General features: G+C 42.5%; 2 protein-coding genes across 6 annotated transcripts; one reads left to right on the forward strand and one right to left on the reverse strand.

Moving 5' to 3' along the window:
- Positions 1-6852: 6852 nt before the first annotated feature.
- Positions 6853-49889, reverse strand: LOC147631078 (COP9 signalosome complex subunit 2-like). Of its 5 annotated transcripts, none has more exons than XM_086809410.1 (14): positions 49730-49889; positions 49541-49627; positions 49195-49273; positions 48872-49112; positions 48532-48606; positions 48312-48446; positions 43638-43825; positions 42957-43025; positions 21851-21941; positions 21620-21754; positions 9565-9677; positions 9395-9476; positions 7422-7474; positions 6853-7119 (listed from the first exon to the last, which is right to left on the reverse strand). In XM_086809410.1, exons 1-14 carry the CDS (start codon positions 49737-49739, stop codon positions 7116-7118), a joined length of 1362 nt encoding a protein of 453 aa, XP_086665536.1. In that variant the 5' UTR covers positions 49740-49889; the 3' UTR covers positions 6853-7115. The 5 variants fall into 5 exon arrangements, with proteins under 5 accessions (XP_086665536.1, XP_086665535.1, XP_086665534.1 ...); XM_086809409.1 differs by having other exon boundaries at positions 6853-7122; XM_086809408.1 differs by lacking the exons at positions 6853-7119; positions 7422-7474 and adding an exon at positions 9097-9218.
- On the forward strand, positions 13250-14025 carry LOC147631079 (uncharacterized). Its single transcript, XM_086809912.1, has one exon. It carries the CDS (start codon positions 13250-13252, stop codon positions 13928-13930), a length of 681 nt encoding a protein of 226 aa, XP_086666038.1. The 3' UTR covers positions 13931-14025.
- Positions 49890-72089: the final 22200 nt, after the last annotated feature.

Genomic DNA, 72089 nt, shown 5'->3' on the forward strand with positions numbered 1-72089 from the left:
AAGAACCAGGAAAGTATCACTTTCCCTTTCAAGAGGAAGATGTACTCTCTATAGAAGAGTCATTAGAGGAACATTATAGGAATTATGCGATTAAAAAAGAACATGAGGAATTCGATAATTTCCTTACAAAATTAAAGCAGTCTCTCAAATCCTCATTTGGAGGAGTGCTCTTTTCTCATGATGAAGCCAGCAGAGCGTCAGCACGTGCACCTCGGCTAAAAATGAGTTATACTACAAAGACATCAAGAGCTACATAGAACGGGACTATATGGATTCGCAAGTTTCCAAATAAACCTTAGTTGGAATCGTCAGAGGACTGAGTGTACCATTGTACACATTGGGTAGTACTATTGAAAAAGCTGAGAGTCAAAAAGAGGAGAGTGAATGGGAATATGAAACCAAAACGGGATCTAAAGCTAAAATGAAAACTGTAACATCCATGGTTCCTCTTGAAGATTCTATCATGGTATGGTTAGATTTCCCTGCGAGAAATGATGTTGAGCACAAACGCACGTTGATTAGCCCTCGAGCTAGTCATAACATCGTGACAATAGACACTTGGCTGTCATTGGGGCAACCTAAACTCATCCCTCAAGACAAAGGTCTTGCAAGAGGAGCCAATACACAAAACATTGAAGTTCCAGGTTACTTTAGCTATGATACTCAAACAATTGGTGGAGACGCGGAATTTAGATTCCATGTTACCCCAGATCTCCTTGAGTATGATGTCATCCTTGGTGGAACTTGGATACGTGACTCGTTGTATTCACTTGATGAATCCATGCAAACAGTCACCTTAAACACTCCTGCGAGCATTGTGTAATTGCTTGCGGGAGGAAGAGACCTTGGAAGAGCTGGAATTTCCAACATATCTTACTGAGAATATCCCAAGAATTATGGTTGGATTGGAACTTTCCAATAAAATCACCACAATTCAAGCACAACTTTATCCAACAACGAGAGAAAAATCTCATGACTCTCAAGTTAGGGGATTTGTTAGGTCAACCAACACTCAGGGCTCATCGTGAAAGAATTCCATTTACACAAGACTTGAACATGCCATGTCTGGGGTACTTTGAACATACAATGTATATTGAAACTAATCCCCTTGCTTGCAAGTTTTTTGTGATTGAGTATGTGTTGGAAGCAGATTTGAGCTTGGGGCATAAATGGACTATTGCTGCCCAAGCACCACTCTGCTTTGCTAGTGATAGGGTTATCATGACAGTCAATGACATAGAGTTGACAATACCATACTGCATGGAAGAGGATCCAACCCTAATGGATTTCTATGATGCTGGACGCAAAAAGTTACAAGCCTCTTCCACAAAAGCCCCTCTACACAATGACCTACCATCTGCATTAATGACCAACTCGGACAATACATCTACCCCTTCCACTCCATCCTCACCACCAACAAAGTCTAATGCCAAAACCACGCAATCAATCGCTATTCCTAAAGAAGATCCCCAAACGAAACCATCTATCTCAAAGAAGGAACTCAAGGGAAAAGCCTCGGAGCAAACACTTCTTTCATCAACCAACCTCGCCAAAAGAGGGGGTTGCATGCTCAAAAGCCTCCACGTCAGCAACACCACCACTCTGCAAGAGACTCGAACCTCATCGTCTAACAATGCCCATGAGTCTCAAACCTGCAGCCTCAGTGCCACAACCAATGTGAAGGAGGGCCCAAAACCTTCCACTTCCACCAAAAAGAAAAATCCACCAAGACAACACAAATTAAGGTATCTTAATGGTATCAAAATATAGGTGGAGAAGCAGCTACTTGTATCTCAGGACTACTACGAGGTGCCAATCGAATTTGGGTGCCTCGACAATCAAAACCTCTTCCTCAATGTGGCACTCAAAGACCAAGGAAAACTAAAAGTACTCCACAACACCGTCCACAAAAGCCTATGCAAGTTCCTCAAGAACTCCAACAAGTCAACAAGTGTGGGTACCAAAAAGATTACTGCAAGCACAAGGGTGCCACCAAGGAAATACCAAAGCTTGGATTCCCAAGCGCATCAAAAAGTCCCCTAAGCCTGTAAAAAGATAGAAACCTCAGTACCAAAAGCAGAAACCACCACCAATTTATAATGTTCATCACAGATGGGTGCTTGTGCACGTACTTCAGAAATAAGAGTATTATGATGATAATACCTTCATATGGTTGCCAAAATCGAACAAAGTGAAGAAAACCTCACCACTGACCTCAACCCCAATAGTTTCACCTAAAGTTCAACAAGAATGGAAACCCAAGCAACACCAAGCAAGCCACTCAACAAATACACAAGAGCTTGCGTATTCATTCAAACCCAATGGCAACCAACCAGAAGCTGTACCTACCACCTTGACAACACTTGCGCCAAAAATTCAAGATTCCATTCCCACGTCTGCAACAAACGGAGACTTATGAGCGCCTCAAAGACAAACTCACAATGCTCTTTTCACCCCTCTAGATGTGAAGCATAAGTGTAGAAGCTACGCGGCAGACATAAGCATCTATTCTCTAAAATAGGGAATAGACACAAGAACCGTTAATCGCAAGGTGGTAGCCAAAAAAAAAAAAGACAAACACCAAGGAGTTACACATATGGCCTACCTAAAAAAGGTGGTAGCATCTATTCTCTAAAATAGGGAATAGACACAAGAACCGTTAATCGCAAGGTGGTAGCCAAAAAAAAAAAAAGACAAACACCAAGGAGTTACACATATGGCCTACCTAAAAAAGGTAGAATATCATAAGCAACTCCCAACGATCTTCAATAGCCAATACAATTTTGTTAAGCTTATAGCTTACTATTCTTTTGGCTAAGTTAATGTAGCAGCTGCTCCATGTGTATATATCCATACTCATACACTGACATTTGCACAAAGGCCTCATCATCGATAACTTTCCAGGTACATCTCTGGATGGGGGGCCATGGTGGACGAAAGCCTGGTGAATGGTACAACCCATCGCCTGGAAATTTTCTTCAAATTGCAAACCTCTCCAAATGAAGCTAGAGTCTTCACAACGCATAGGTCTCAAATCCTTAGTGAAGAAATCTTAGCCTCACAAGTCGGCATAATTCTTTCAAGTCTCACTAACAAGTGGCCACATCAACAAGTAGTAACTCTATAAGGAGTCTATCTGACTCAATTCTTGTACTTCATGTATATCTGATTTATTAGAGCACCTACATATACATAAAAGCAATCATAGCACATAGAAAGAAGCATGTAGGAATAGGTCCTACTCAACAACATTTGACAAGAATCGTGCCTCAAAAAGGGACTTCATCGAAGGCATATTCAAATGATGAATGTCGCTTCAATGAATCAAATGAGAAACTGAGAAACATAATCTCGTTCTGATGATTATGTCTACGTTCCTCCAGATCCTTCCTTCTCTTCTCCTACATTATTAACATATCTTAGCTTCCCCACTAACACAAATCACATGTAACCTTTCTTATGATTGCCGAAAAAAAAACAAATATGCTCACTAAAATATAAAAATACAATCATTCGCAAAAAAACCCACCCCCGTTAGGAATTCCCAATAAACTACTAACCTTTTCATTTACTAACTTTCCTTTCTTATTTCTTCTAGAGGAACAACGACCATTGAACGTCACTCAACATCAAAGCCATCTACAAGCTTGTCATATCTCCCCACACAAAGGTCTTCAACGCGATCACGAGGACGCGATCGGCATCAAGAAGGGGGGAATGTTAACCCATTCCTAGGGTTAAGAAGAGCTATTGCCATTATCTTACATCAAGGAGTCAAGGAAGATATACCAAAAGGTCATACATTCAAGATATGAAGCAATGGTGTCTAAATCTACAGCTTGGACGAGCGCTCTAAATGGTCCGATGGAATACTTAAGGTGATTCCCGTTCAAGAGCATGTGGTAGCAAGTTAGGATAAAGTCCCAAGTGATGTACTTCATGGATATATTATGAAAGTAGTTATTTTAATAGCACTAGGCCTCTTATGAGCCTAAAGTGCCCGACTAGCCACAGTTTAAGTGAGTGTGAACACTTATGGCCATGTATAGCTAGCAAAGAAGAGCTGCAATGCTCAAGCTCCCCTACGAAATAGTCACCATACCTTTGGTAAACGAGGTTATCCTGAACGTTTTAACATCCCAAGCCTCATCGTCTAACCATACACCATCGATTCAGGTAACCCCTGACACATAACACTCCCCTCGCCTCGATGTGTCGACTAGTCCCTCCAACCCTATGGGAGAACCAAAACCTCATGGATACAGATGAAGACCACGCCCCAAATGTCGACTTCAATAAACTCTAGGGGAGGTCACTAAGAAGGAATGGCACCATTTGGGCCAAAGCCCAACTAAGAGCGAAGTGCATCCAAGTAGGATGAGCCTCAAGTGTAGACATGACGCTCTCAATTTGCACCATGTTAGATCCTACTCAAGCTACTAGAAGCCTAAGGCTTCTATGAGGGGACAACCTGTTTATTTGGTTCCAAAACCTCACCATTTGCACAACCCTTGAAGCCAAAAAGTTCTAAGTGATGACCTCAGGCAATCGACACTTTGTTGGATCCCGGTTCAATCCTGACAAAATTAATAGAAGTACAAGGATTTTATGAAAGAGACATGAATGCCAAGGTCAAAGAAACACATGCCCCAACATTCTGAGTGCTAAGGTCAACGAAACTCATGCCCTGGACCCTCATAAAAGCACCCTTGAATGAAAAATCCAAGTAGGTTTCGAGACCCAAGTCTATGATGCCACCCCTATAGTCTAAGCATGAATGGAGAAAAGTGGCAGCACCCCTGACATGCCACCCCTAGAGTCTAAGCATAAATATAGAGTAGTTGCAACACCCCTGATCCTCCCCCAATGCCTCCCCCAGAGTCTAAGCATGAATGGAGAGCACTAGCAGCACCCTCCGCGATGCCATCCCCCAGAGTCTAAGCAGCATGAATGGAGAGAAGTGGTAGAAAATTCTAAACCCGATAAAGTAGTTGGAAGTAATCATAGACATGCCACAAGTCTGTGTGTAGTGGTCACAGCCTCGATAGTTTCAAACATCCCCACTCCCGATGACTTAGGCCCTCGACTTACTATCTTTAGATCCAAGACTTGCTTCAGCGATATAGAGATGAAACCCCATAGGTGGTGGATATTAGGGCTAGGTACACGATCCATAAGGAGAAGGACACATATAAGCCAGGGACACGATGTTATGTTGATGTCTTCTATTTATTATACACACAAGATCTATCACGTACATTGACCCTATCTCTCCTTTTGCCAAGTGGTCTTTTACTTTTTTCATGTTGGCTTGATATCCAACTTTTGGTCTCATAGACCCTTCAAGTCTTTTGTAAGCATTAATAAAATCTCTCTCTCTCTCTCTCTCTCTCTCTCTCTCTCTCTCTCTCTCTCAAAAGCTAAGATTATAATCAATAACTTCCAATAAAACTACATTGACTAAATGAATAATCAACCATCAAAACACTTGCCAAAAGGCATGACTAGTCACTATAATAAAATTGCATGTATGCATGATCTATGGACATAGCAAATAATAATTGATAAGCAATATAAATGTGCCATGTCATTGCAATCCCAAAATATAAGAAACAGTCATATGCAAAAGAATATTCCTCTAAGGGAAAGCACAAGTTATTATTTTCCCAAGCTTTTATTATATTGCTAATGAAACCCTCCTTGTATTGTATCTGGAGATGTGCCTTGCACTATGGGTTGCATGTACCAAGGTTGAAATGTGGAAAACATTAGTCTTTAGACATAGTATGTTTTTGGGAAAGTATGCAACCACTATTTTGTTGAAGATTGAGAGAGAGAGAGAGAGAGAGAGAGAGAGAGAGAGAGAGAGAGAGAGAATCCCTAGGGCACTATCAAGGCAAGAAGTATACACAATGTCGTATATTTTGTCAACCCAAGGTTAAGATAAAGGGGAGAGGGGGGGGGAGAGAGAGAGAGAGAGAGAGAGAGAGAGAGAGAGAGAGAGAGGATCAAGGCATAAAGGATACATAGTTTTGTATATTTTTTAACCCAAGGTTAAGCTAAAGGGGAGAGAGCGAGAGAGAGAGAGAGAGAGAGAGAACCCCTAGGGTGCTATCAAGGTAAGAAGCATACATAGTTTTGTATATTTTTTAACCCAAGGTTAAGCTAAAGGGGGGAGAGAGAGAGAGAGAGAGAGAGAGAGAGAGAGAGAGAACCGGTGCTATCAAGGTGATATCAAGATAAGAAGCATACATAGTTTTGGCTCACGTTAAATATCGGGGTGCCTGCATACGTGGCACCCCGCGGGCCCGATCACCCGGTCAATGGCCAGTGACGGGCCCATTTGTAGACATATGTCCATAAGGTGTTATGGACATGTGTGCATATCACAAGTGTGCGCGCAGTGTAGTGGATAGAAGCTTCGCCTCCCTTGGCAAGGACTTGGGTTTGAATCCTGACAAATGCACTGACATACGAACGTGTGTTCATAACTCTTTTGCACCACTGTCTAGGACCGAGGCCGTCACCAGCTGCTCATGCTGGGGCCCGCAAGGTGCCACGTATGAAGGCACCCCCAAATTTAACATAAGCCCATAGTTTTGTATATTTTTTAACCCAAAGTTTAGATGAGGTATTGTTTAAAGGTTTGAATTAATTTAAGGGTTCTATTCGAAGGTTCCAAAATGCTTGGGCGGTATTCCCGTCTTGGCTCTGTAAAAATCAACCTTACAATAATTAAATCGATTTGTATGAATATTATGAACACATACTGGCTAGCTTCTGCATGGCTGCATAATATATTCAAAAAATTCATGCTAATAATTTGAGAATAAGCTCTCCAGCTTTAAGCGCTTCTAATATTTTGTTCCCTCTAATTAGGGTTTGAGTTTTTCATTACTGAAATGCAACATTCCTAGATTAATTTCAACATTTTAGTGCATGCAAGATTGCGAAGCTCTGCACATGTAAAATTGAGGAGACCAATGTATTTACTTGGATAGTATATAAATCTCAAGAGAAAAATTATCCTCCCTTTGCCTATTAAAGGAAATTTTCTACCACTAACATCAACTCCAAATATGGCAAACTGTGTATAATGTACCATGTGGATGTCATCACCTGCTGACAAGTCAAACCACGATGTGATTATAAACCTTGTCTGCAATCATAAAATCCAAAGACAAAGTTGCAAAAAGTAAGCATAAAGCTTACATTTTAAACCTTGTGAAGAGAAGAAACATTTAACAAAGAATTGAGACTTTCTTTTTTTGAATACTTGGAATTGATCCATGGTGTGTGTGTGTGTGTGTGTGTGTGTGTGTGAGTGAGAGAAAGAGAGAGAATGAGATCTACAAAAGGCCCGAAGGGTCAACGAGACCAAAATTAGTACATGTAGGAGAGAATGAAAGAGAGACTGTTACAAAAGAGCTTGAACAATTGCAGTGGCCAGAAAGTCCTGAGGATGTTGAACAACCTGCAAGATTATAAAGCACTATCAATACACTCCAAGATATCCATCTTGATCACAAGCTTTCATCACATTTCAATGATAAATAGACCCTTCAAAACTCTATGATAGAGAAGAAAAGACCCGTACTTAGTTATCTTAAGACCAAAATATTTACTTAGTAGTATCTAATCAATGAACACATGTATATATTTTCAGTGAAGATTGCAAACCCCTATAACCCATGGTTCATCAAACGAAAGTCTTCTATCTACATAATGAGACGACATCAAAAGCATCTTTTTAGATCACCCGAATCCCACAAATGATTAGGAATTTGTCTACATGTATGACTTTCAGCATGCATGAAAACCAAGCTACAAACTCATGGGCAGGAGAAAATGAGACATGTAAAGCCTGATTAGCGAGGGAAGAATCATCTCCAATGTCAGGCAGTTTTTATTGATCTCGCACTCTGACGCATGTGCATGTCCACCCACTGAACCCAGGCCTCTGCCTGCTCACCCTAGTTGGACACTAAGGGCCCAGGGATAAAAATGGAGGTTGGAAAAAATGTTGTGAGCTATCAAAATGCAAGCATATCTCGGTGGCTTTAGTTGGTACACACTCTACCACAACACGCACATTTTTGCACTAAAGGCGACGATCGGGTTTGCTTTGTTTTCTGTACCAGCCATAAAGAGAGTGAAGCAATTAAGGGGAGTTTGAGGGGGCTGGTCAGCTGCAAGTAGAGGAACAGGGAGAGTGAGTGGGCGCAATTTGGTCAAGCATAACCTCCCCTTCTGAGTGATATTTGATGGTGGTTGGTTGAATACACTCACAAGCAGGCACACCCACACACACATACAAACAAGATCTATTGAAAGGTGAGCACACACTCTCCATAGAAGATAACATTCGTTCAAGTACACAACACAACTTACAAATCTTCTAAAGCATTTTACAAGATGGAATGGAATATAAATGTACCACTCAAAAAAAAATTTGGCATGTATGGGATTGAGAATAGTAGTTAACTTCATTTCTGAGAACAGTGCAATCATGAAATATCCTGTAGCCATTGTGAATATGCTTTTCCCTAAATCTTCTCTTCACATCAATGACAAACTTAGATTCACAAATAATCTCTCCACTCATCAATAAATTAAGTTTGAAAATTTTACGCCACAAATAACAGCCTCACTCCCGGCACACCATTCAGTTCCAAATACTCTTTAACAGTAGGAACTAAGCAAGCTAGGTTGACCCGCAATCTTCATTAGCTACTAAATGAATTTTTAAAATGCTCCATTTAAGAACATTTTGTCCCTATACATGATTTGACTAGTCACTACATGATTGGGTACAGTAACTTAGACTCAAATAATCTCTCCTAATAGCATGGCTTTCAGGAATCATTGTAGTTATCTTCTCATTCTTAAAAGCTAAATTTGTGGAGTTTGACCTGTGGATCCTCACCACGAGGCTACAGACTCATGGGCAGGAATCATAGCAGGTTTGGCAGACTCGATTATCAAGTTCACAATAAATTGATCTACTTTCTTAAGTTCTTGAAACCACTATCAACAGGCTTGCAATGCTGTCACTGCCATGGAAGCTGCTATCATTCTCACTAGAACTATGCATGAGCAAAATACAGCAATTTACAGTCCACAAGGAAGGGCCTATGCTAAAACAAAAATGTGTTATATTGTTCATGTGAAGAGACCAGGATCCCTTTGTGTTCACCTGCCCACCAGCAATGCCACACCTGTCCACAGTGGCGGACGGACAGCTATGATAAACAATTGGGGATTAAAAATACCCCCATTCCGCATTATGGAGCAAAATCGTACAATTACAAAACTCAAATGTACATTTCATGCTAGCCACAACTTCCAAGGACAAGATGCATCTTGCACAAAACGGTATGCATCAGCAGCCTACTCTGTTTGTGATAGTCTGATACAATGACTGCAGTTGGGAGTCCCATTTATCAATGGCAGCATACTTCTTCAGAATCTTCGATCTGCAAAATCAATAAACCCAGTCATTATGCATATAATTCAAGGAGTGATCTTCCTACGCATAATCTTGCGAGAGAAGCATGAACATACCTGTCTTCAAGTTCTAAAAGCTGATTGACCTGATCAATGTGCCCATGCACTCTATTATCTAAAACCAAGGAGACTAGAAGCTGTTCCACGTCCTTCTCAGGAATGTTTAACTCCTGTACATGTATGTAAAAGCACCCATAAACTCTCTCTCTCTCTCTCTCTCTCTCTCTCTCTCTCTCTCATAAAGACCCTTTATGGAGTAGCATTATCATGGAACTATTGTATCACTTTTTGGTCTCATAGACCCTTTGGGTCTGTTGAGGATGTTAATCTCTCTCTCTCTCTCTCTCTCTCTCTCTCTCTATGACAGCCTAGAGATCCTCTAGCCCAACATACACAAGGTGTCACTAGTGAGCGTGCTCAATCCCTTCTGAGATCTCAGAGGCCTCATCCCTCCACCCGGCAGCTGCAGATCCAGGATATCCTTCGACGACATGGTGAGCTCCTATTGCTGCTTTGCATTCTATTCTGGAGGAGGATGGTATCACTGTATGATCACACATTATCATGATGTAACATCACATGGATAAATTAGCTTCTAGGTTTGTACAATTTTTCTTTTTCCATGGTTCAGATTCATCATGATACATTGTAGTGCATCGGACAACAGGCAGTGCAAATTTATGATTTCCATGATGATGCCATCAGATAGTCAGATTGATTTGGCTGAAATGGGATTACAGAGGAGCGACAAAGATGAGGGGATTTCACAGGTTATGGTAGGCACTTCCTCGAGAATTGGGGGGGGGCGGGGGGTTGGAGAGAGAAAGATAGAGAGACACATGAGCTGGTTATATACAACAGGATGACAAGATGGCCACAGTCAGACATCCTGACATCCTTACCACATGAAGGGGGGACTAGCATTGTGGAGTGCTCATGGGGTCTCGTGCTCTCATACCACAGATCCTGAATTTCATCATCCCACCCCCACCCATTTTGTCCGACGACTGTCCATATCTCTCATTTACAGTCTCTTGCCCCGTTTTGACTCACACCCCTACACCTCCCGCCACTACCTACACCACATCCTCTTTCGCCATGAGCTTGACCATGTATATACGGACTAGTTATGCCATTGAATCCCCACCCTAGATCTATCGCTACCTCTTCGTACCAGTACAAGAAAAAACTATGATTCCAGGATAATCCCCCACTCCCAAAGCTTGTTCTTTCCGAATATTTGGACGTCCTGGAGTCCACCAGACCCCTTTCATACTACCAACTGGGAAATGTCTCCATTCGAGGTGTACGAGGCGTTTAAGTCCTTGATCGAGGCATCCAGTCATCCAAAAAAAATTGAGTCTCTAGCCGGGGCTTTAAGGGCCCAAGGCAGCCCCTCTCACACACACTCTCTCCCCCTCTCTCATACACACTCTCCCTCCCTCCCTCAAGCCTTTCCCAAGACCCAAACACCTCTATCTCTGCACTCCAACATGTGCCCGACGCCCTCAACCCCCCCGTCGGCCACAATCACCTCATCAGCTCCAGATCCAGGACATGCTTCACCACCATCGAGCTACCTTTCCACGTGACATAGCTGAGGGAGACCTCTCGGCCATACTCATCAGCCCCATGCTTGATATTTTGGAGAGTGGTATACCATCTACTCAGAGCTGATGTTGCTCTCATGTTTCTATGTTCTTAGTATTCCATGATGAGATTCCATGGACAGTTTTGTATCACCCCAATGAGATAGCTATGTTATGTTTTCTTTCTGTTTTATTTTCCATTCCATGATGAGATATGCCATGGACAACATTGTATCATTTTTGTCTCATAGGCCCATTGGGTCTTTAGTAGACGTTTAGTATATCTTTCTTTCTTTCTTAATATATCTTTCTTTCTCCCTCTCTCATGCACACCATCTCTCCCTCCCTCAAGGCTCATACACACTCTAATCTCTCTCTCTCTCGAAGGAAGAAAGGGAGATCAATGGCAACACTCTCACAGCCATCAAAGAAGAGATCTCCAAGGAGATCACAAAAGACATGGAGGGGAAACTCGAAGCCAAGCAATCAGGATGGGTTGAAGTGGTGAAGAAGAACATCCGTAAAGAGGTGAGGGAGGAGACTCAAAGGGAAGAACACCAAATCATTCACACCACCATTGAAGAGGAGACGACAAGGAGACGACGAGGCAAGCCCGCCGCCTCAACATTCGAGTCACAGGTATAACTGAGACACCCGACTCCACTCCCGAGAAAGATGGACAGCTTCTATGCACAAAGCTCGGCTACAGGGAAGAGGACCCTCCCCCCTTCACCAAAGCATGGAGAGCCGGGAAAGACTAAACACACAAGCGAGCCCTCATCCTACAGTTTGCAGGGGAGACGGAGAGGGCCACCTTCATGAGGAAGAGGGTGATTCTAGGAGGATTACAAGGAGATCCCATCTATTTAGATGACGACCTTACGAGGATGCAGATAGAACACAGGAAAACATGTATGCCGAGAGTCCTACAGGCCCGGAAAGAGGGCAAGAGAGCATTCTATCGCGATGGCCGTGTCATCATCGATGGCAAGGCCACCGATTAGCCCCAGGCGGCCTATGGGACATCCGCTATGGAGGATCCAGATTCACAGATACACAGCAGTTTGGAACTGCAATGGAGCACTTTGGACACATCCTAGGAGGATGGAGGAGGTCATGGAGGGACGGGACATCATACTACTTACAGAGACACACCAGAGCCCAGAGAGGGGGCTACCCAAAGTAGAGGGTTATCAGTGGGAGTCTACACACACGAAGACCACACGGCAGAGCACATCGAGAGGATCTGGAGGTATAGCAGTACTCTTCAGGCGAGAGCTCTACATGGGCTCCACTGCAGCTCTCGGCAGACAAGGTGTTATACATTGCTCTATGGACACAGAGCCATTAGGAAAGTCACCATATGCAGCCCTTTCAGATGAGAACATCACTACTCCAACCTAGGGGAAGTCCTCCTTATGGGGGACTTCAATGCACGGACACAAAGCCGACAGTGCGACATTTATGATTTCGAGCACCCCGAGGTGATGCACACACTAGAGAGGACACAGGAGCTTGCAAGGTGTCAGAGGACATGGGGCCGGATAACACCAGATATGGTCATCACCTACTTGAGTTGGGAGCCCGACACCATCTCGTTACTTATAACGGGATGAGACAGTGGCAGGATTCACGAGCACTGACATGCTTTCCACGATCAGGGGGAGGTAGCACAGTGGACTACATCATGGGGTCCATGGAGACCACACAGGCAGTGACATCTTTCACCATCCCCCCCGTCCTATCTCGGTGCGGATCACACGTACCTCTTGCTGTCACTGGCGAGCTCCACACCAGCACCCCCACAGCCCACACAGGCATCGCATACCACTTTCTACTTCACCCATGACCTGGCAGACATATATGAGCATCATGTGTATGACAGCATACTTCAGATGGATCCCATGTCACCCCTAGACACACTCACCACTCAGATGTCATCTCTACTACATACGGCCGCCACCCGCAGCTTCCCCCACCATACACATTGCACACACACATAGATCTGGGAGCATGCCCCAGAATCGGTGGTATGAAAAATGAGTGCAGAGAGCTATACAGACACCTCCGTGCCCAGAGAGCACTGGGGACCATTACACAGAGACAGGTGAGCCGACGGATACGGACCCTCACACGTCGTAAGAGGCGTGCATATGAGGAGGCACATTACTGCATGGCGCAGGATGAGAAACCCTCGCCCTCGTACCCCGATTGAGGATCCACACACATGGCACACATATGCAAAGAGCCTCTACCATATCCCTCAACAACCGCCCATACCACAACCACAGGCGCCCCGCCCTACCACCACCTCTACTTTCTTTACCGCCCCAATGGTAGAGAGAGCTATCCGCCGGTTACAGCATGGGAGATCGGCTGACCACACAGGTATACAGAGTGAGCATCTTATTTATGCAGCTGACACACTGGCACCCTTTGTTGCTCACCTCTTCAATAGGGCACTAGTGGAGGGCCTACCAGCTGAATGGACTATGCACACCATCGTGCCTCTTCACAAAGCGGGAGACATGCTAGACCCCAGCAACTACAGGACTATCATGATTGGTCGTACATTGGCCAAACTTTATGGAGCAGTGCTCGAGGCAGAGTTGAGCTCATATGCAGAGAAGGAGGGACTACGAGCACCAAGGCAGGCTGGATTCCGACGAGCTTTCTCCACTATTGACCATATATTCACTCTAAGATGTTTGATTGATCAGGCTAGGGCGCGGGAGAGGAGATTATATGCTGCTTTGTGGATTTCCGCAAAGCATTTGACACGGTGCCACGGGAGAGACTCTTCCAGCGCCTCCAGTCATTGGGGATCCCATTAGAGATGGTCTGGGGCATCTATGCTTTATATGAGCAGGTCATCGGGCGCATACGATGCCCCAGGGGGCTATCTGATGTTATTGCTAGCACCATAGGTGTGAAGCAAGGATGCCCACTCTCTGCTACACTATTTTTGTTCTTTCTAGAACAATTCACACATCTTACAACCAATAGTGGATGGATGGATCTCCTTGGAAGTTATGTACCTAAGATGGAGTCCACATGATGTCCACATAGACAGCATCTATGTGATCTATAGCGTCTATGCACTACTAGAAATCAAGAGTAATGTGCAAGCAAGGAGAATTGTACAAACCCGCAAGCCCACGAGTAGATACATACCTATCTACATGTTTACTCTGGCAACCACTCTAGGCAATACAACCTTGTGACTCAATAGCCAGCTATGTCTCTACGGACATGTCTTTGGGTTACCATGCTAACATCTAAACGTTAGTAGCATCGTCCAGACACACCTCTACAAGTGTGGACTCACTGGAGACCTCTACTAAGTAAAACATTAGACAAACCAGTGGGGTAAATCATTCTCAACTATAGACAACAATCCGTAAACCATTTTCAACCACGAACAATCGTTTACTACAAAGCAAGAATTGAGAATTCCTTTCTTGTTTAACTCGTTTGTATACACATATGCTAACTTCTAAGATATGTGGTTTACGTATGCCTCCAACATACCTTACACAGATAGATAAACAAACTCAATCTCTAAACTTCAAGATTATTATTACATAAGCATCACTCATCCAATTTGTGTTTAGCACCAATATGAAGTCTGACGTATAACATTTCCTTGTTGCCCCCTCATTACAGTGGCAATGCACTATCTACTCGTAGATGGCAGTATACTACTAACTATAACCGATGACAAGCAAGGAATACTAGGTTCTCGTATAAACTTCATAAATATTTCCAAAACACAAATTAGTACAAGTGGCTTTTTTTTTTGTTTTGTGATGTTTGTTTGGTAAAGTTGAATTGTGTTCACTTTAGCCTGTCTATCTAAAACGCCAAATCCTTCCTTCAGTTTGGTTGAGTAACTCCATACTCATGGATATACTCTTTCCGAGTTGGAATATCCGAAAGAGCCATCTCTTACAAGATGCTCGAGCAACTTATCACAAAATGCTCATTAGATTGACCTTAAACCTTCGGCACAACGGCACAAAGTTTGGGGCATTCCAACACAAATTATTGTTGATCAAATGATATCCAATCAACAACTATGTCAATCTCTGAACTCTGGTTCAAAATCAAAATATGAGTTTTGCTAGGCCGTGATAGTAGCCTTAGACTCAAGCTTCAGTGTGGATATAAATAGTAAAGCCCTTCAAGTACTTGCTCAAATACTTTGTGGATCCACCTCATGACTATTTGCATGAACACTTCCACACCTACCCAAGTACACACTGAACACTCTTGGTAATTTGGCCACACCAAATTAACAAGTTCAGGGCTCTATCTAGAATATCAAGCACCTAAGGTTTGAGACTTCCATAAAATTTGAGCTCGTTGGATATCAACAACCAATATCGGTCATAAGAAACTACCACTTTTTGCTTTGATAAATTTATCACCCCCATTTAACACAAGGTCAACTTGACACAAAGGGTCCACCCCTGAGCGCTCCGTCTAGTACATAACCCAAGAGACTCTCATTTTATTCTCACAGAAACCTCGGCTAATCGCTTCGTATCAACACACCTTTGCAACGAGGGAGGCAACAATTGCTAGAAAGTGCACGCACGTGCAGCAAGCCATGCCTGACAATAGAACGATCAAGTTAACTGTTGGGCACTCCATACCAGCATCAAGATCGATATTTGAGTGTAATCATTCTAGACTAACACCAAATTTCATGTGATTTTCCTTTGATCTCTCCGGTTCAACACTCACTCTTCTTATTCTCGCAAAAACCTTGGCTAATCGCTCCCTATCAACACCCCTTTCTAGCGAGGGAGGCGACAATTGCTAGAAAGTACACGTGCGTTCAGCAAGCCATGCCTGACAATAGAACGATCAAGTTAACTGATGGGCACTCCATACCAGCATCAAGATCGAGATTTGAGTGTAATCATTCTAGACTAACACCAAATTTCATGTGGTTTTCCTTTGATCTCTCTGGATCAACTCCAAATCTTGAGTTTACTTCTGAACCATCGTGTCAGCCCTAAACTCGCCAGATACGTTAGGATACTCCGCTAAGCTCTCCTGTTTAGTAATCCTTTCCAACAAACGCAGTCATAGTTTATAAAACTACGTTGGATCCAATGACAGTAAATGACCATGCTCGTCTAGAGTGAAGTACTTCTCACTTTAGCCATGTAGTAATCCCATCTCATATTGGTAATGCTCCAGTCATTTCCTAGTGCCTTACAACGGGTAGCTTCTACAAGGACATGAGCTTTGCAAAACTAAATAGTCCAAGAAAAATAAGAATTTACTTTCTTATTCATGAAAGTCATTCCATAATTTGTACGGTAGCAAGTAAACACGAGCTCAAAAATGAACACGAGTGTTGGATATAGGGGAGTCTACACTCCCAAATGTTGTAGGGCGACCCCCACATATAACAAGCATCCAACAATACTAGTCTCACTACTCACAAATGGTTCTATAACACTCTCAAACTAGAAACCACTCTGTCAGCATTCGTATATGATCATGGCTATGCTACCCACAACTTCTTCAAACTCTGTCGTTGGAATTCTTCCCAACAAAAGTGAGTCTCAATCTTGTCTCGAACACTTGATCACTATGGAAAAAGCGTATAACCAACCAAAAGGTTAAGCTTTGTGTATGAGCCTTGGTATCCCATACCACCAAGACTCCAATGACCTTCATGAACACTTGATGTCCCATACCATCAAGTGAGCATAAAGCTCACTCTGACACAGAAGTACGCTCCTTTCCTCTCCTTGAGAAATAGCTACAAAGTCTCAAGCATATGGATAACTATGCACCCAAGCCTATGGATGTTTCCAACTCGACGAACTATGCAACATCGCATATGATGCACAATTTGTTTCAAAGTTCAACATGGCTATAATTTTAAGAACCACATTAAGTTCCACAACGTCAAATATTCAATCTAGAGTATTTGTGAGAACAATCCGATAAAATCTCAATGGCCCACTACATAAACTGGTAATCAAGCCAATCTCTGAAGATCTTAACGACTAGCCACACAAGGTGGCTTTAGAACAAGACCTCTTTAAGGCATCTCCATCCTATTAGACAAAAGGAGCAATAACATACTCCAAAGGTAGGTAGAGTAGCTCCATACTCTATTACAAGTCATGTTGAACATAACATCATCAACACCCAGGTTCCTCTATGTTCGGTAAATTCCGAATTCAAAGATCACTATGGACCTCACTCTAATTGATCTCTACGGACCTTATTCTAAGATTATCCAGGCTTGAGAAAGAACACGAAAGAGGATCTTCAAGAAATGAAACTAATTGCTTTCCTCTCTCGTAAACCTCGAGCAGTCCAATGAAACAAAATCAGACTAATACATCCTGTCACTACGGACAAGACTAACCCCAGTCAATCAAACAACATTGTGTTGGTCAATCACAATCTTTAATTGTGATACCATAGGTCTCTGTCTTCTCATTCATTCATTCATAGTGAACGATAAACACTCGCAATCCCATGCGAGTTAGACTAGAGTTTGGGTCAAAGTCCTTGCCGAGAGAACCCATCTCACTGGTGGCCTTAATTAGGGCACCACATACCCAACCAGACAGGCACTTCCAATGGCCAACTTGAAAAAGAGCATAAAAGTTTAAAATTTAAAAAACAAGAATTAGAAACCTTCGCGCTATGAATCGAACATGACGAGTCCACTCTCAAGGAACCATTATGTGCGCAACCAGGGAGATTTCACCCCCTGTTGGAATCCTACATCTCCAATAAAAAAATAAGATAAAAACCTGCAAAAACAAGGAACAACCCAAACTGGTAGCTCCTGGTTCGCTTTCGGAGTATACTTGCCCACTGCCGAGCCACAATAACTCCGCATTGCGCTACTCCGCCCACGTATCCACGTTACAATGTCATCTATCTCCATGCTCACAGCATTAGACACCCTTCCAAAGCACAGCACAAGCACTTTGTTGCATATTGCCTTGTCCACCTCTTCCTTCCGTGTCAAGTGGGGTAGTAGATAGCTTATCATATAACCACTATGAGCAAGATGCTGACTGGACTGTCCAATCTCCTCTTTGTAGTATGGCACGATTGCTGACTGGACTGTCCAAGAATGCCATACGTGGAAGTAACTAAGCGGATGCTCACCTCCTTCCACGCCCATGTGAACACGTGTCTGCAATCTGGCACTGGGGGGGCATGTGGCTTGCAGGCTTAAGCGTGTGTGCACCCATGGGTTTCTGTGAGACTGGCATTTGTCTACCATGGGTGCTCTGGCTATGCTGAGTGCTGCCTTTGCTGTTGACTGCTCATGACCCTCTTTGTAGTATGGCTGCAGACACCCCCAAAGTGCGCGCACGAGAGGCGGCAACCAAAATATGCCAGAAAACAGAGGTGACATGAACGTTGCGTAGGTGGGTCGAGCTTGAAGTGTGCACCCATGGGGTTCTGTGAGACTGGCATTTGTTTGCCATGGGTACTCTGGCTATGCTGAGTGCTGCCTTTGCTGTGAACTGCTCATGACCCTCTTCGTAGTATGGTTGCAGGATACCCCCAAAGCACAGCCAAAGTGCACACAAGAGAGGCAGCAACCAAAAAATACCAGAAAACAGAGGTGACATGAACGTTGCGTAGGTGGGTCGAGCTTGAGGTGGTGGGTGAGCTCCATGCGCTCACGGGCGGGGGACTCACGATCAGGTGCAGCACATACTGGTTGCGCAGCCCATTGCCATTGGATCCGGACACCACACAGGCCAGCTTGGGCGGTGCAGGGAAAAAGGAGGGTAGCGTTGTAGGCAGCCTCGACTCCACGAACAGATCGTCCATAGCAGGCCCTCGGAAAGGCATGAGAGTCAAAGGGAGAGGAGCTTACTGTGACGGTGACCACCAGCAGGACCAGAAAGCAACCATGGCAATTAGTATGAGGCTGTCGTCGAGGAAGCCGTTGTAGGCTTCTACTGTCACATAGCAGCTTCTTTTTCTACATCTTATCCTCCTCCACACACAGGCAGGCAGACAGGCAGAGCAAAAAGAGAGATCAAAAAAAAAACAATTGAAAAACAAAGATACGATAAGACTTGTCTCTTTTGACATGCCGCTCTCTGTTCTCGGCGGCACTCGATCATTCTCTCTTCGCTTGTGTGCGCCCACCACATTCGCCATGCTGTTGCCTGCATATGGCACGGATGCACTGACAGCGGGCTGTATGCCCCATGTGCTAGTCCGACGGAACTAGCTATTCGCACGACTGGTCTGGCTGTCATAACTCCGTAAGGCCAAGCCCTTCTTGGCTGGCCTTTAGCCAACGTCAACGCTGTGGTATCTTGCACACATTCTGTTAGCCATATACAACACGCCAGTCAGCTCCGCCAGCATAAACATAACTGTAGTCTTGGCACACTTCCTCTCCATGTAGGCGCATCCACACACCGTTCTTTTCTACCAACTTAAGGCAAAAGAAAGAGGCATGGAAAGCTGTACTTGTTGGGACTCCCTTGCACATACACATGAGGAAGACTTTTTGTTCTTCCTCCATGGCTGTCTGGAAACTCCCCAACACCGCCGCGTCTAGAGTTCCAAGCATGTCAGATCAAGGCTCTGATACCAATGTTGAGTGACCAAGGATCACCTGACGTAGAACACACCTAGAAGTAAGACTTTAGGCCTAGCCGTAGAGTCCATCCGGACTCACCCCCGAGCTCGAGGCCATAGTTACACACTAGGCAATGCTCCCCCGCGGTAAGACGTGGCATCCCATAGCACCAAGCCACACCCCACAGGTGTCCTTGTGGTGAGCAATCTTGTTGGGCCTAAGGCTATGAATCGGACTAGACGATCGTGTCCTGGAACTATGGCTTGGTTCAGTTATATAGGAGCCTGAGCCCTAAACTTAGCCCTGCTTTTATTATAAGCGCTTTCCCATAGTTCTTTTAATAACTATGCCTCCTATTTAAAGCTTCCTTCCCTTAGTGTAAAGCCGTCTCCTAGCTAGGCACCCCTCTAACCCGGGATTAACCCACCCTAGGTTAGGTGCCTAGTTTGGACGTAACACCGAGGATCTCCACCACATAGGCACATCCATGAGATTCTCTAACATGACAAGCCCTCACCATAGCAACATCTGCCATCAGGAGGCTTATAGAGTCACGTTTATGCTTTTTTTTGAAGTTTTTCCGTGGCACATTTGTATACCCATGGTATCATTGTATATTCATGGTCTCATAGGCCCTTCACGTCTTTTGTAGACGTTAATATATCTTTCTTTCTTTCTTTCTCTCTCTCTCTCATTTTCCCAGCACACGTGGCTGCACCTAGGCATTGCTGCACACAGGCCCAGGCTTGCCCACCATCGCGCTGTGCCAACTGTTGCGCATGCACCCTACGCACTACGAGCCTTGTGTCCACCCGTGCTGCTCCACACCATCCTTGCTGCACCTTCCCTTCCTTGCTGTGCGCAGCTGGGTGCATCACAAGTTCGGCCCATTTCAGTCCCACTTACTCACCACTTGAGTAACCTGCTCACCGCACCTGCGCACCCGCCCTCACCCGCAAAGCTCTCTCTCTCTCTCTCTCTCTCTCTCTCTCTCTCTCTCTAACCGACCAAGGTTCAACCCCAGGCTACTGACATTGTTGCGGCTCTATGGCGGATTCTAGAGAAGGATGGTATCACTCTGTGACCACATGTCAGCATCATGTAGCACCACATGGCTATCCTAGCTTATGTAGCTATTTTTTCGCAGTTTCTTTTTCTTTTCCATGGTTCATTATTCATCATGGACTCCTACATTTGGTCTCATAAACCCTTCAGTTCTTTTGTAGACATTTAATATAACTCTCTCTCTCTCTCTCATAGCGTACCCCCCCCCCCCCCTCACTATATTCACACCCTATAAGGGTTTCTATTTACTTTCCAGTTCCAGTTTCATTTTCTAGGTGCCAGTAGTATCATCTTTATTTTTCATTTCTTGGTTTTTTATCCAAACATTGTATCAGATCCACCATGATGTAACTTTTTGGTCTCATAGGTCATTATGGCCTTTTGAAGACGTTAATATAACATTTCATTTCATTTCTCAGAGCAAACCCAGGCATGTTCTTCAGGGAGCTGTGGACACCCCCTTCATTGATGTTTACCATTTTATACCCCCAGTATGGTACAAGATGGAGCTAGCTAGGTTGCATATCATGATTGTATACTCCATGCATATAGCTTTGCATTCTCCTAGTAGTAGAGCTCCATCCCCTCCCCCACTCATTGTACTTATTGCACACCCAGATTCAGCTTTTTAGTTCAGTACTTTTTCATTTTGTTGGGATGACAGAGGATACCCCACAGACGTACACTGGTTTGTCTCATAGGCCGAGTTCGGTCTTTTGGAAGACGTTAATAAAATCTTTCTTTCTTTCTCTTTCTCTCTCTCTCTCGCTCTCTCTCTCTCTCTCTCTCCACACACACACACACACACACATACACAAGCAGAAACACCATCATATGCCAATTGCATTTTGCTGACCTTAGAGATGAACGGGATGCGGATGCGTGTATAGGGCTTAATAAGTTTTAAAAGAACTTGTGTTCTTATATTCTTCAACAAATCCTCAATGTAGTTCCGTATGAAGGGGTCATCCATAATCGTTTTCCGATTGCTCTGTAAATCAAAATTATAATCAAACAACCCGGCACTAGCAAAAACAAAAACCAAATTGAAACCACTCAACATGATCATCTGATTATACTATGGTACCTTCAATATTTTCTCAAACTCCAGAATATCATTGCGCTGATATGCTGCAACAAGATCGGTCATTGCAAGGATTTCTGGGTCATTTTTGTACCTGATTGTAATTTATCAAGTGACAAGTTCCAAAAATGTTATCCCGGTGATTTTGTGGAGTGGAAATCTCTCACATTTGCGCTTCATAATCACATCTTTTTTCATTAGTATCAAAAGTTCTAGAGGATGGATTTGCAGCTCTGAACACATTAGAAATTTTACAAACATTCGCAACTAATAATCACATTGCATATTTCATTAGGCATCAATAATTCAAGGGGATGTGGCTTCTATAACAGATTGTTTACACAATGTATTATTTTCATCTCATAGGCCACTTTGGCCTTCACCAGACATTGATAAATCAATCTCTCTCTCTCTCTCTCTCTCTCTCTCTCTCTCTCTCTCTCTCCACCACAGGACTTTCTCCCACCGACCCAGCTTTACTACATTCATGTTGCAACGTCCTATGCGGAATATTTCAGGGTGATATGAGAGCTGAACACTTTTTGTTTTGGGATCAGATCTGACATTTCAGCTCTTGTTACTTTCTTTAATTTTTATTTTTAGTACCCATGATGATGTATTTCATGGACATGATGTAACCTTTAGATCTCATAGGTCATTTTGGCCTTTTGTAGACGTTAATACAATTTTCTGTCGGAATGCACAACGAAAAATAAGACAACTGCTGTGAGAAAGAAACGCAGAAGTAGAGAGAGAGAGAAACTGTTTAAACTCTGCTATATACAACAAGATCCGGTACAAAAACAAGTGGGGGGGCAAGGGTGGTACCCTGAGCTGCTAGTCGGCCAGACACAAAACAGCCGAGAGCAACTGAGAGATCCGCGACTGGGAAAACCTCCAGTCGTCCAAGACCATATCAAGTCGGCCAGCAATACAATAGGTCGGCCAAGAGAAAAGACAGTCGACCAGCTCTCAAGATCCCCCACGACTAGCAAAACTGGGGGAAAATGAGGGAAAATGGAGACTACTCCTACCTAGGTGGGAACACCCACAACATAGGCCCTCAGTCCCTACTGAGTAATATGGTACAGACATGAAATGATTGCTAACACCCCCTCTCAACTCCTGGATGTGGAACCAACCCCAGTGAGCTAGAGTGCTGACGGAGCATCGCCTAAGGTAGAGACTTCGTAAAGAGGTCCGCCGCATTGTCCTCCGTTGAACAATAAACAAGCAAGATGTCACCAGCCAAAATCTTCTCATGAACAAAGTAATATTGTATCTCTATGTGCTTGGTCCAGGCATGGAAGACCGGGTTCCAAGCAATAGCTATACAACTCTGGTTATCGCACTGGATGACCATGGGTTCCTTCTATGGAAACCCAATCTCCCCAAATAACCTCCGCAGCCACACAACCTCGCAAGCCGGTACTCTGCCTCTATAGAAGACAAGGCAATAGTTGGCTGCCTCTTGCTGCTCCAAGAAATAGCTCCTGAGCCAAGGGTAAATCCGTAGCCTAATGTAGATCTCCTCGTGTCTAGATCACTTTCCCAATCTGAGTCACTCCAACCACGAAGCCTAACTCGGTCCTTCGTTCCCCCTCCAATAACATAGAAGAGTCCAAGATCCTTTGTACCCTGCAGATACTGCAAGATCCGCAATCATGCATCCCAATGAGTCTTCAAAGGTATCTCCATGAATGAGCTCAATAACCCCACTGGAAAGCTCAAGTCCAATTTGGTGTTCATCAACCAAATCAATGAACCAACAAGCTTCCGATACGAGGAGACATCAACCTGCTCACACAGATCATTAACTGTAAGTTTGGTATTCGGGTCTATCAGTGAAGAAATAGGCTTGCAGTTCTCCATCCCAAAGGTCTCCAGCAACTCATGAACATACCGCTGCTGTGAAACAAAGAACCCCCTCTGGGTCTGCCAAATCTCCAATCCCAAAAAGAAATGGAGTAAACCTAAGTCAGTCATCTCAAACTCCTTTGACAAGGCAACCTTCGTCACAGCTATGTGCTCCACCAGTGAGAATAAGATCATCCACATAAAGAATAATCAAAGTGACCATACCGCTTTCCCGAAAGGGATACAAGTTAGGATCTGCAACAACTAATCTCTGAAAACCTTTCCGTAGAAAGAAGAAATCAATCTTCTGATTCCAAGCCCTAGGAACCTGCTTAAGACCATACAAGGCCTTCTGTAACCTGTAAACCATCCCCTTTGATCCCAGATCCTCAAAGCCTGGAGGTTGCTCAACATACCTCTCCTCCTGCAAGTCACCATTAAGGAATGCAGATTTTACATCCATCTGATACACCTGCCACCGCCGCTGAGAAGAGGCAAGGACAAGAACTGTACGAATCGTAGTCATACTCGCTGTCAATGCAAAGGTATCCTCATAGTCAATGCCAAGTCGCTGAGCATAGCCCTTAGCCACAAGCCTGGCCTTGTGCTTATCCACCTGACCCATCAGACATATACTTGGTCTTATAGACCCACTTGACACCAATGACACACCGTTTTGACAGCCTCAGAACCAACTCCCAAGTGTTATTCTTCTCAATGGCTTCAAGTTCCCCTTGCATGGCTTTCCTCCAAGTCTCCTGGGAAAGAGCTTCCTTAACAAAAGTGGGCTCTTTGTCCCGAATGATATGAGGCATCAAAGCATAGTTCACCTGTAAAGGCTCCTTTGACTGACGAACACAAGAACTGGAATGTCCCTGCTTGTTGTCAACATATAGCAAGCCATCCACCATCTGGTCCCGAAAAGCCCACCGCAACGTATCCACATTCAAGTGGCCATGACGAAACTGCCACAAATCACCTAACTGAGAACCTGTAAGAGAGAGTGCTGAGAGTCTGTAAATCCCATTCTCCGCTCCGCCTCCTCAAACAACCTGGTTGTTGCTTTGTCCCAGAGAGCAACAAAATTCTCATCAAACTCCACCCATATGCCAGTCTTGCAAACCTCACGCACTGACAAAAGATGAAAACCAAGAGATGGGACATAAAGAACCTGGGAGGAATGCTTCCCCCCTCTACCATCGGAAATCATCTCCAACCTGACCTCACTATGAATGGGGGTAGTGGACTTGTCACCAATAAGGATGTGACCTGTTTGCCTGCGAAGATCCTATAATAACTCTCGAGAAGGAGTCATGTGCCTAAAAGCACCACTATCGAGAATCCACTCCCGAGTATCCTTAGTGGTGAGACCAACCGCCTCCCTGCTCGAAGAAGATGAAGCTCCGGTGTTCGTAATCTCCAAGTGCACAAAAGCTGGAATCTGCACGGTTGCAACTCAGGAATCAACACCTTTCTCCGTACTCCGCTAAGGACATTTCCTCCACTAGTGACCTTTCTCGCCACAATGGTTACAAGTCCGCTCTGCCTTCAAGGCATCACGATCCGAGTCGGGCTCCTGCTCAGAAGACTTTGCCTATGAAGACTTCCCTTTGCCCTTGTTGTTGTTGCGGCCTTTCAACCCCAGTCAAGGCCTCAGAACTTCCGACCTGTGGAGGGTTCGTAAACCGCTCTTCCTGGTCCAAAACCATAGGCACAAGCTCCTCCCATGTGATGGTGCTGAGCCTTCCACTAGTGATCAAAGAAGAATAAAAAGCTAATTACTGAGAGGTCAAATGAGACAACAAAGTGATGGGCATATCCTCTGAAGATATCTCCTTCCCAGCCTGAAGAACCTCCTACTAAAGAGCCTGGAGTTTGTTGAAGTACTCCGGCATCGTCGAAGACTTTGCAGGATTCATCGCTCGCATCTGCACTTCCAAGGAAATTCTCTTCATGGGTGGTACCCTGTTATACAAAGAAACCAAGGGCCGCTAAATCCCTCGGGCCAGCGTCGTGTGTGTGATGTGATTGATCACCTAGATTGTGCAATTAAGGAGGATGAAAGAACGCACACAGGTATTGACTCGATCCCATAACTGTGCCTGAGCCTCCCGTTCTTTCCTAGTAGAAGGTAAAAGCTCCCCGTCTTCCAACTCTGGCCTTGGAACACCAATCACAATGAAATCAGCCAAGTCAAAAAACTCCAAGACGGACTCCATCATTACCTTCTAGATGCCATAGTTGGTCCCATCCAACTATCGATCCACCACGAATGTGGGGAGGGTGGGGATCTTCAAATGCTTCTCAGCCATCTCAAGCGAATCTGCCACCTCGAGGGTTCACAAGGTCTTGTGAAGGAAGGGTGGGTGGGAAAAAAATGAAGAGGAGGCCGCAAACACTATGCAAGGTGGCTGTCCAACAGTGATGGCCGCCTTCTATCTATTTCTCCAAGTCCCGAACAACCCAGAAATTCTCCAATCAGCACCAAAAAACAGAAGAGGCTGCAAACACTATGCAAGTTTGCTGTCCAACAGTGATGGCCGCCTTTTACCTATTTCTCCAAGTCCCGAACAACCCAGAAATTCTCCGATCAGCACCAAAAAACAGCAAACCCTCAAGCTCTCACTGTCTCCAAGCTTCAAGCCACCTGGGTCTCTGATACCATGTCAGAATGCACAGCAGAAAATGAGAATTGCTATGAGAAAGAAAACATAGAAGTATAGAAAGAGAGAAGCTGTATAAACTCTGCTATATACAACATGATCCGGTACAAAAACCAGTGGGGGGGCAAGGGTGGTATTTATACCACCCTGGGCTGCTGGTCGGCCAGCCACAAAACAACCGACAGCATTTGAGAGGTCCATGACTGGGAAAACCTCCAGTCATCTAGGACCATATCAGATCGGCCAACAATACAACAAGTCGGCCAGGAGAAAAGATAGTCGGCCATGAGAGAAGACAGTCGGCCCGCTCTATGGATCCCCCACGACTAGCAAAACTCGAGAAAAAATTGAGGAAAAATGGAGACTACTCCTAACTGGGCCGGCACAGAGGCCCTAAGTCCCTACTAAGTAATATGGTACAGACAGGAGATGACTGCTAGCACTCTCTCTCTCTCTCTCTCTCTCTCTCTCTCTCTCTCTCTCTCTCTTAATGACCTTATGCTAGAATCGTAGTGTAATGAGAATGCCTATGGGAATTAACTGGTCAATATGAGGAAGGTGTCACCATTTGGTCCGTCTCCATTTCTTGAGCCACTTCTATGGGACTGTCACTCCATAGAGCGGCCAGATTTGTGCCATGTTCACATGGGGCCAAGCCAGTGTCGCATGTGAAAGGGCCAGTCTTTTGGTGTCACATGGACGGGAGCTAGATTAGTGCCATTCGTGTAACCAGTGCTGCGTCACATGGACAGGAACAAGTTTCGTACCACCCGTGTGTGACTTGCTTCGTGCTGTATGGACGGGAGCTTGTTGGTGCCACCCGTGTATGGCCAGGATGGCGTCTTACCTATGGGACTGTCACTCCATAGGAAGACCAGGACATATTTTTATATTTCTGTCGTGCCAGTTTTGTGCCCGACAGGAACTTCTTGTACAAGTTTCATGAAAGGGAGATTCCGTCCATTATATGTGCACATGCATTTATGCGTGCATGCATAAATTTGTTTTTACATGACTTGTTTGCATGTGTCTGCCTGTTATGCCATGCCAGTACACTGGACGGGGACGCCTCCCAAGTGTACCGTGGAGTGCTGTTTGCTGACTCGATGGTGTGGTGTGTGAGCAGGTGGTAAGTATTATCATTTTTCCCTTTTCAAAATGTAAAAATTTATAAGTTATAGCCAACCTTAATATTTATAAGGCAATGTGTCCACACACATTTAAAAGAAGGGCTGGACATTTTCTAGTGTAGGTGCCCATAGTATTAAATGGGTATTAAGGTTTTATAACCTTTGATAAAGGCTTTGCATGAAACATTTTTTAGTACTTTTTCCCACGTGTGTGCTGGTGGTTTATTCTCTCCATCCCCTGCTGGCTGCTCTCTCTCTCCATCGCCCCTCTCCCCAAAAGGCTGAATTCAGTGTTGTACCTGCCTTACAGCCGTGTTGTACCCGCCTGAAGTTGCTGTTGTACCTGCAACTGTACCTACCTGCAAAGCTATACCCGCTTGCTGTACCTGCTGAACTGTACCTGTAGTACTTGCTGTACCTGCATCTGTACCAACAGTACTAACTGTACCTGCTGTACCTGCATGTGTACCAACAATACCTGCAATACTTATTGTACCTGCACCTGTACCAGCAATACCGACTGTACCTGTTGCTTGCACCCATTAGGAGTACAACAAAAAGGGAATGATCTTCTCTGCTGAGATTTGAATTAAAACCTTTGCCAGGTATTTGTTTCTATATTTTATTTCAAATTCAGATAAAAATTAAAGTTAAATGTTATTATTACAAGCGTTGTGTAGGCAAGCTTCACCTCCAGCTGCCTACACCTTAGAAGGCCATTGGGATAGTGATTTTTCCCATGATTGCCCTAACCGCGCCCTCACCTTTGGAGGAGCCAGTGGTCATGTGGGTATGAGGAAAAACAGGGAGCAAAGCTGACTTAGGAGCACCTGGTATTTCTCCCACCACGGTGCTTCACCTTGCCAGGCGTTAGTACGGGCGTGCCTGTTGGTGCACGGTCCCGGAAGACCAGTGAGGACAAGTGTTCACCCAGTGAAGATGGGAGACTGCCTGTGATTTGGTCTACTACGACAGTTGATTCTTCATCAACATAATCTTGTTGTATTTCATTGTTCTCACTCCATGTCATGGAGGAATCTGGCCTATCAAGACCGTGACACTTGTAAATATTTAAATACTCCAAGAAATACAAAATGTATTGAGGGGGGGGCCGGCCCTTTCCGGTGTTGGATAGGTGTCATCTCCAGATGGTGTCACGCTAGTGGCACAGCCTCTAGGCATTTTTGGGATTTATAGCATTCATTTCCATTTTTTCCTATTTACACATTTTTGGGTGGAGGAAAGGGTGGAGGAACTTTTCTAGAGATCCGTTCATCTTGTGCCTATATATATGAGGCATTGTAGTTTATTTCTAATCAAGTTGGCTAGTGGTTCATTGATGAGTTCTTGAGTACATTGTCTCTTCTCTCATCTCTTCTTTCTCACATGGTATCAGAGCAAGGTGGTGGCGCACATAGAGCCTCCTTATCCTTCTTCCTCTCTACCTATAGTCCTCTTCAACAACCCCGCTTTCAATGGCATTTTTTCATTTTTTGATTTTCTGCTAAACGAATGCGTTTCTGAGGATTGTGCCCGCTAGACCTACTGGAATCATCATGGTCTACAACTTAGCAGAAGAAAGTTTTCGCAAATTCCTCACCGTTTTTGAGTTATTCTTCGCAGACTGCCTGCATGCAGAATTTCTGCTTGCGTTTTTTGCAGAAGCCCTTACTCATCATCCTTGCACTCATTTAATGATGCAAAAGGCTTCAAACCAGCCCCTTACCTTCCTCTACAAGTGTGTTTTTAAAGCACTTCAATCCGAGTCCTACAACTCTACTTGCGGTGAAAACATTGCCAACTAGTTTTCCCTACATGCGGTAGCGTTTTTTGGAGGCTTCTTGTGGAGAGATTTGTAGCCATTTCTTGGCTGCGTTTTCATCATCAACTTCAGCCCTCTTCATGGTGTTTTGAGGTACATATTCATTCTCTTTTCTACACCTTTCTACCGGCTGAAAATTTCACTTTGCTACACACTTTGTGTTTGCGTTTTTGTGGACAATCAACTCCTCCATAGTCCTACCTAAGGCTACATTCTCAGCCCTCTTTTGGTGGTTTCTACAGAGTCTATTGGTTTATATATCGGCTGCGTTTTGTGGCTACGTTTTCGCACTATCTTTGTGCATATTTTGGAGATACTTCCTTGGTGGACAGCCCATCTATTGGCTGCATTTTTGGAGGTACGACACTTCTTCCCTTGTGTTTTCCCACCCTCCTCTCCCTATGGGATCTCGGAAGTCCTCTACTCCAAAAGACAAAGGCAAACTTGAAGATACTATGGATCCTACATCTCCTACGACGGTTGGACCGGCAACTACTACAACGGAAGTTGGTGCAATTCCTTCTTCAGTAGGTGCTTCTACTTTCTCTTTTCCATCATATCCATTACCTTCTACGGATCCTTTCTCTCTTTCTTCTTTGTCCTTTATGCCTTCCTATCCACATACTTCTATGCCCTCTATGGTATATCCCCCTACATCATCTATGCCTTTTATGGCAACTTCATCTACTATGCTACCTCCTTCTACTACTTCCACTACTACTTCTCTCCCCACTCAATCATATCAACCCTTTAACCCATTCACTCAATCTTTGAGCCTTCCAAGTCTTTCCGATTCACAAAAGCTTACCCCAAACAACTACCACACTTGGTCCTTGTTTATGCAACTTCTTTTGGAAAGCGCCGGGGTGTGGTCTATAATCACTTCTCCTCATATGGTGCCTTCTCAATATCAAACCTATATGGATGCACGGGCCAAAGCTTTACCTGTGCATGGCATGTCTACATCGGTTGTGTCTCAATTTCTTTCTACAAGGAGTATGGCTCAACAATTATGGCACGCTATACAAATGCAATATGGAAGACTTTCAACGGTTAAGATGGCCAAGTTGGAAGAAGATTTGGATAAGCTTTCTATCTCCGAATCCGACAACATAGTGAAGAAGCTTGGAGAATTCAATCGAATCAAGCGGCAACTTGAAGAGTTTGGTACATTGGTAAGCAATCCGGTCCACAAGCTACTTGGTAAATTGCCTTCTTCTTTTGAATCGTTCAAAGATAACATCTTTCTTCAAGTTCCTTTCCCTTCCTTTGAAGAGACTATGAGTCTTCTTCATGATAAGTGCCTTACTCGCAAGCAAAACAAAAAGGACTCGGCTTTTGTAAGCCAAGGCAAGGGCAAAGGCAAAGGCAAGGGGAATGATCAACGCAAAGGCTCTAATTCCAATGCTGAAGACTCTTCAACCAAAGGCGACAAGGACAAATCAAAGGATTTTTCCAAGGAGTGCACTTTCTGTGATCGTAGTGGCCATACCGAGGATCGTTGTTTTGCTAAGAAGGCGGCATCCAAGAAGGTAAAAGCTGAACTTGAATCCAAATCTAAGAGTTCTTCTACATCAACATCTTCTCACGACAAAGACAAAGACAAGAAGAAAGACGGTAACGCCAAGGTTGCATATGTTGCTATGTCTTCTACTTCTTCATGTGACACATCACTTGTGGTAATCAAAGATCTTGATACGCATGCTGCGGATGAGTGGATTGCCAACAGTGGTGCTACCTCTAACATGACGAATAGTTCTTCCTTATTGAAAAACCATAAGTCTATCATCAGTACACATTGGTGATGCTTCGTCTCTCCCTGTGATTGATATTGGTGATGTTTCTTTTGGAGATGCTATCTTACATGATGTTTTGCATGTACCTAAGATGTCTGCCAACTTAATTTCTATCTCTAAGGCTACTTCTAAAGGTCTTGGGGTTTACTTTGATGATGAAGTGATTGAAATCATTGATAGACAGTCACTTTCTTGTGTGGCACATGGTTATCAAAATGCTAAGCTTTATCATATAAGCTCTTTTATAGCACAGTTGCCACCACATGAGTCTCATCTTCATCAATTATTTGCTTCTCCTAAAGCACTTGTTTCTAATGAACATAGTGATCTATGGCATTTCCGCTTTGGCCATGTTCCTCTTGCTACTTTGCAACATCTTGTCTCACATGACATGGTTACAGGTCTGCCAAAGCTTCAGAAACCTCGCCATCACATTTGTTCTTCTTGTGCTTAAGGAAAGCAACATCGGGCTTCTTTTCCAGAGGAGGCTACTCATAGGGCGACACACATACTTGAGCTTATTCATGCTGATCTTGCAGGACCTATGGAAGTACAATCGCTTGGTGGATCTAAGTCTTACATGCTTCTTGTGGATGACTTCTCTCGCAAATCATGGGTTTATTTCTTACCTAAGAAGTCTGATGCTCTTTCTCATTTCAAGGTTTGGCTTGCCCAAATGGAGAATCAAGCAAGTCAAAAGGTATCTTTTCTCAGGACTAACAATGGAGGTGAGTTTACAGCATTTGAGGATTTTCTAGCTTCAAAAGGCATACAACGACAAACCACCATACCCTACACTCCTCAGCAGAATGGTGTGGTTGAAAGAAAGAATAGAACGGTGAAGGAAATGGCCCGCTCCCTCTTACATCATGCGAAGCTACCTTCCTCCTTTTGGGGTGAGGCTATAGCTACTTCAGTTTATCTTCTCAATCGCTCCTTACGAAAGCAGTGGACGGCATGACTCCAGAGGAGGCTTTCACAGGCCACAAGCCTACTGTTTCTCATTTTCATATGACTTTGGTTGTGTTGCTCATGTGCATGTGCCTTCTTCTAAGAAGGCACATGTGCATGTGCCTTCTTCTAAGAAGACTCTTGATGCTAAGTCAAAACCTATGATATTCACAGGATATGCTTCTCGCTCCAAAGGGTTCCGTTTTTGGGATCCTTCTCATGAGGATATTGTTCTTTCACGTGATGCCATCTTTGATGAGCATATTTTTGGTCTTGATGAGTTACCACCTTCTACATCTCTCTCAGATCCATTTCCATCTCTTGAGCTTGAGCCTCTCTCATTCCCTACAGTCTCATCCTCATCTACACCATCAGTTCCTACTTCATCCCCTCCATCCATTTCGATTCCGACACCTAGTACTTCATTGGATTCTACACGGACTTCTGGTCCTCCAAAATGGGTTTGCTCTCTACTTCAGGATTCAGGTATATCACTTTCAGATACTCAACAATCTACTACACGTGTCTTACGTACACGCCCTTCAGTAAATATTGCCTTGATGTCTCATATTGGTGATGTGTTTGAGCCTGAAACAGTTAAGGAAGCTCTTTCCTTACCACATTGGTGTGAAGCAATGCAAGCAGAGATTTCTTCTATTGAATCTAATAACACATGGCAGTTAGTTCCACGACCTTCACATAAAAAGGTCATTGGTGTTAAGTGGGTTTTCAAAGTCAAGTTTCATTCTGATAGTACTCTTGATAAGTACAAGGCATGACTTGTTGCTAAAGGTTATGCTCAAAAAGAAGGTGAAGACTTTAATGAAACTTTTGCTCCTACTGCCAGATATTCTACTATTCGTGTTGTTTTTGCTCTTGCTTCTTACTATGCCTGGCCTATATATCAAATGGATGTTAAATCTGCCTTCTTGAATGGAGATTTAGAGGAGGAAGTTTATGTGGCACAACCTGAAGGTTTTATTGCACAGGGTCATGAACATGATGTGTATTTATTACAGAAAGCTCTTTATGGTCTTAAGCAAGCTCCTCGAGCTTGGTATCAGAAGATTGACAGTTTTCTCCTTTCTCTACATTTTGAGAGGACTCATGCAGATCCTAATCTTTATGTGCTTATTGTGGATGATGATATATGCATTCTTGTGCTTTATGTGGATGATTTGACACTCACTGGCTCTAATTTGGACCTACTCAAATGGGTTCAAACTCAACTCACAACATCATTTGCCATGACTGATCTTGGTCTACTCCACTATTTTCTTGGTTTAGAAGTGTGGCAATTTGCTTCTGGCATCTTTCTTTGTCAAAAGAAGTATACTTTAAGGTTGCTTGAGAAATATGGCATGCATGATTGTGCATCACTCACTTGTCCCATGGATCCTAATTCAAAATTATCCAAAGATGATGATTCCCCTGAGGTTGATTCTACAGAGTATCACCAACTTATTGGTTCTCTACTTTATTTGGTTAACACTCGGCCAGATCTCTCCTATGCTATGAGTATTCTCAGCCAATTCTCTTCACAGCCTTGTCGATCTCATTGGCAGGCAGCTTTGAGGTTTCTTCGATATCTTCATGGAACTCTTGAGTATGGCATTTCTTATGCAGGTGGAGATACACTTATTGGTTACTCAGATTCTGATTGGGCAGGGTGTATTGATACTAGGCGTTCCATGTCAGGCTATTGTTTTATGCTTGGTAAAGGACTTGTTTCTTGGAAATGTCAAAAGCAGCGAATTGCTTCTTCTTCATCCACAGAAGCAGAGTACAAGTCATATCTTGATGCCACTTCTGAAACACTTTGGCTTCAGCAAATTCTGAACACCTTGGATGTTCATCTACTCCGACACTCATCTACTCAGATTCACAGAGTGCTATTGCTTTAGCCAAAAATCTAGTTATTCGAGGACGATCCAAACACATTGATGTTCATTTTCATTTTGTTCATGATTGGATTTCTGAAGGTCACATTCAGCTTGAGTATTGTCCTACCCAAGATAATGTTGCTAATTTGTTTACTAAGCCTCTTCCTCGACCTACCTTGGATTATCTTCTTCAGCGCGTTGGCGTTGGTCCTCCCATCTGGACCTGAAGAGAAGGTGTTGGATAGATGTCATCTCCAGATGGTGTCACGCTAGTGGCACACTCTTTAGCCTCTAGGCATTTTTGGGATTTATAGCATTCATTTCCATTTTTTCCTATTTACACATTTTTAGGTGAAGGAAAGGGTGGAGGAACTTTTCTAGAGATCCCTTCACCTTGTGCCTATATATATGAGGCATTGTAGTTCATTTCTAATCAAGTTGGCTAGTGGTTCATTGATGAGTTCTTGAGTACATTGTCTCTTCTCTCATCTCTTCTTTCTCACATCCGGTCCCAGTGCTGGTGTCATGTGTATATTGTCTTCCGATCTGTAGGCCTCCTGTAGGGAGCGGTCACATTGGTATCAGAGCCCGGTCGTCTCTCTTCCTCAAGAGGAGACACGGAGTTTTGAGATCGGAAGCAAGTACGAACACTTGACTCAATAGACAGCCAAGGCAACCCATTGGAAGTGCCGAATTCAAGGGGCCAATCAAGTGCTTCACGGAATTCCAATGCATTGCATGGAAGGCATAAGCCTCTAGAGAGAGTCTATGATAGTGCATTGATGGGACAGCCATCACGTGGTAAAGAACCCATGCATAAGGAAGAGCACAATGCATTGAGGGCTAAGTTGGAGCACATGAAGAGGCTCTTGCAGGCAAAAGAGCAAGAGCTGAAATTCTTGCATGAAGACCTCCATGTACAAAGTGTCATAGAAGCCAAGAAAGCTGATGCTATGGTGGACATGACTTTTGAGTCTATGGCTCGAGAAGTGGGCAAGAAGCCAAGGGAGTTGGCACTCTCTTATCTTATCCAAAAGGGTGACCTAAAAGAGGGAGAGGATGGACAACTTATGTTCAAGAATCCACCCCGTTTGAAGCATGGAGACCCAGCCTCTCAAAGGTTGAGATCATATTTGCATAAAGAAGAAGTATCGGTCACTTCTCGCCATGCATCCACTCCTCATGGCACAGGAGGAAACAGATTCATGCATGCTGAAGGCCATATGGATTCCAAGCATGTACATCATGGGGACAGTGGTCGGCATGCAAGCCAAAAGACCTTGCCTATTGAGTTGTCTCGTGGCGAGACAAGGCATCTTTCAACGAGGTCACATGCAGTGGGGCCACAAGAACCAAAGACCCATGTCACTTTGCTTAGTGAAACGCCTAAGATTGCCCATGAGCTCATGCAGAGAGAGCTGCCCCGTTGGACAAGGGCAAGAGAAAGAGGCAAGAACTTGAGCCTCATGCCAAAAAGCTCAAGGAGTTCAAGGCAGGGGACAAGTCAGTGAAGTTTGATGCCTATCATGGGAAATTTGATGCCTCTAAGGTGCTTGCTTTTGTGGCTCAGTTTGATATTACATTTAGTGAAGAGGACTTCACTAAGAAGTCCAAAATCCGTCATGCAAGCATGTTTTTGAAGGAGACAGCTGCCCATTGGTGGATCGTTGAAAAGACCACCAAAGACTCCATATGCACTTGGAAAGAGTTCAAGGACAGATTTTATGCCCAATTCTTGCCTCCAAATGCAAAGCATACACTCACCCTAAAGTGGGATAGACTTGACCAAAAGGATAATGAGAGTGTGCAGCAGTATGTGAGCAAATTTTGGAAAGTTTTGCTCGAGGTTACTCCTTTCATGCAACTCTCTGAGGATGAAAAGAAAAGAAAGTTTCGTTCCGGGTTGCAACCAGCCTATCGTTCGGACATCGAATTGCACCCGAAACACACTTTACAGCAGCTTATAACATCTGCTCTTGCTCTACGGTGCAATTGGTGCTCAAAATCAAGCAAGATCAAGGTGGTTCCAAGGGCAAAGAGAAGGCTATTCCAAACTTGCAAAAAGGTGGACAGCCACCTAAAAAGAGCTTTCGGGAAGTCCAGAAGGGAGGTAAAGCTGAAAATACCTCATCCAAGGATAATGGGCCAAAGAAGAACAAATTTGGCTTGACTCCCGAGCAAAGGGAGCAATATGCAAAGGAGGAGAAATGCTTTTCTTGTGGCAGTAAAGAGCATATGTTTAGGCAATGCCCCAATCGCAAACAAAAGCATGAGGCAAATGTGCATACACTTCCCGATGTGCAGGGAGACACGAAGCATGATGGTAAAGAGAGGATGGTATGTCAAATCAAGGATCAGCCCGCTCTATTTATGTTTGATGATTGTGCAACAGATAATTTCATCTCTACCCAAATGGCAACCGCCTTGGGCATTGAGGTTGAGGACATGGGGCCTCAAATTGAAGCAAAATTTGCCTTTGTTGGTAAAGAGGTACAGGTTACCCCACTTACTGGAAAGTTGCGCATACATATTCAGGGTTATCTTGATCATGAGCATTTCTTGGTTGCCCCTCTTAATGGATGTGATGTATTGCTTGGCAAGCCATGGAATCATAGGCTTGAGCCCCGCAAAGAGTACAAGACAAACAGAATTTCCTTTATGCATAAAGGCCGCATGCATGTTATTGATGCTGGCAAGGAAGGGGATTCTATTTCAGTTGTATCTCACATCCAGATTAATAAAGCAATGAAAAAGAGTCTTTCAGCGTACTTGGTTTTTGTTCGTGATAACATTGAACCAAGTCATGAAAATGTGGATGTTTTGACTCAGGATAGGCTGAATTTTCTTCATGCATACAAAGATTGTTTTGTTGATGCATTGCCAAGTGAACTACCTCCTCAAAGGCCCGAGGATCATCGCATAGATCATGTGCCAGGTAGTTCTCCACCTAACAAACCCGCATATCGTGTGAGTGCCGCACAACAAGAAGAGATTATGAAGCAGGTTAATGAGCTTTTGGAGAAAGGTTTGGTTCAGCCAAGCTCCTCACCTTTTTCCTCTTCCGTGCTTCTTGTACAAAAGAAGGATGGGTCATTCCGCATGTGTGTGGATTATAGAGCTCTAAATAAGCTCACTATCAAGAACAGATTTCCAATCCCGCGCATTGATGACATCTTGGATAAGCTTGATGGCTCGGCTTGTTTCAACCGTATTGATTTGAAGAGTGGTTATCACCAGATATGAGTGGTGCCAGAGGATGTAGGACAGCTTTTGGATTGTAAGAGTTTTTGGTGATGCCTTTTGGTCTCACCAATGCCCCAGCCACATTCAATCGTATGATAGATAGGATATTCCGACCCCATCGAAAATTCACAGGTGTATTCTTTGATGACATCTTGGTTTTCTCCAAGAATGAGCAAGAGCATAGGACTCGTTTAGCTACAGTGTTTGAAGAGTTACGGAAGCATAAACTCTTCATTAATGCCAAGAAAAGTGAGTTCTTTCTTTCAGAGATACACTATTTGGGCCATATTGTATCCAAGGATGGTGTAAGAATGGATCCTACCAAGATTGAAACCATTCGGAATTGACCAAAGTTGCAAAATGTACATGAGGTACATAGCTTTCTGGGGTTATGTTCATATTACAGGCGCTTTATAAGGCATTTTGCTATGATTGCCAGGCGCTTTATAAGGCATTTTGCTATGATTGCCATGCCTTTACATGATCTCACGAAGAAGAAAGCCACTTTTAAATGGACCTCAAAGGAGCAAGATGCCTTTTTGCAACTCAAGAATGCTATCATATGTGGCCCCGTCTTGATTGTTCCCGACTTGCAAAAAGCCATTCACAGTGGAATGTGATGCATGTGGGAATTGTATAGGGACTGTCCTAAATCAAGAAGGTCATGCAGTTGCGTAAGAGAGCCATCGATTGCATGATGCCGAGCTTCATATGGATATCTATGAGAAAGAGCTCTTGGTTGTAATTCATGCCTTAAAGATATGGAAACATTATCTTCTTGGGACTGAATTTGTAGTCCAGACAGATCATCAAAGCTTGAGATATTTTCTATTTCAAACAAAGCTTTCGGAGAAGGAGATGAGAATGGCAAACTTTCTTTCATGTTTCATTTTCAGATTGTACATACTCTGGGAAAGAAGAATGTAGTGGCAGATGCATTGTCTAGGAGGCCTTATGTGGCTACAGTTTCAGTGGCCTCTTATGGGGACTTATCTACCATGCGAGATTTGTATCTTTTGGATGTGATTTTTGCCATATATGGACTGATTTGATGGCTGGTCACTCACATGCCTCTTATGTGATCAAAGAGGGTTATCTTATGAAGGATAACTGCTTATGTGTGGTGAAGGATACGGGTCCAAAGGTTATGGAGGAATGTCACGCTCCACCTTATGCTGATCATAGAGGTATCATGCCTACTACACGCATGATTGAGAGATATTTCTTTTGGCCAAGCATGCGTAAAGACATTGAGGCATATATACGTGCATGTCTTACTTGCCCAAAGGTGAAATTTGATAGGCAAAAGCCTCCAGGTTTGCTTCAGCCATTGCCTATTCCCTCGCAGCCATGGGAAAGCATTACTATGGACTTCATTATGGATTTGCCTAGATCCCAGCATTGTGGACAAGTTTAGCAAGCAAGCTCACTTCTTGCCTGTCAAGAAAACCATTAAAGTTGATCATATGGTGAAGCTTTTTCTTGCTCACATATGGTATGCCACAATCCATCATCGGGGATAGAGATCCCAGGACTACGAGCCTCTTTTGGAGGGCTTTATTTGATAACATGGGCACTAAGCTTGAGTTTTCATCAGCTTATTACCCCCAAAACGATTGGCCAAAGTGAAGCTGCAAATTCAGCCGTGTTGGATTTGTTGAAGTGTTATGTGGTAGATCAAAAGACTGCGTGGGAGAAATATCTTCCACTTGTAGAGTTGGTTTACAAAAACACAGTTCATGCCTCCACGGGAAAGGCCCCGTTTGAGATTATTTATGGCACAGTGGTCTTGCCACCCATCCTTCGTACAAAGGATGAGATTTTTGCAGCTAATGAGTATGTGCGTGACTTTGATATAGCCTTTGCTCAGGTGCGGAAAGCCCATGCAAGGTCACAAGACAAGCATAAGAGGGCTGCTGACAAGCATAGAAGGGACATGCAAGTCAAGGAGGGTGATTGGGTATTGCTGAAATTTGAGAAAGCTAGGCTTCGGAAAAGGTTAGGACAAGAGGGATCATATCCAAAGCTTTCTACTCGATATTATGGACCCTTCAAAGTGATCGACAAGATCAATGAAGTGTCTTTCAGGCTTGCTTTACCCAGCCATTGGAAGATTCACAATGCTTTTCATGTGAGTCTTTTGTGGAAGTATGTGGGGCCAGATCCAGAGGAGTCTGTCACAGAAGATCCACCGGAAGTTGATGAGCTTAAGAAGATCCTTCAGCCAGAGCAGATTGTATTTCACAAGGAGATAAAGTTACCACATGGGAAGCTTTCTAGGAAATACCTTGTGAAATTTAAAAATTATTTACCAATTGATGCAAAGTGGATAGACGAGGATTATTTTGTTGACTATCCTCAGCTTAAAAATTATTTGCCAATTGATGCAAAGTGGGTAGACGAGGATTATTTTGTTGACTACTACCCTCAGCGTTTGCAAACATATCTTGAGGCTTTTCAGTTGCGGACAACTCTTTAGAAGCCCGGAGGGATGTCACCATTTGGTCCATCTCCATTTCTGGAGCCACTTCTATGGGACTGTCACTCCATAGAGCGGCCAGATTTGTGCCATGTTCACATGGGGCCAAGCCAATGTCCCATGTGAAAGGGCGAGTCTTTTGGTGTCACATGGACGGGAGCCAGATTAGTGCCACCCGTGAGTGACCAGTGCTGCGTCACATGGATGGAAACCAGTTTCGTACCACCCGTGTGTGACTTGCTTCGTACTGTATGGACGGGAGCCTGTTGGTGCCACCCGTGTATGGCCAAGATAGCGTCTTACCTATGGGACTATCACTCTATAGGAAGACCAAGACATATTTTTATATTTCTGTCATGCCAATTTTGTACCCGACAAGAACTTCTTGTACAAGTTTCATGAAAGGGAGATTTCGTCCATTATATGTGCACATGCATTTATGCCTGCATGCATAAATTTGTTTTTACATGACTTGTTTGCGTGTCTGCCTGATATGCCGTGCCAATACACTGGACGGGGACGCCCCCAGTGTACCATGGAGTGCTGTTTGCTGACTCGGTGGTGTGGCGTGTGAACAGGTGGTAAGTATTATCATTTTTCCCTTTTCAAAATGTAAAAATCTATAAGTTATAGCCAACCTTAATATTTATAAGGCAATGTGTTCACACACATTTAAAATAAGGGTTGGACATTTTCTAGTGTGGGTGCCCATAGTATTAAATGGGTATTAAGGTTTTATAACCTTTGAAAAAGGCTTTGCATGAAACATTGTTTAGTACTTTTTTCCACGTGTGTGGCTAGTGGTTTTTTCTCTCCATCGCCTGTTGGCTGCTCTCTCTCTCCATCGCCTCTCTCCCCAAAAGGCTGAATTCAGTGCTATACCTGCCTTACAACTATGTTGTACCCGCCTGAAGCTACTGCTGTACCTGCCTGCAGGGCTGCACACACCTATTGTACCTGCAATTGTACTTGCCTGTAGGGCTACACACGCCTACTGTACCTGTAGTTGTACCTGCCTGCAGGGCTGCCCACGCCTACTATACCTACAGCTGTACCTACCTGCAAGGCTGCACCCGCTTGCTGTATTTGCATCTATACTTGCCTGCAGAGCTATACCCGCCTGTTGTACCTACATTTGTACCTGTTGAACTTTACCTGCATCTGTACTTGTTGAACTGTACCTGCAGTACTTGTTGTACCTGCATCTGTACCAACAATACTAACTGTACCAACAATACCTACAGTACTTACTGTACCTGTACTTGCAATACCTGCTGTTTGCACCCATTAGGAATACAACAAAAAGGGAATGATCTTCTTTGCTGCTGAGATTTGAATTAAAACCTTTGACAAGTATTTGTTTCTATATTTTATTTCAAATTCAGATAAAAATTAAAGTTAAATGTTGTTATTACAAACTTTGTATAGGCAAGATTCACCTCCAGCTTCCTACACCTTAGAAGGCCATTGGGATGGTGATTTTTCCCATGATTGCCCTAACCGCGCCCTCACCTTTAGAGGAGCCAATGAAGGTCATGTGGGTATGAGGAAAAACAGGGAGCAAAGCTGACTTGGGAGCACTTGGTATTTCTCCCACCGCAGTGCTTCACCTTGCCAGGCGTTAGTACGGGCGTGCCTGTTGGTGCACGGTCCCGGAAGACCATGAGGGCAGGTGTTCACCCAGTGAAGGTGGGAGATTGCCTGTGATTTGGTCTACTACGACAGTTGATTCTTCATTGACAAAATCTTGTTGTATTTCATTGTTCTCGCTCCATGTCATGGAGGAATCTGGCCTATCAGGCCCGTGACACTTGTACATATATAAATACTCCAAGAAATACAAAATGTATTGAGGGGGGGGCGGCCCTTACCGGCCCCAGTGCTGGTGCCATGTGTATATTGTCTTCCGATCTCTAGGCCTCCTGTAGGGAGCGGTCACAGAAGGCTTGTGGGCTGTGACTCTCTATAGTGGGCTGTGTAGGTAGCCTAATTCAGGTGGTCTAGAATGTTTTAACCATAGGGGAGCTCGAGCACAATTAATTAAAACTTGGGAACCTAAGCTTTTTTCCCAACATTCTCAACCTTGCAAAACCAAACCACCAACCATTTTTGAGGCAACCGTGCAGTTACCACATCCAAGCAACCTGAAGCAGTCAAAAAACTCAAAGGGAATTGTGACATGCAAGCAGAAGCTGATCCTGATTAACACTAATTAATCAATATAAATACAAACTGGAAAAGACCATAGAGACCTAAACCAATGTATATTGCCGAAACATGAATATATAGGAGTCCACATATCTACAGTAAGATCTGAAAATGCATGATGTGCAGCCCTAGTGGATACTGCAAACTCTTGCTCCCCTAGTAGCAGTAGTGATGGCAGTGGTGGTGGTGGTGGTGGTAGCAGTAGTAGGCAGCAGCAGCAGCAGTGGTAGCAGTGGTAGCAGCAGGAGCAAGAGCAGGGGCAGGAGCAGAAGCAGTCGTAGCAGCAGGAGCAAGAGCAGGGGCAGGAGTCGTAGTAGTAGCAGCAGCAGTAGCAGTAATAGCAACAGTAGCAGGAGTAGCAGCACCAGCAGCAGCAGTAGTAGTAGTAGCAGGAGCAGTAGTAGCACGAGTAGTAGTAGTAGAACGAGCAGTAGCAACAGTAGCAATAGTAGTAGGAGCTCTAGTAGCAGTAGTAGGAGCAGAAGCAGTAGCAGTAGGAGCAGGAGCAGTAGTAGCAGGAGCTGTAGTAGCAGGAGTAGTAGGAGCAGTGGCAGCAGCCACAGAGTAGGAGGAGGAGGAGCAGTAGCAGTAGCAGTAGTGCTGCTGCTGCTGCTCATCCTCCTGCCGCTCCTCCTCCTCCTCCTGCTACTACTACTCATATCCTTTAGCCAAAAAAACTTAATGATGAGGCTCATGACTAGAGGATAAATGGTTATGTCTAGCAAGTACCCTTCACTCATGCTCACACTCTGAATCTCTTTGAACACTATGTGCATCTGAAACCAAAATTCCACCCCTATCTTATACATATTTGATTCACAACGTTGGCCTTGCATTTTTTTTATGGTTACTCTGTATTTATATAGTTGTTTCTTTTTAACTTGCCATTGGGCATGACAGATGTTTAATGATACGCCACACAAACACACCCGTACACAAAAAACAACGAGAGAAAAACCAAACCGCCTGCACACAAACAGCAGCAAAAAGAGATTCCTCTCTGTGGGATCCTCATAAATGACCTCAAGCACTTATGGCAGTTGCTTGGCAGGTTTCACAGGCAGCAGTTTGACTTACGGCTTGGCTTCTTGACCATCAAAGGGATTAACTTCCGACTCCATCAACATGTTTCCCAATACCAAGTACCTATGATCAATCCAAAGTTAGAACAAGTCAAGGCCTAAAACCCACCAGAACAAATCTCTTCAGAGTTAAACAAAGAAGAATGGATAAAAACATCAAAAAAAAGTTACAAACATGCTATTGAATACAATCCATCTGAGTCAACCGCATCTCTAACCTGTTACCAATGAACCAACGTAACCTCATCTCAAATCTGTTGCCTACGATCCTCTTTCCCAAAGACCATTGAATTTCTAGCGAATCAATCAACTACTAGAGTGGAAGCAATGTCCATGAGCCTCCAAGAGCCCATCAAATGCAGAATTCCTGGAGTACCTTTTACGGCTATTAATTGTCAAACAAGGCAGAATGTACCCTCCATGGTACAGGTGAAAACAGAGGAAGCCTTGTAGGTTGCAATGATGATGACTAATGAAGAGCACCAAAAAATTTCTAATGATAAATCTCTTCTATCCATCAAAATTTCTAATGATAAATCTCTTCTATTCATAATGAGATTATGCACATTGAAAAGTCCGTACATACTTGAAAGTCTCTTCTATCCATAAAAAATTCTAACGATAAATCTCTCCTATCCATAATGAGATTATGCACATTGAAAAAGTCCATACATACTTGAGACATTGAATGCGCCGATGTGTTCCCGCTTCATCATAATTCTTAAAAGCTTCAAAAAAGTCTGTAGCTGCCTCGGCCCATTGCCTTTCTGCCATGTGCATTTTCCCTCCACACTCACGTATGATCCCCATGATACGTGGATGAGGAATTGCTGATTTGATGGCCAATGCCTGTGAATACAATTGCTGCAAGAGCAAAGCAAAGGAAATGGATATTAGTTGCAACAGGATTGTAATATCACGTCATGCTCTCTGATACAAATGCTGTCCAAGAATCATGCATTATACTGACCCAAATAATTCCAACATAAAAGAAAGTGCAATCTAGACTACTGTCAAAGCGATTGTGAACTTCATCATGCTACTCACCTCAACATTGCCCGAACCCATCGTTACAAGATGTCCAATATAGTTTATGTCCATATACCACGTCAAGAAACCTAATGCTATGAACTTATATCATGGCCAACTTCCAAGTCATCCATTTTCCTATGATATATACCCTTGACAATGACTAGCACCGTCAAATATAAACCAATAAGCAATCATGACAGTTCTATCGTATAACAAATTCAGTTGTTGGAACTTGGTACAATAAGTTAAAACTCAAGCCTATAGTTCAGATACGTCAGTTTGTTTTGCTCATTTTGAAAAACACCCAAGCAAGCTCCTAGAATCCGTTCACTGCAACAATCCCTAGATATTCTCAAAATTTGTTGGGATTTGAGTTCTAGATATCCATGTCACACAATGTCCACCCTACACACTCAAAAAATCCAAGATTATATCTTGGCTTAGTTGTGTATTATGATGCAGCGGTGTCCTAAAACTTCAAGACATTCCTCTTAGAAAGACCCACATCATGGGTTCCATTTAAAGCATTTGCATCATATCTAGCATTGCTGCCGCTCTAGTGAGGGTGTTTCTGTTCCCAAGCAAGTTTGCCATTAGATGTGAAATTCTGTGTCTTGTGGTGTATGGATCACCCAATTCCAGTATTCGTGGATCTTGACATGGGCATGGGAGGTTGCTTCCGGAAACTCGTAGTTTTCTCCTCATTTCCTTATGCATGCTATCATTGCAAGAAAATTGAACACTATGCGAGGGAATGTATGGCAAAAGTGGATGACAAGAGAAGAGAGACAGCAGCACCGCAAAGGGAAGAGGCTTCAGGCTTGGCAGCCTTGGGGTCACCAAGGGGAAAGGAGGGTGACTGAGGCCTGGTAGGAGGACATGGAGAAGAGTTAACACCCGAAGGGCCTGAGAAGATGATGTCTTTGCCTCTTCAGGACCCGGTGGAGCCTCAACAGAAGATGTATGGCTTTGCAATAGAGAAGAGGTAGGTGAAACATTGAAGTGAAGTGTTGGGCCTCAAGTACTCTCAATTCTGCAGTATACAGGTGCTACCATTCGCTAGAGTGTTTGGGGGTTTTTTTAATGTCATGATGGAGCTCATGCCATGGGCAGAATATTGTCTCTTGTCGACTGGACACAGATGACTTGTGTATTGTATATTTCTTACTAGTATAACACACACACACACACACATTTATATATATAAGTATTAAGGAGCCAGCTCATGACACTTGCCCCTGTTCTCCCAGAAGTGATGTTTCATTTTCTTCTTTTACCCAAGAGAAGTTACTTTTAGCAGTAAAGAAAACATATATCTCATATAGCAGATAACAACCTTCTAAACCTAAACACGCAAAACTCTAAAGAAAAAGGAAGGGGAAGGGAAGGAGGAGAGAGGGGAGGGGGGGGGGGCGGATGGGGGGCATCTGGAAGTGATAATACAATCCGAGGAAATGTGAGCAAATTAGGAAGGTTTTAGGGCTGGCAGATTTTGTGAGCTGGGATAGCATCATTCAGTGTCAGTGAGGTAACATCAAAGTTAAAATGTTTTTTTTTTTTAAAAAGCACGCAAAAATGTAAAAAATGATCGCATATCCAAGATCACAAAAAAATTTCCCCCAAATATCTAGAGTTCAAAAAACGCTCACAAAATTTTTTTAAAGCTCGCAAAAATATTCTCCGGTTGAGAATACCTGACAGTGATCCATGTGTACGTAGGTCTACCAAGGTTAGATATCTAGTTGACAAGTTGATGTATGATATGGGCATACACAACTCATCATTTACATCTATGGTCAAAGCCATTCAAGAGATAGAGCCTACATGTTGTTAGGAAAGGTGCACATCCATGGGCCATGCCCATGAAACTGAACACGCCCAGAACCTGAAAGCAAAAAGAAGCCAGACAACAGACATAGACGATCGTTGGAGGAGAAGCAGTGGCTGCCCAGAGGTGTGCCTTTGGAGGTGGGTAGGGCAGCTCAGGTTTAAGGCTGTTTTAGATGGTCATGGGCACCCAAAGCAGCCTGCCAAAGTGACCTGATGTGGGGGCCTGGGCAGTGGACTAAAGGACTAAAGGCCCCACAAAAGGGGTGTAAGTGGTGCCCCCTTTATCAGACCAATCAGCAGTCGGCATGATCCTGCCAGCAGGAACTTGGAAGGGAGGGAAGCCAATAAATAAGCCCCTCAACTCCCTCATTTCTCATCGTGCATGCCCTCCTGCACCTGGTGTTGAAAAACATGTACCTTCAACAGTCACTTTGCAGCCTGCAAAGACCATAAATCAGTAGCCGCAGCAGCCCACTCCTTCACAGCAGACAAAACAATGGCAATACCAAACCAACCTACGTGGAAGCCACTAAAATTAGACAGTTTTGTGGCTTGGTGAAAACACACGAAAGCATCGTGAGGTTGTTACATCCCGATCGGCCTAGGTCAGGACATAGGTTAACCCAAGGTGGGGGGTGTGTGCTAACCCAGGTTAGGGTTAAGGCTTTATCAAGGCGTGGGGACTTGGAGGGTTCACACGTGGGCTAAGGGCACTAGCAGGATGACGTCTGGATTGACCATGGGCTTCAATTAATAGCCAAGGGCTAGTTATAGCTAAAAGCTTATAAATAAAGCCTAAAAGCTAAAAAAACAAAGCAAGAGCCAATAATAGCAATTTTATTGCTATATAAGTGACCTTGGGGGCACTTAAGGGTCATTAGAGGTATCAAAGTGGCCGAGCGTGCAAGACCTCAGGGCCATGGAGCTGCGAGCGGCTAGCTTGGCCTAGTGGTATGGGACACCAGGTTGGGGTCAGCTGGGCTTGGCATGCTCACAGAAATCACACCTCAGGCTGAGGGTGGTTTGTACCCTCGTGCAGTATGATTTGGCAAGAAAGCCAATGCTTTCTCTGCATGAATGTGCGGAGAGGCAAAGACAAGGGAGTCCCATGCATGGATGTGCAAGGGACGGAAGAACGCCAAAAAGCATGAGACGTGCAAGCAACAGAAGAAGGTGAAAACCATGAGATGTGCAGGCTGGACAGCAAGCCATTTGGTGCCTAAAATTCCAGACCAAACCCATCTCTGGTCGTACAACCCTAATGCACAAGGGTACAGCCCTTTGTTGGTCGACTAGCATCCCATGGCAGCCATGAAACTAGGTGCCCACAGGCCAGTTCCTTTCTCTAGAAGGCGGCCAGAAATGAGGAAGCCAGGTGGTGCTCATGGGCAGCCAAAGGAGGGGGGGTGTACGGCCGCAAGGGAGTGTTGATGAGCGGCAACAGGAGGGGTGTGTGGGTGGCCAGAAAGGAAGGCGCATAGGGCTGCCAGTCGCGGATAATGGGGGCCAGTCAGAAAGAGTCAACAGTGCAGGGAAAAGGACGCCTGAAAAACAGGCATGGCCAAGAAGCAGCACCAGGGTGATGCGCGGAGGGCTGCTGTGTGGTCAGGAGCGCGAGCATCTGTACAATCAGGGCGGGCAGTGTGGGCAACCATGCGGGTAGTGTAGGCAGCCATGCGGGCAGCATACATGTTCAGCCCCCTCAAAGATGGCATTTCCATTGCCCTGTTCATTTTCCATAACTATGGTTCTAAGTTCATTGCCGCATGTCGTGGACCTTTCCAATAAGTCCCAAAACAACAGCTTCCAATTATCTGGCCCTTGTCATTGTCCATCTTATATTAAACTGCTTAAACTTGATATTTCAATTCATAGGCCATTTAACTATCCCGCCCGTGTCACCAACTAAACACAAGTTCACTTTCTCAAACCGCTAAAACAAATGCTAAGACTTTTGAACCATTCAAAGATGGCATTTCCATTGCCCTGTTCATTTTCCATAACTATGGCTCTAAGTTCATTGCCGCATGTCGTGGACCTTTCCAATAAGTCCCAAAACAACAGCTTCCAATGATCTGGCCCTTGTCATTGTCCATCTTATATTGAACTGCTTAAACTTGATATTTCAATTCATAGGCCATTTAACTATCCCACCCCAGTCACCAACTAAACACAAGTTCACTTTCTCAAACCTCTAAAACGAATGCTAAGACTTTTGAACCATTCTTCCATTCTCAAAATTGGTTTCTTACGCTGTACAACTGGACTTGGTGACAGAACATGCATGCTTTTGAACAACTTAAAGGATTCTCAGATTGACACTACCCATCAGAAGGCATTACACATGAAGGAAAGATCTACCCCCCGCCCCCATCCAAGCTCCTTCCCATCCAATGGTGGCAGGGAATGATGTGTAAAAGCCCTGATTCGAAACCAAAAGGAAGCTCACGAGAATGATTCAAGAACTGATGATAGTTTTGAGGAAAACCTTCAAATTTTTGTTATTCTTTGTCTCCGTGTACATCTGTATTTCGATGGCATACACCTCTAACAATTGCGTGCCCTTTTTCTGGTCATCCAAGCCATCCTCTGTTTGACAAGACTTGTGAAGCTCCCGCAATATCTGCTAGCCAACAAGGGTTCAGGCCACATGCCCAAAATGCCCTAAAATTTTGGCAAAGTGTGTAAGGACAAAAAAGATAATCAACCTTATTCATCCGGACATACTCGCCCATATCAAACCAGAGTTTGCATAGCTTCAAGTTGGTTTTGAACCAGAGTCTCTGCAAGGAATTATTATCACAAACCACAACACGATTGCATTAGTATCAATAAGCATGGAATCCAAAACCAAAAACCTTAAAGGCGCCAACATTTCAAAGTGGATAGTCTCACACCCAACAGCCAGGGTAGTTTGTTTTGGTGGGGTTGTAGCAGGAAGGAAAGATTGGGATTTGGGCGGGAGCGGGCGCCAGGGGGAGGGGGGGGGGGCGCGTGGAAACGTTTGGAGGGGTATATGTATGCAAGCAAGCATGCAGCATGCCATACATCATTTTTCGCCTCCTCGAGAGAGCTGAGAGTGGTTTGATAAAAGTCCTGAAGTAGTTCCAAGTGCTCACTTGCACTTCCTGACACGATGTCCAGAATATTATTGATACACTTCTCACTGTAGTTTCGGGTGACAGCTGATTTGATGTATGTGAGCATCTCCCTGTATGCATTCATCATTTGCTCGTAGTTGGTCAAACGATAATGTAGCTTGACAGTTTGCTTCAAGGCTTTGAAACCCCTGCAAATTTATAACAATATATTTATGTAAAAATAAAGCATATGAATAGATGTCTTGGTTTTGCAGAAGTTGAAACAGTTACCATTCACCCTTTTCCTCTTCCATTTTGACCACCTCAGCAAAGCCCAACAATGCACTCTGAGGATCGGTCTCCACGAGGCCTGCAAATTGGTATCAGTAAGTTGAGATGAACGTGTGGCAGCACAAACAAACCCTGGTTATTTAATCTTAGCTATGCCATTGCTATGGCAAACAAACCCCCATCAAACAAGCTATACCATAGCTATGGGCAAAAACAAACATGATTAAACAAGCTATGCCATAGCTACTGCAAGCAAACCTTGATCAAACAGGCTATAAGCTATGTCTAGCTATGGTAAACTAACCCTCACCACTCAAGACAAGGTAAAATTATAGCTAATCATTACCCTTAGAGTTGTAATACTGGTTTTCGACATCAACATCCTGCTCTTCTGGCTCTTCGTCAGAATACTCAAATCCATAATCTTCCATATCTGCATCTCCACAATACAGGTATAGCAAGTTCTAAGGCAAAAACTCAAGCCAAGCATAGACAGTGGAACGCTGAGGCGATTGAAGAAGAAGACGGAGCTTACCTGAACCCATGGCTGCCAAGATTTACACTTCACAATTCACAATAAAAACTCTCTCTCTCTCTCTGCGTGTCTCTTCGTCTGCTTCTTGCATTTGGTCGTGCGTACTTCAATTTTTTTCCAGATACTATGGTTACCATCTTCATCTTCTTTTTGTATTCAAACATATTACCGTAAGATTTTTTTTAAATACAAATTTTGTATTTCAATTGTTATTATTACTTTTCTTTTCAGTATTTCAATATACTACTTTATTTCTATATGCTATATTTCAATATACTATTTATTTCTAAATGCTATATATGTTTTTTGTTGGACAAAATAGCCTTGTGGCATTCCTCATCTTCACTCCCTGACTTTGGGTAAGGAAGTGGGTAAGGAAGTCAGGTGAGTGGGGCACTACTTGTTCAAGGTGTGTAACTGAACATGAACCTTACTTTGCCAATCCCTCCCTCATCTCACGCTATGTTAGTTACATACAATCAACTGGGCTCTACACTCAATGCTAACATGATTACATATAATAGGCTAAAACATAAACACCAATAACATTACCTCAATATATAACCCATAATCACTCGTAATACCAATAACACTAGCATACCATCTTCTACCGTTTGTTATGCATTACCAAAATTAGTCCATGGCGTGTGGGGAGACTTTTCTATACCTTAATATCAAAGTATCCTCAAACCAAACCTAAGTTAGAGGTGGGTAAACGAGAATACTATGCATTTGACAACTTATTTAACAAGGTTGAAATTAGGGGTTGGCCCCTAAAGAAATAACTTTTTGATACCTAAGTCATGCCAGTGTTATTTTATGGCATTAAAGTATAAGAAGGAAACATTACAACTCCATACACCCAATTGTTAATGATGCATTTCTATAATGACATTCTCTAACTAATTTGGAAAGTGAAGGTGGCCTCATCCAAATGTTGACACTACACTATCCAAATCACTCTTGGAATCCCAAAGAATTGCCAATGCACCTACGGCCATTCGTGATGATGAGCGTCATCAATAGGAGGTGCATATAGTTGCGTGAGGTTTAAGAGTGGCTAACATGGCTTAACATCCTCACCCTACCCAAAAGATCAAGCTTCGGGGGAGTGAAGATGTGAGGGGCACCACAAGGTCATTTATAGGAGGTGCATGTGGGATAAACCTAGCACCTTGATTATACACAAACACCCCCCTCCCCTTCCAACTCCCCTATCCAATCGGGCATGGAGAGGAGCATTCTGAGATCAGATGAACCAATCTTTGATACCATCTTGGAATCCCCAAGAATTATTACTAGTTGGCATTGTAGGTGTTGAGCACTACGACAAAGCTGATTATGACATTGTATGGATGCAATGTTGTACATGGCACATATTTGGTATCATGTAGAGTTATTTCATTTATTTGGCCACGTGCTGACACTTCCCATTTTATATAGTTGGGGCGTGTTATATTGTATAAAAGCCAAGCTATTAATCAAGGAGAAAATTAAAAATCTTGTAAACATGAAGCTAACATTCAAAGGAAGGCTTATAAAGGACCCTTTGCACAAAGAAGGAAGCAAAGGCAAGGACCTTTGGGCAAACTAGGTGCTTGACACCTTAATACAAAGGCTTGAGGAGTTGAAAGGGCTTGAAGAAAAAGAGGAACCCTCTCTCAAATCACAGCCTATCATTATACATTACAAAATTTGCCAAAAACGAGTTAAGAGAACAATGCTTGCTTCAACTGTTGGAGTTCCATGAACAACTTGGGTGATTTCTTTCCTTTTATACATAATTTCGCAGGTAATGTTTACTTTTCAAAACTATGATGGCAAGAAAGATGTATGCATTATAGTTTCTTAACTTAGCCAACTTGATGATTGCTATTCAGGTGAGAAATTCTCTGAACGTGATAGACCATCTAGTGGAGAGTGACACTTTAAAGTGGAATGTCACCAAGAATAGTTGTCACAAACCCCAAACTTAGAAATCTTTTAAGAGCTTGATCAAAAAAGAAACTTTTACCACTAGGCAACAGTGTGAGACATCCTAAACTAGTTGGAGAAACTATGTCCTCCTATGTTAATAGATTTTGATAGACACTCTTCTTCACTTGCAAAAGCCATAGACATGGGCTATGAGAAGGAGAAAAAGTGGAAATTTAGCAAGGCTTAGATCCACCATTAGAGCCAAAGTAAACATGTTTCATCACATTCCCTTAGCTCTGCTTTCCTTAGCCATGAATTGGGAGAGGAAAAATGGATTTCTAAAAGAGGTAAGGAATTCCAAACATCAAGTGGCAAAACCCTAGAAATCGGACAAAATTTGACAAATCCAAGGGCAACAACAACAAGAACAAATCCAAGAGGACCAAGAGGATTGAAACTTCTAGAAAGCCTAACAAAGTGGACTCGAAGTCTCATGTCATTCGATGTTATGTGTGCAACATTTACATGTAAGGCATACAAGTGGTGGTGGATAAGCTTGGTGGTGGTCGACAGCGCCACGCGTCCTCGTACTTGGGCAGAGTTCAAAACGTTGTTTCGAAATGAATTCCTACCAGTGAAATGAAGTTCTAAGATATGGCGGGAGTGGGATAAGTGCTCAATGCAAGGCATCTCCCTCACCCAATATATCTCTAACTTCTGTGAGATCATAATGAAGTTAAAGGGAATCAATGAATTCCAAACTTTACATGCATTTATGAGGGATTTATCTCTTGATTACGAGGCTTATGTTGAGCCTAACAGCCTAAAGATTTTAATGAAACAATTAAATATGCCCAGATTTATGATGACATTTTATGTTGATCCAAATTCGGTCTTGGTAAGATAATTGACGAGAAGGGTAGTAGTTTTAAAAGAAATTCGTTTCGGAATGACAAAGGGCAAGGGAACCAGGGTGAGCATAGGGATAGGGTAGACGTTGGGCGAAGAAACCATGACATTCTAGAGATAAAAACCAAGCAAAGATCTGAAAGCAATAGCAGTACGAAAAAGCCAAGAAGGAAAATATATGCTTTAATTGCTTTGAGGTGGGACATAGCAAGGCAGCATGTTATAAGCTGGGCACGTGAGGGAAAAAAGGATGGAAAATCCTTGAGGCATGTTCAAACTATCCAGCGATTACCTCTTAGTTCCGTAGAGTTCAGAGAGGTCATGGTTTATCATACTACGGATAGTGCCCATGCTTGTTGTGTGACATAATTTATGTGACAACCATCATTCGGACCACATGATTTGGTTCGATTATATGGCAGGATAGGTGGCCATGGAGTCACCATCATGATTGACGATGGTGCCACACAACTTTCTTAAATATGTGTTGGTTAAGAAGTTCTGATTACTTGAGACTAAGAGTGACCATAAGTATATGGTCTCATTAGCTAATGGTCATGATAGTACTGTTTGGGACACGATGGTCTTTAGGGATGTCACTAGTTATGTAGGGCTACAAGACTTCATTAGACTTTCAGGAATGTACTTGGGTTAGAGTTGATATTTATCTAGGCAAATGTGCATAGACTATTGTGCTCTTAATCAGATTACGATTAAGAACAAATACCTAATGCCACACATTGACGAATTATTGACCAACTTAATGGTGCGTGATACTTTTCTAAGATTAATCTTAGATCAGGGTATCACCGAGTTAAGATAAGGGAATAGGATGTTCCCAAGACTGCATTTAGAACTTATTTTAGACATTACGAGTTCCTAATCATGCCATTCGGCTTGACGGATGCACCTGCAACATTTATGATGTTGATGGACAATGTGTTATGTCCATACTTAGGAAAATTTGTAGTAGTTTTCCTAGATGACATACTGGTTTACAATAAGTCCAAAAAGAAACACTTATAGCATTTGCGCGCTTGGTGTTCGAATTACTTAAGAAAAATAGCTTATTTGTGAAAGGAAAAAAATGCACATTTTTCATTAAGGAAATTCAATATCTGGGTCATTTTATATCCGCAGAGGGAACGTGGATGGACCCTAGAATGGACCCTAGAAAGGTGGAGTCCATTCTCAAATGACCGGAGCCAAAGAACCTAGAAGATTTACAAAATTTTATAGGCTTATTAGTGTTTTACTGACAGTATGTCAAGGATTATGCGAAGATCACACTCCCCTTAACAAATTAGTTAAGGACAATACTATTCATTGGGAGGATCCTTAACAAATTAGTTAAGAACAAAGGACAAAACTATTCATTGGGATGATCCTTAACAAAGGAATTTTGAAAAACTAAAGGTGGCCATAGCTATGGCACTTGTTTTGAGTATTCTGGATCCCAATGAACCATTTTATTAGAGACAGATGCAAGTGGGGAGGCTATAGGGGTGGTTTTAATGCAAATGGGAAGTCTTGTTACGTTTGAAAGCAAAAAGCTTGACCGCACCCAACGTAACTACTCAGCCTATGAGCGAGAATTACTAACTATTATTCATGCTCTAAAAAAGTGGCAACATTATTTGTATGGCACTACTTTTGAGGTCTGGATGGACTATGAAAGTCTAAAATGGTTTTCTAGTTAAAATTGTTGCCATATATATAGGCAGTGATATGTGTGAACACACTTAGGACCGCCGGGCCACTTTTTCCCTCTTTAGGAGGTTTTTTCCCTCGGCTTGTATATATGCCCATCATTCTAGGGCTAACTTATCTTTTGTACATTGACACAATCTAATACATTGTGTTGTTGTGTGTATTCTTGCTTCTTCTTCTCCAAGCTTTGTGTGCTTTCCTGCAACCCTAATTCCACAATTGGTATCAGAGCAGGCATTGGCTCCCAGGGCTATGCCGCCAGCACCCTCTGACTCATGTTCTCCAAGATTGAGATGAGCTTTCACGAGCGCTTGCAGGTCCCTATACTCTGCAGAGGTCGTTTCGGGCTCCGTTTTTGCATTTCAAGTTCTGCACAGGTGTTTTCTTTGTGCAAAAATTTTGACAGTGCAGTTTTTTGCAAAACAGGCATACGTATTCTATTGTGGACCGTGCTACATAGCACGAGTTGTTTTCTGTTCAGTCTTTGCTTCATTATAGGTAGCTTTTGCATCAGTTTCAGTCAGTGGCCATGATTGATAACAGCAATGATGTATTTCGCATGTTATCTGCTGATGACAAATTGGATGGAGACAGCAACAACTACCCACTTTGGGCATACATGATGCAGCATGTTTTGGTTGCAAAAGGAGTGTGGAACATTGTGCAGGGTATGGATGTACGTCCAGGTTCTGTGGATGTAGGATCTGTTGAGGATGTTGCAGGTTCTAGCAGCTCTACTGTTGCTGTTGTTTTACCCACTGCTGAACAAGCTCGTTGGGATGGTAAATATGCGCAGGCTTATGCCTTGATTACACTTTCTGTCAAACATAACATCACTCCACATATTCGTTCAGCTAAAACAGTAAAACAGGCTTGGGATATTCTAGCTGGTTTGTATGCAGGTCGTAAAATGAGGCAAAAATCTCTTACCTGCGTAAAGAGCTAGAATTGAAGATTATGCAGGAAGATGATGACATGAATGTTTTTCTTGCTGAGATTAAAGATCTCAAGGAACAGTTGATTTCTCCAGGTGAGATTATTCTTGATCATTCTCTTGTGTAGACTGTTCTTGATGCTTTACCTGAGTCATATCAGACTTTTGCTTCCACGTGGAGACTTGTTACTGGAGGACAGACCTGATGTTGTCAATTATGATACTTTAGTCACAACAAGCTCTTGCAAGAAGCGCAGTCTACGCAAAATAGGGCTAGGCAGCGTGCAGTTGATCAGGCATTTGTTGCTGCCCAGCAGAGAAGAAGTGGTAAGGCAGCCCCTTCCACTGTTTCTTCTCCTATTAGTAGGTCTGCAACTTCTTCTCCTTCCACAGGTAGCAACAATAGGTCTGAGAAGGCTCTTGATAAAGGTAAGAAAAAAATGAGGTGCAACTATTGTAAGGCAACTGATCATGTCATTAAGAATTGCCCTAAGCTAAAGGCTAAAGAGGCAAAGAAGAAAGAGTCAAATGCAACCACAATAGCGGATGCTTCTACAAATGCAGATTCTGCAAATGTTGTGCAGGATACAGAATGGGCGTTTAGCGTGTATTGCCAGTATGATCCATCTGTACATGATGCATGTTTGGCAGTTTCTGTTGACTCTCATGTATGGTATTTTGACAGTGGTGCTACAAAGCTCATTACCTCGCATCGTGATATGTTCACTTGCCTTGAGGCTGCTGTCCCTAATGGGAATACTGTCACATGTGCCAATAATGCTTCTTACCGAGTGAAGGGCATTGATAAAATTATGCTTACTGCTGCAAATGGCAGCACTTTCACACTTTCAGATGCTTTGTATGTACCAGGGATAAAGAAGAATCTATTGTCTGTCCCTGCGCTTGCTAGACTTGGACTTGTAGTCAAATTTGTGGATGACAGATGTACTGTTCATGATTTGACTTCTAGTGATATGATTATTGTATCTGGCATCTTGTTTCGTGGGCTGTATAGGCTCAATTCTTATGACAAGTGTGTGGAAGATTCAACAAATGCAGTTTCTGATGAAAAGGCAGTTTCAGATGCAAAACTATGGCATGCTCGTTTTGGTCATCTGAACTTTGCTAGTTTGCTACGTTTGTAAAAATTTGATATGGTTGCTTCATTGCCCCTCTTGAGGCACCATTGAAACATGTTTGTGAAGGCTGTATTTTGGGCAAAATGCAGTGTTCTACATTTCCAAAGGATGGTTCTGTGTGGACCACTCGCAAATTGCAACTTGTACATAGTGATGTATGTGGGCCTATGCAAACTCCGTCATTTGGTAAACACTTGTACTTCGTGACTTTCATTGATGATTACTCAAGGCATGCATGGGTATATCCACTGAAGGCAAAGTCTGAAGTGTTTTTGTGCTTCAAATAGTTTTTACTTATGGTTGAAAATGTATCCAATTGTACTGTGGGCACCCTCCGTTCTGATCGAGGGAGGGAGTACATGTCTAAAGAGTTTAATGTATTTCTGGCTAGTCGTGGGATAAAACACCAATGTACAGTGCCGTATACCCCTCAGCAAAATGGTGTTGCTGAGAGGAAAAACAGGTCACTTATGGAGATGGCACGATGTATGGTCAAGAGCCAAGCTTTGCCACATGCGTTTTGGCTTGAGGCTGTCATGTGTGCTGCATATGTACTCAACAGGTGTCCCACTAAGGCCTTGTAGTCTGTTACTCCATACGAAGCTTGGCATGGTAGGAAGCCTTCTATTGGTCACTTGCGTGTAAGGGTTAAAGATTGTATCATCCACAGTCAAAGCGTATCTTGATTAGTCGAGATGTTGTTTTTGTGGAAGATGCTGTGCAGCCTTTGTTATCATATACCAAAGAGACAGGTGTGAGCTCACGGGATGTATTTGATACGTTGTTGCCTCTGTTTATAGGTGGGAATTTAGAAACGAAAGCCAGATGGCAGTGTTGATCACTATAAGGCTAGACTTGTTGCAAAGGGTTATGCTCAAGAAAAGGGCATTGATTTTGATGAGACCTTTGCTCCCACTTGTCGTATGACTACCATTCATAGCATTTGTGCATTGGCAGCTCATAATGGTTGGAATGTACATCAGTTGGACATAAAGACTGCGTTCTTGAATGGAGATTTGCAGCATGAGGAGGTGTATGTAACGCAGCCTCGTGGTTTTGTTCAAAGAGGGCAGGAAAACAAAGTGTGCAGGTTGAAAAAGGCTTTATATGGTTTAAAGCAAGCTCCACAAGCTTGGTATGAAAAGATACATGCATATTTGACTGCACATGGTTTTCAGAATAGTCCAATAGAAAGCACTTTGTATGTTAAACGTGTGGATGATGTACATCTAATCATTGCTCTCTATGTCGATGACATGCTGCTCACAGGACCAAATGAGAATCATATTGCTGATTTTAAGGCTGATTTGAATGCCTCTTTTGAGATGTCAGATTTGGGGCATTTGCATCATTATTTCGGGATACAATTTAAGCAGTGTGATGGAGGTATTGCTTTGTGTCAGACAAAGTATATTAAGACATTGTTGCGGAGATTTGGCCTTAAAGACTGCAAGCCTATTGCTACTCCAATGGAGACAAGTTTGAAGTTGAGTCTTCATGATGCTGGAGATCACTTTGATGTCACACTCTATCAGATAGCTTTTGGTTGCCTCATTTATGTATGCATTATGAGGCCGGACATTCAGTTTGCAGTCTCACAGGTGAGCAAGTTTATGCATAGCCCAGGGTCTCAGCATTGGAAGGCAGTTAAACGCATCTTTCGCTACTTGAGTGGCACCATACATCTTGGGTTGTTTTATCCCAAGGGGGGATCGTTGCCGCCAGATTTACATGCTTTTTCGGACTCAGATTGGGCTGGTTGCTATGACACAAGAGTGTCCACAAGTGGTTTTTGTTTCATGCTCGGTAGCTCATGCATATCTTGGTTGAGCAAGAAGCAACCTACTGTGGCCACTTCTAGTTGTGAAGTTGAGTACAGGGCAGCTTTCACAACTACGGTTGAGTGTGTGTGGCTCAGACGACTTATGGGCTGACTTAGGTGTTGGACAGGAGTCTGCCACCTCTATCTACACTGATAGTCAGAGCGCATTGGCAGTTACAAGAAACCTAGTTTTTCATGCTCGCACAAAGCACATTGAGGTGCATTATCACTATGTCAGGGAGAGACTCTCAGCAGGAGAGATCAACTTGGCCTATGTGCCAACACAGGACAACCTCGCCGAAGGCGCTTCCTCGTGAGAAGTTCGAAGCTTTTCGCAAAGCTTTGGGCTTGCTCCCCTTTGTGGACTGATCTACTTCGGGCATGGCACTTCCCTATACATAAGTGCCAGCTCTCGTTCACACCATCACTCCCAGGGGGGATTTGTTGCCATATCTATAGGCAGTGATGTGTGTAAACACACTTAGGACCGCCGGGGCACTTTTTCCCTCGGCTTGTATATACGCCCATCATTTTAGGGCTAACTTATTTTTTGTACATTGACACAATCTAATACATTGTGTGTTGTGTGCATTCTTGCTTCTTCTTCTCCAAGCTTTGTGTGCTTTCCTGCAACCCTAATTCCAACAAAAATGAGTTGAAAGGTAGAGAAGATCGATGGGGTAGAGATCCTACAAGAGTTTGACCTATAGCTCTATTAACCAGAGAGGAAAATTTAACATAGTGAAGGATGAGCTAAGTCACATATGCTGATGGTAAACGAGTTGAGTTTCACCACAATCAAGAGTAAATTCTTGGATTCACTATGTGGTATGTGCGAGCATGATCCAGTCTTTTCAGAGGTATGGCTTGTTATACACGGCCACAATTGTCATCAGTAGCCTACACCTTCCTCATTCAAAAGGAGTGCTAATCCAGAGCAATTAGCTAAGGTTTCAAAGAGAAGGAGAGTGGGAACTAGTCCGGAGAGACTAGGCGAGTCATTGGGGTTATGTATGGACACTGAGAGCTTAGGGATGGGCCCTTCACAACCACTTAACAGTGGTTCATTTGGGGTGATAAAGTTCATCGGGGGGAAAAGTATAAACATTATTCCATTGATGATGAGTACCTACTCTACAAAGATAGAGTTTGTGTACTAGATATTGGTGATTTTTAGTGGCAAACTCTTATTGAAAGTCACTATAGCCCGAGTGTTGGTCATCCCGGGATACAAAAGATCTATGCACTAGTTAAAAGATAGTTTTATTGGCTAAGTTTGTTTAAGGACGTCCAAGACTTTGTGCTGAAATGTAAAAAGTGTCAGATTAATAAACATGAGAGCCTCAAGGTTGGAGGTTTGCTACATCCATTGGATATTCCCAAAGGTAAATGAGAGAGTGTTTCCGTGGATTTTATCATTGGTTTACCTAAAACAAATGGAGGGAATGATTCAATTTGGGTAGTGGTTGTTGACAGATTGACCAAGGTGATCAAATTTACACCGACTAAAAAGGAGGTGAAAACTCATGAGTTAGCTAGGTTGTTTATTGAACATCTCTATAAGCTATATGGCCTGCCCGTAGATATAGTTTTGGATAGGGATAGAAAATTTAATAGCCACTTTTGAGGAAAGTCTTCAAAAAGTTGGACACTTCTCTTAAGTATGAGTATGATTGATCATTCATAGTTTGATAATTAAATTAACAGAGTCAACCAAGTGTTAGAGAACATGCTTTCAGTGTAGATAGAATTCAATTTGATCAAGTCTATAGTGAGATCCAGGCTCTTCATCAAATCTGCAGGTGACTTTGGATGACTTTGGTAAAACAGAGATTAAGCTTTCAATATTTGGTCAAATCTTGTGTTTCTTGGCTTAATCCTCTACTAGACTCATTGCTATTGATGGCCTTGAAAGCATTTGAACTCATTTGAAGTCTAAGGCATCAGATATGGACTCCCCGCATACTCTGTTTTTTGCACACAAAATAGTGGATTAATTTGCTAATCAGTGCGAATCACTATATTTTGGTACAATTGAGGGTTCAAATTAACCATTAGGTATCTAATACAGATCCCTATAACTTCGTATTACAATTCGGAGTTGGGTTGATACTCCAACCATTCCGTACAAATTGGTTACCCTTGATTTAATGTAATTCCTGGTGATTTTATGCTGATAAATTTGTTGTAATCATCTCTTAAACACCAGATTAAGTTGTAAAAGGATAGACACTACCCTTGAATCTTGGAATTGGATCAAGAGGTAAGACCCCCTTCACATCATCATGAGTACAGCACAAGAAATAGCCAAATTTAATGGGGAGCAGTTTTACACATGGCAGACAAAAACCATGTATTTGCTCATGAGGAAAAATCTGTGGGAGCTAGTTGAGGGAAGAGATGAATGTCCAGAGAGAGGGAAAAATGAGTGGAAGAGCAGGAATGAAAAAGCATTGGGACTTATTGCACTCAATTTAAATGATGAAATCATTCATCACATCACAAGGATACAATGGGCAAAAGATGCATGGGATGAACTCAATAAATTATTTGGCACACAAGCTAAAAATTCAAAGATAAATCTGTTAATGCAATTCTACAAATTGGATATGAAGGAAAGTGAACCTTTAATCACACACTTGAACAGATATAAAAGCATTAAGCAACAACTTGCAGCTAAGAAATATCCACCAAGATAACACAAATCAAGGTATCTGAATGGTAAAAAAAATATGGGTGGAGAAGGCAAGAGACTGCTACAGCAAACCCAGTGGAGAAGGAACGACATCGGCAAACTTCATGGAGGCTCCAAAGGAAGTGGAGTCGAATCATCTTTTCTGAGAGAGAGAGAGAGAGAGAGAGAGAGAGAGAGAGAGAGAGAGAGAGAGAGAGAGAGAGACCCCACAACCCAATGTTACCTACCCCAACAAAGTAAAACCACCTCTGAGCCACCGATGATGTAGGCCACGTGGTAGATAGATGTATGTGTGAGCACTTTAGTCAAGGTCGCAGGCAACTATAGTAAGCCTTGGACACAGAGAGAGAGAGAGAGAGAGAGAGAGTGCCAAGGACTATGAGTTTAGGGACTCGAGGCACTGGTCTCGCAGGCTATCAAGTAAGAGAGAAACTTGGTATAGGGTCCAGGTGTGCTAAGATAACTTGAGGGGAGGTGTGCTAGACACTAGTCTCGCAGACTATCAAGTAAGAGGGAAACTTGGTATAGGGTCTAGGTGTTCTAGTAGGAGTATTCACTTGAGGGGAGGTGTTGAAAATACAAGTGAATAGGGTGTGTGCAGGAACAAGCCCTTGGTTAGAGGCTGTAAAAGAGGATGAGTAAATGTGAAAGAACCTGTGAAAAGGTGAGAAGAATCTACTGGGAGAGAATAAAGGGTAGCATGAGAAGATTTAGGAAGTGTGGAGATATTCTGGGAAAAGTGAAGAGGTGGAGAGAATCAACCAAAAGAGGTGGAGATATTCTGGGAGAGGTGGAGTGAATCAAGGAGAAATCAGTGGGATTAGATGCTTTGATGTAAACACTATAAATTGAGGCATTGGCCTAATGAGAATTTGCTGGTTTTTGATTATCCATGCCTACATTAAGCTATTTGTTAATTACTCACTAATCACATCTTAATTATTTGTTAATTACTTTGTTAATGATGTTGATTCTAGTATTTGATCCACCATAGCTCATCACATTGCTCTAATTTCAACAGAGTTATGGGATTTGTTAGGTCAACCAACACTCATGGCTCATCTTGAAAGAATTCCCTTTACACAAGACTTGAACATGCCATGTTTGGGGTACTTTGAACATACAATGTATATTGAAACTAACCCCCTTACTTGCAAGTTTTTTGTGGTTGAGTATGTGTTGGAAGTAGATTTGATCTTGGGGCATAAATGGACTATTGTTGCCCAAGCACCACTCTGCTGCTTTGCTATTTCTATGATGCTGAATGCAAAAGGTTACAAGCCTGTTGGAAGCAGATTTGATCTTGGGGCATAAATGGACTATTGTTGCCCAAGCACCACTCTGCTGCTTTGCTATTTCTATGATGCTGAATGCAAAAGGTTACAAGACTCTTCCACGAAAGCCCCTCTACAACAATAACCTACCATCTGTGTCAACGACCGACTCCGATAAAGCATAAATGGACTATTGTTGCCCAAGCACCACTCTCTGCTTTGCTATTTCTATGATGCTGAAGCTCTACAACTCCTTGAGAAGCAATTCCACCACGCCTCCTGCAAGCATTGTCACACTGTCGCGTTGCACTACGGGTACTCGTCCCTCCTCTCACCTTACATCACTCACACACACTCACTAGCATGCATTAGGGAGAGAGATTAGCAAGAGAATGACTCAATTGCACAATGGGAGAGTATGTTGTATTATGAGAGATATTCACTTATATACATGGCCATAAGTGTTCACACTCACTTAAACTGTGGCCGGCCGGGCACTTTAGGCTCATAAGAGACTAATGCTATTACAATGACTACTCTCATAGTATATCCATGAAGTACATCACTTAGGACTTCATCCTCACTTACTACCACACGCTCTTGAAGTGGGAATCACCATAATTACTCCATCACACCATTACGGTCATCCATCCAACTTGTAGCTTTGGACACCATTGCTTTATATCATGAATGTGTAACCCTTTGGTGTATCTACCGTGACTCCTTGATGTAAGATAATGGCGGTAGCTCTTGTTAACCCTAGGAATGGGTTAACAGAAGTCGGAGACTCTAAAGACAGGAAAGAGTCAAAAGCTTTCTCCTAGATATTGTGGTCCATTTAAAACTCTTAAGAATATTGGTAGCATAACATAAAAACTTGAGTTACCGAAGAGCTCTCGAGTGTATCCTGTTTTTAATATCAATAGACTCCAAAAAACCATTGACCATAAGGAGAACGTAGTTACTCCTAACCTTTTGGTGGAACTTGTTGAATCACAGTCTCTCCACATGAGCCCGACAAGATTCTCGAATTTAGAGAACGGAAGATGAGACATACTGTGTACCGAGAGGCACTTGTTACATGGAAGGATAGGGACGATGAAGCATCTACATGGGAATTCTGGAGTACACTTACCAAGAACTATCCAAAGGGGGAGGTAATGCCACATAGCGAGTAGCATGTATGTGGGCTTAACTCGACTACGAGACCGCATGCCGGAGAGTGGGTAGTGCGAGCGAGTCAGAGGTTCAAGGGTGAGCTGATTGGGTCAGAGCACCATGGGTGTCTGAGCCAGTGTGGGGCAGGTAGGCCTCTAGATATAGCCTAGTGGGATGGGGGGATCCCCCATTCTGCTCTATGGTGGCTGGGAGGTGAACATGAGCCTTGCCTTCTCCATCTCCGCATAGTTGGAGTGTGTCCCGTGCATGTTCACAGTGATAGGGGAACAAGGTCCACCATCTCTTTCCTAGCATCACATTCTATAGGAGGTTGAGGTTCTGTAGATGCATCAAGAACCTGAGAATCCATGCTTTTCATGATGCCAACCTCTTGATACTCATCTAGAAGTTTTGTCATAGCCATGATTCTTTGCTTAATAAGCTTCACTTAACAAAGAGTTTAAATGCACAACAATAACATTTCAACCCTTTTTCAATGCACTCACTGTGGTAGTACATGTGCAAACATATCTAAAATTCAATCTTCCTCATATGAAAGGGTTTCACTGATGTTTATTATTAGCAACTATGGCTTTTAATAAGGGTTTAATAAACCTTGAAATACATTGCCCATGTGCTTGAGTTTTTTGTACACACCTGGTCTATACAAAACATTTGTGTGGTTTGGTTTTACCGTAAAATTGTAGGTACCTCAACTTTGTCTTCCTTCTATTGAATGGAAACCAATGGTCCCCATTTTAAAAGCAAAAGAAAGTCAACAACCATGAATATTAGATTTCATCTTGAAAAATAGATTTCATCCATTAAACTCTATTTAATGGATGAAAATGATAAAAAAGGTTAGAATAGTAAAACTCAGATAATAGCATACTTACCACACAATGGACTGGGGAGACATTTTAGTATCAAGAAGGGCCTTTGTCATCATTGACATTATTTGCTCATGTGAATGAAGAAAATTTTCCTCCAAGAATGACTTGTAGTGATTTTCTTCTTGAAGGCTTCACTTACTTACTATACTATTGGAAGCAAGGCCATATCTCTAGTTATCTGGTATGTACTTGGTCTAGTGGGTGTGTGTATGTATGAATGGCTGTTAGTTTGAGCCTTGGTTGTGTGTGTGTTTGCATGTGAACCACCTCTTAGAGAGGGAAGAATAATATCTAGATATTATTGTGTGTTTAACATAAGCAGTGATGTCATTTGGGGTAACCTTTATACCTATAAAGGTGTTATACTTCATTGAAGAAATCAATCAACAAGTCATATCATTGAGTTATGCAAATCAATCTCTTTATTTGTGCCATTATACTTTTACATTCTCTCTCCTTTTCTCTCTATCTAAAGCCATAGAGTGAAGCTCTTTAAGCCACCATAGCCTGCTCATCTCCCTTAATACCATCAAATGGTATCAAAGCTTGGTTCGTGTGAGAGAGGTCATCAAGACTGTCGGATCTCATTTAAAGGTCTAACAACCATTCCTTCCATAGCCCAATAAGCATGTTTATCATCAGTGCTTCTAAACAGGCACCTTCACTTTGTTGGGAAGCTCCATCACATGCGACCTTTTCATTAGCCTACCATGCCCTCTCCTTTTGCCTTTGACTTTGATTTTAGCCCTAACCTTTGCCAGCATAAGCTCCGCTCTTTTCTTTGCTCACATGTCAACACACTGGGCAATGCCACCTGTCACACAGAACCAAACTATCAAGTGTTAAAGTTGTCGATTGATAAGGTTTTAATAACCTTATACTTTATTAAAAGCTACATCTCGTCATATCTCACACCTATGCTGCCTAATTAAGTGCTTGCCCGTGCTATCTTGGAATCCACTATTGCGACCTCTGCTACACTTGAAAGTTGTTGCTTGTGGAATTTGTGCATCACAAAGCTGCTGCTTGTGGAATTTGTGCATCATGAAGCTAAGCACCTAGCTTAGTTATTTTCTACAAGTGAACAAGTGAACCTCGATTTGAAGCACACATCAAAAGCAAAGCAAAGCAAGATCAGACATTACCAAATTGACACATCAAATCAAATCAAATCAAGAAAGTAAATTTTGGGGCTTTTTAAAATTTCTATAGATCTTGCTTAACCATGGCATTAAACCCTAATTTTTTAACATTTTCCAAAATTGAGGGCATGTATCAAGCATTAGAGTGTTGCTACAACTCCTATAGCATCATTTTCAAAAAGCCATAATTTAAAAAAAACCCAAATTGTTGAAACCCTAATCTTTCTAGGGATGAAGTGAAAAAGTCTTATCCATGTTTTATTTAATGATTCAACCACCACTGAGCCACCAAATGTGTAGACCAAGTTGGGGGGGGGTGTTAGTAAAGCTGGTGCCATAGAGCACAAGTATGTGTTTCCTTGTGTGTGAGATTTCTATGTGTATGAAAGGGCTCTTTAGTCCAAGTTGTATGGTGTGTGTAATATAATTCCCTTTGTGTCTCTACCCCAAGTGAAACCGAGCTGGCATGAGAAACTAGAAACTAGATTTATCCATGTTGAAACCCTAATCTTTCTGGGGATGAAGTGAAAAAGTCTTATCCTTGTGTGTGAGATTTCTATGTGTATGAAAGGGCTCTTTAGTCCAAGTTGTATGGTGTGTGTAATATAATTCCCTTTGTGTCTCTACCACCCCAAGTGAAACCGAGCTGGCATGAGAAACTAGAAACTAGATTTATCCATGACACAACAAAAAAATGGCACGTGAAACTAGTGTTCTAAGATTTATCCTTGACATAGTATGTGGCAATTCCTTGAGGGGGGCTTGTTTTGGGATATCAAGGTCTTAGCTGTATGTTCATTGTTGGTACTCTAGATCAAGTACTTATTTTGGTTGTAACCACCTTTGGTCACTTATGATGTAGGCCATGTGGAATGTGTATAGATTGTTTGGTCTTTTTGGTTTGCTCTATCTAAGGTACACCACTATAAGCACATGAAATAGGACTACAGGTCAAGGATAGATAGCCCTTAAGGGGGATTTATTGGAAGCCAGGCCATATCTCAAGTTATCTGGCATGTTCTTAGTTTAGTTGGTGTGTGTATGTGTGAATGGCTAGTAAGCCTTTGATGTGTGTGTGTGTGTGTTTGTGTGAACCACCTCTTAGAGGGGTTAAAATAATATATAGATATTATTGTGTGTTTGACATAAGCAGTGATATCATTTGGGGAAACCTTTGTACCTATAAAGCTGTTATACTTATTGAATAAATTGATTATTTGTGCCATTTTACTTTTACACACACTCTCTCTCCTTTGCTTTATGTCCAATACCATAGCTATGGTGAAGCTCTTCAAGCCACCATAGCATGTCTACTGATCTCCCTCAATACCATCATATATCAATATAGACATTTTTTTTTCATCATTAACCAACCCTCCTAAATTAAGCCCATAAGGAATATCTACAAAATACCCAAGGAGAATGCACGAGGAGTTACAAATGTCGACATATCTTGAACTCTACCCTCATGCACACACCACCGCATTGGTGGAGCATCAACATCATGTGAAATATTTTGAATCTCTACTATCTTTTGCCTTCTTCTTATTTCCTCATGGGAACAACTCAATGTTGCTCAAACTCTATAGGAACCATCTTCATAGCAACTCATGATCTCGGTTCTAAAAGTGAAATACACAAAGTATTAAGAAAGTAATAGAATAACAAGACAAACTAAAATATCTAAGATTTCTTGAGATCCCTCCGCTAAAACTTTATTCACGACTAAGCTCACAATCTTCTAGTTGTTTGAGGGACATTCTTTGTTGTTTTTTGCCTTTTATTTTGTTGACTAGCAAGCATTTGAGAAGTCATGAAGCTTAATAACAAAATAAACAAACAAAAGTTCACTACTGTAGCTCTTTTTACCCTCATTATTTGTTGAAGATAATTTTTTAAAGTTTATGTAGTTGGGAATGCAAGGAGTCAAGAAGTATTAACATCTTTAAATTTTGAGGATTCAAGCCTAGCATTTGGTTCATATGGAACTCGATAACTTTGTTTTGTGCAACAATTATTGGAAAACTTTATGATGTTGAACGGAGAAATAATCACAAATTCTAGCTTCACTCATCTTCCTTACACTTTCACTAAGAAGGAAGTCTATAATTTGTACATAGAATCATTCAAGGATATACCCCAGAGAACATTCCCTCCCTCCCATCTTTCCTTTGTATTTGGAGGGAATACTTTTCACACTTGAAATTTCACAAAAAAATGAGGATGGGGTATGTTATATTTATCCAAAATTAAAGGCAAGAGAATTTAAAAGAAGAGAGAGGTAAGCTATGATGATTTAGAATGATTTTTTAAAATTTTAACATTTGTGTTCATATTTATCCACAATTAAAGGCAAGGTGAGAGAACTTGAAGACTAAAAGAGAAGAGAGGTACCATGAGGTAAGGCGAGAAAACTTAAAGACTAACTATGATTATATGATGATTTAGAATGATTTTTTAAATTTTAACATTTATATTCATATTTAATATGTGTAAAGTGTTTGAAATTTTTTTTGTAAATGCCATTCAACATGCTTTGAGAGCAACAAAGCATACAGCGACAGAAACTTTCAAAACAAACAATAAAGCATTTGGAGATATACTTGGGGTTGGTGATAGATGAAATGGATCAAAAGAAGACTCCAGTACCTTACTTCATGCGTTCACTAAAGAACTTAAAAAAGGAGACCTTCATTTAGCTCCATGTTGTGGGTGCACTATTGTGCAATGGTGTAATGTCTTCTTGTGTCTTCATCAATTTGCCAAACATTCATAATGAACCAAACCTCACAATAATAATAATAATCCATAAGATAATTTCATAATGGCCATGAGTTCTTCATGAGTAATTTATTTGCAATTGGATATTATGCAGAGGTGTTACATACTTGTGCATGTTAGTGCATAAGAAAATATTCAAGAAGATCAAGGTGGGATTTTTATTGGTGGATCACACACATGATCAAATTGATCAAATGTATAGTAGATTTCCTATACGATTGATCAAATGTACATGTAGAGGTGTTACATACTTGTGCATGTTAGTGCATAAGAAAATATTCAAGAAGATCAAGGTGGGGTGTTTATTGGTGGATCACACACATGATCAATTTGATCAAATGTTTAGTAGATTTCATGTACGATTGGTAAAGAAAAGTGCTTTTGATCTTAGAAACTATTGTGACACAAAGTTGGGGTTTTGACTTTGGTCACTTCTTAGAATCAAAACACACTTGTATGAAACCTCACAGCCTCCTCACCTCCCTTTCTCTCCCTAGGTTAAGATAAAGATAAACACATCAAAGGTGAGATCATAATTCATGGAAGGAAATATGAAAGGCTCAGGAGGAGCAAGAATTTCTGCTGGTCTTGCAGCTCTAGACAAGAGGGCAATTCTTTGTTGGAAGAAAATCTTCCGACTCAGGATTATGTGAACGGAAACATACAGGGAATGTTGGTAAGGTTCATCCGTTCGAATTGGGCGATTTGAACGGAATATCTTAAAGTAAAAGAATATAGCAATAACTTACAAGAGGATAAGATACATGGGATTTGCTTTTTGATATAAGAGATTAAGAGGAATTAATCATTATTAAGAAGAAATAATGGCCAAAAGTCTATAAAAATAGAGATACACAGAGAATTGCAGTTTTAAATCCATATAGACTGTACAAAAGAGCATTACATAGGTACGTAGAGCTTGAAGAGAGATTCGCGCCTATATAAAAACTTTCAAAAACGCGCAACCGAGCGAAAAGTTATGAGCATTTTACTACAAGACTATAAAACTGCCAAAATTCGCCTAAAAGTTAGCAACTTTGGGAGAAATTCTGATCATCAATGAAGTAAAGGATTAAGAAATTAGTTACATGAGTGGAAAGAGTATATAAAGAGCTTCCTAGCCATATGATCAATTTTAGAAACCAATACCCGAGTGATGAGTAATTACCGGTTGAAATTTGGGTATTAGACCACAAAAACTGCACTTCCCTCTCTTTGCATGAAACCTCAATTTTCACATAGCCTCTTGCCTTTCATCTCCTTCATGATTCAAGCTAGAGGGTAAGGATTAACATTGCTTAGCGGACAATCGTAAAGATTTACCTATAGTCCCCAAAGTCTTTTCACATGCTCATTACCGCTAAAACCATTGGTACTTCCAAAGGAGGGCGACAATAAGGCAAGGGCTACCTTGAGAAGTCACAGGCCCACCAAGATAATAACTCCTTATCCCACTTATCATGAATCATCAAAGAGGTCCAAAATTGGGTTAAGCATGAGGAGCTAATGCTAAATGAGACATTCACATGTAAAGAGAGCATTTGAATAAGGGGTTGAAGATAAGAGAATGGCAATGACACAAAATGCTCAATTGAGGAGGCTTCATTCATTGATTTGAAAGGGAGAGGAGGGTTCCTTTTATAGGTGGAGAATACCACTCTCTTCCATTGTTACAAATTACAACATAAAAATCTTCAACCCTTTAGTGACATAAGGGTAGATGTCACCATCAATTGTTCTCTTAGGCTAAGTCTTCTATTGATTATTAAATTGAAGACTTTTTGACTTTGAAACTGTGATGACATAATAGCCAAGTCTAAGTGGCATGTAGGTGGAGATCCCACTTACACATGGCAGAATTCTCCTCTTCCATGTAGGCATTCTAGAAGAATCTTTCCCAATTATGCACCTACACACACTCCTCCAAATGCCTTCCACACTCCCCAACTTGTATCCTTATGGTGAATACTATATTAATAATACAATTAAAATCCATGTGAGCATGAAGGCCCACTTTTATTTTCCACATCACTAGCCTATCTACCATACCAAAGTATTTATCAAGCATACTTGTGGCATTTACAATGTGTGCACCCTAAATCAAGTAAAACCATTATATTTGAAGATAGAATGCTGTTATCAGGATAGCCGCCAAGCCGTCGCATCACCACACCATTATTCCATTGTGGGCGCCGCAATCTTCTTGGACAAGCTTCCACCTTATTACCATTGAGAAACCATCAAAATATGTATAAAATTGAAAATGAAAGATATCAATTTTTCATGTCACACTATGTGGACATTAGGAGAGAAAAGAGTGATGGAAATTGAAAAGAAACTAAGTTGAAATTAATAGGAGAGAAAAGAGTGGTAGAAATTAAAAGAAACTTAGATGTTATGAGAGAAAAGAGTGATGGAAACTAAGTCAACATTAATAGGAGAGAAAAAGGAGTGGTAGAAATTGAAAGAAACTAAGTTGACATCTAACCACTAATTTGAAACTAGATAATGGTGTCTATTTACATAAAAATGTGGGAGTTAAACTAAAAGGAGGCATCTTTAGACCTACCTTGGGGTTATAAAAAGGGGCCTCTCCCCCATTGAAGTAAGGATTTTTTTTCCTTGAGAGTTGTGAAAGTTTTTTTCATGAAATTATGAGGAGACAAGAGTTTGGAGTAATGTCATAGTACCCTACACACTTGGGAGTTTGCATCATTATTCCCTAGGTTATTTTGGAGGCTAGAGGAGACATTTTCTTCCATGTGTGAAGACATCGGGCATCCTTATTATATTGTTGAAGCAAATCAATAAATAAGCAAGTGTTTTTGATCCCTCTTTATTCATTTTGACTCATGGATATTTAAAGTACCATTTTAAAAAAATAAAATACTTGTTTCAAGTCTATAAAGTACAATAAGAGAATACTTTTAAATTCCTCTAGTTTTTTGTTTTTGAATCCTAAATTCATTAAATTTATTTACTAATTAGCTTCATAAATAGAGGTAGAAATCAATGTAGGTTTAATCAATGGAAAAGGGTCCTTTTAATCAATGGAAAAGGGTCCTTTTTTACCCTAAACATTTGAGGAATAATGTAAAACATATTTTTTAATAATTGATTGATTCTTTCTCATGCCACTTGACATGGTAAAGCTGATTGACTAGGTTCCATTGGGTTCTTTGATGAGAATACCCAATCGTGAATGCAGTCTTTAGGGTGTCAAAGTCAGCCTTATCTTCTGGTTTCAATGATCAGAACCACTGACCCACCTTTCCTTCCATGGTAAGGCCAAAGGAAGTCACCCTTGCTAGGTCATCAAGTTGACCACATGTATCGCATATTTGATCAAACACTTCTAACTGTGCAATGGGATCTCCAATCCCATTGAACATTGGCATTAACTTCTAAGTGTTCAATGAGATCTCTAGTCCCATTGAGATTTGGCATTATCTTTGGGATTTGCATGGGTTTGATCATTCCTTAATGAGAATATCCAATCGTGACTGCAGTCTTTAAGGTGTCAAAGTCAACCTTGCCTTTTGGTTTCAATGATCAGAACCACTGACCCGCCTTTCCTTCCATGGTAAGGCCAAAGGAAGTCACCCTTGCTAGGTCATCAAGTCGACCACATGTATCGCATATTTGATTAAACACTTCTAACTGTGCAATGGGATCTCCAATCCCATTGAACATTGGCATTAACTTCTAAGTGTTCACTGGGATCTCTAGTCCCATTGAGATTTGGCATTATCTTTGGGATTGGCATGGGTTTGATCATATTTTGTTGTCTTGGATGTGGTGCCACTGTCGCAAAGTAGTAGGTGGGGGTGAGTGGCCAAGCCCTGTTACTACCCCCTCCCTATTTGGGATGCTATCCTCAAGATATATTTAGTGGTTAGAGTAGAAAGTAATGGTGTAGGTGTAGGTGGATGTTGATGTAGCGGGTCATGTGGATAGTATAGGTACTAGTAAAGGTTGGTGGCAGC

Source organism: Cibotium barometz, chromosome 15 (genome assembly GCF_041138505.1).
Source record: "Cibotium barometz isolate CiBa-2024 chromosome 15, ASM4113850v1, whole genome shotgun sequence".
Taxonomy (NCBI): Eukaryota; Viridiplantae; Streptophyta; class Polypodiopsida; order Cyatheales; family Cibotiaceae; genus Cibotium; species Cibotium barometz.

Bases quoted from the DNA above. Each gene is read 5' to 3' on its own strand.
- LOC147631078 (XM_086809408.1), bottom strand. The intron at 49,274-49,540 runs GTAATGATTAGC...ACCAATTTGCAG, and splicing joins CCAGTATTACAACTCTAAGG to GCCTCGTGGAGACCGATCCT. The intron at 21,755-21,850 runs GTACCATAGTAT...TTTGATTTACAG, and splicing joins AGTTTGAGAAAATATTGAAG to AGCAATCGGAAAACGATTAT.
- LOC147631079 (XM_086809912.1), top strand. From the start codon at position 13,250: ATGAGGAGGCACATTACTGCATGGCGCAGGATGAGAAACCCTCGCCCT.